At 43.1% G+C, this 71878-nt stretch overlaps 2 protein-coding genes, 1 long non-coding RNA gene and 1 pseudogene across 7 annotated transcripts; all 4 read right to left on the reverse strand.

The window, feature by feature from the left end:
- Positions 1–8811: 8811 nt before the first annotated feature.
- On the reverse strand, positions 8812–9691 carry LOC308626158 (ferritin heavy chain-like; annotated as a pseudogene). The gene has a single exon. The product of its transcript is annotated as a ferritin heavy chain-like (transcript).
- An 11970-nt stretch (positions 9692–21661) lies between these two features.
- On the reverse strand, positions 21662–35350 carry LOC308626229 (BCL-6 corepressor-like; the record flags this gene model as incomplete). Its single annotated transcript, XM_081251086.1, has 5 exons — positions 21662–21813; positions 28240–28375; positions 29698–29864; positions 34753–34983; positions 35342–35350. 5 exons carry the CDS (start codon positions 35348–35350, stop codon positions 21802–21804), a joined length of 555 nt encoding a protein of 184 aa, XP_081107212.1. The 3' UTR covers positions 21662–21801.
- Positions 35347–54240, reverse strand: LOC308626157 (BCL-6 corepressor-like). 3 transcript variants are annotated; one of them, XM_081250975.1, is made up of 11 exons: positions 53931–54240; positions 53336–53624; positions 52783–52822; positions 51844–52077; positions 46851–47013; positions 45653–45781; positions 43734–44291; positions 43022–43075; positions 42369–42555; positions 36764–36991; positions 35347–35518 (listed from the first exon to the last, which is right to left on the reverse strand). In XM_081250975.1, exons 7-11 carry the CDS (start codon positions 44205–44207, stop codon positions 35358–35360), a joined length of 1104 nt encoding a protein of 367 aa, XP_081107101.1. In that variant the 5' UTR covers positions 44208–44291; positions 45653–45781; positions 46851–47013; positions 51844–52077; positions 52783–52822; positions 53336–53624; positions 53931–54240; the 3' UTR covers positions 35347–35357. The 3 variants fall into 3 exon arrangements, with proteins under 3 accessions (XP_081107101.1, XP_081107103.1, XP_081107102.1); XM_081250977.1 differs by having other exon boundaries at positions 43734–44123; positions 52783–53624; XM_081250976.1 differs by lacking the exons at positions 46851–47013; positions 51844–52077; positions 52783–52822; positions 53336–53624; positions 53931–54240 and adding an exon at positions 46699–46806.
- Positions 54241–62686: 8446 nt separating this feature from the next.
- On the reverse strand, positions 62687–71121 carry LOC308626202. 2 transcript variants are annotated; one of them, XR_014017218.1, is made up of 4 exons: positions 70701–71121; positions 67256–67347; positions 63475–63613; positions 62687–63149 (listed from the first exon to the last, which is right to left on the reverse strand). It is a non-coding gene; the product is annotated as an uncharacterized lncRNA (long non-coding RNA). The 2 variants fall into 2 exon arrangements; XR_014017219.1 differs by having other exon boundaries at positions 62687–63613.
- Positions 71122–71878: the final 757 nt, after the last annotated feature.

The following is a 71878-nucleotide window of genomic DNA, read 5'->3' on the forward strand; positions in this document are numbered from 1 at the left end:
GAGTGAAAACATATCCTAGTAGGACCAGGGACAATTTAGGGAACAGAATAATTTAAGGAAAAACCTTAAGTAATATCCTGAGAGAGGTTTAAAAAGAGCTAGCCACTATAAAATAAGACTAGGGAGTTAATTAAAAAGAGAATGGTCAGAAAGCAAGAGAGATCTCCTGGACATGAAAATATGGTTGCTGAAATAAATTCAGTAGGAATTTAAAAAATTTCTCAGTATATAAAAAAGAAAGACACAATGGAAAATGTGATAGAAATATGTTAGAGAGGTTGCATCTGGGAGATCCCACATGTTACTATTAGAAACTCCAGACCCAGAAAAAAAATGGAGGGAAGCTGTCAAAGGGCAACAAAATTCCCCACAGCTGAAAGTAGACATCAGGCCTCAGATTGAAAATAGTTATGCAAGATGAGCAAGAATAGACTCATACCTAGGCACCCTTCATTGTGAATCTTTACTGAAAAAATAAATTAAAATAGAATAAAATACTGAGAGGATACATCCATTCCAGAGAGAAAAATACAGGTCACCTAAAAAAAAAGTTAAAATCTGACTTTATCATACTTGTCATGAGCACCATGGATCCTGGAAGGCATTAGAAAGATATCTCCAAAGTTTTTCAGGCACATAATTTTCACCCTAGGGGTTTGTATCCAGCCAAACTATGAGTCATAAGTGGAGGCTGAAGAAGATATTTTGTACACAAAGAAATTTGAAACATTGACCTCCTGTGCTACACCTTAAGCTATTTATAGAAATAATCCAGCAAAATGAGGCAATAAACCAAGAAGGAAGGTAATAGGGGATTCAGTGCAGATTGCAGCTAGTCTAGAGTGGAGAGGCTTCTATTGATTGTGTGATTGAGAGCTTAGAAACACCTTGAGGCATATTGTACTTACTAGGTATTAGGCACTGTTGGAAGGGAGGAGGGAGAGGAAGAGGAGAAGGAACTTGAACTCCAGAGGAGAAAGGGCTATACGGACATAAACCTGAAGCCAACTAAACTCTGGTTGATTTTTAACCTACTATTGGTGAGGAAGGGAAGAATCCACTTAAACTTGACACTATAGATGTGCCCCTTTTCAGTGACACACAGGGGTAATGACCACCTATCTAATTTGTTGTCCAAACCAGAACTTGTCCATACTCCTTACACTTCAATAGTGTAAGGAGGCGCTCTAATGCTATAACATCAGGACAACAGGTATAAACTGGAACAGCCCAAGGTGGTTTGGGGTATGTGGTCACCCTGCACAAGGGCAGTGACACTGGCACAGTACGGAACGAGGTGTAGTCTATACACAGAGACACAGTACATCTGCAGTGGGCAATATTAATTTCATTGTAATAATGGCAATGCTGTCTTGGTTTGCAGCTTTTATTGTCAACTTGCATGTAATCACAAATAACTAACATAAACTATACTTAGTATGTTTTAGTATTAACTTGGTATGTACTGAAATGTATTGTGTACTAGTATATACTTAATATATATTAGGCTCTCAGTGTTTTTGCATATATTAACTCATTTAATCCTCTGGTGCTAATATCATTCCCACTTTTGAGAACAGGAAGCTAAGACAGGGAAGGAAGCTTGCCCAGGCTGTACCTAATTTAAGGTTGGATCGAGGCTTTGAGTTTAGGCTCTCTGCCTGTTCTCTTAAACCTTACTCCATACTGACTCTCAAATAACAGAAGACTTAACTGCACATAGAACAGAATATAAATTTCAACTTTGACAACGTAAAAGCTAGGTTTGGAAGGTAGACAGGAAGTAGGAAAAAGAGAAGATGGTATGAATGTCCTCATTTTACAAAGCGTGACGTTGAGAGAGTTTCTAGTTGATCAACAATGTAGGTTTTTAGGTATATCACTACAAGTCAAAGAGATCATGAGCAGTGGAATAACTCATGATGGCATAACTTTACTGAGTAGTGTGGACATAGGAAAGAGTGTAAAGGAACTAAACCCTTACTTTTTAGTAAGTTAGAAAATGAACAGATAATGCCTCCAATTTAGTGACATAATAGTCATGTAAGAATATTACTTGGAAACGGAGAAGAATTCAAAATAACAACAGTTGGACCTCCCTGGTGGCACAGTGGTTAAGAAACTGCCTGCCGAGGCAGGGGACATGTGTTCGAGCCTTGGTCCGGAAAGATCCCACATGCTGCGGAGCAGCGAAGCCCATGCGCCAGAACTATGGAGCCCACGCTCTAGAGCCTGCGAACCACAACTACTGAGTCCATGTGCCACAACTACTGAAGCCCGCGCGCCTAGATCCTGTGCTCCGTAACGAGAAGCCACCGCAATGAAGAGTAGCACCCGCTCGCCGCAACTAGAGAAAGCCTGCACGCAACAGTGAAGACCCAACACAGCCAAAAATAAAAAAATAATTTAAAAATAATAAAAAATAACTATAGTTGATGTAAACCTCATAAAAAAGGAAATCCAAACAGCCAGTAAACACAGAAAAGCGTACGACTTCATTAAGTAATAAGAGACAAGTGAGTCAAAACCAAGGAAACTACATGCCAATGAGCTGGACAAATACACAAAGTCTGATAGTATCAGGTATTGTGGACCTGGAGTACTATGGGAATCTTCTACCCTGCTTACACTGGAGTACAAATCGACACAACTACTTTGGAAAGCATTTAGCCTCTCCATCAACTGAAGGTATATAAAGAGCCTGTGAGCCTGCAGCCCTCACCCCTGCCCTGTGTAAATGCACCAGAATAACCGGTACAGCAGGATTCCTGTCCATGATTTGCATTAGCACAAACTGAAAACAAACCAAATGTCCTTAAGAGTCAAAAATTAAAGGTGATACAAATAGATGGAGAGATATACCATTTTCTTGGATTGGAAGAATCAACACTGTGAAAATGACTCTACTACCCAAAGCAATCTACAGATTCAGTGCAATCCCTATCAAACTACCACTGGCATTTTTCACAGACCTAGAACAAAAAAATTCACAATTTGTATGGAAACACAAGAGACCCCAAATAGCCAAGTCAATCTTGAGAACGAAAAACAGAGCTGGAGGAATCAGGCTGCCTGACTTCAGACTATACTACAAAGCTACAGTAATCAAGACAGTATTGTACTGGCACAAGAACAGAAAGATAGATCAATGGTACAGGATAGAAAGCCCAGAGATAAACCCACACACATATGGTCACCTTATCTTTGATAAAGGAGGCAGGAATGTACAGTGGAGAAAGGACAGCCTCTTCAATAAGTGGTGCTGGGAAAACTGGACAGGGACATGCATGTGAAAGTATGAGATTAGATCACTCCCTAACACCATACACAAAAATAAGCTCAAAATGGATTAAAGACCTAAATGTAAGGCCAGACACTATCAAACTCTTAGAGGAAAACATAGGCAGAACACTCTGACACAAATCACAGCAAGATCCTTTTGGACCCACCTCCTAGAGAAATGGAAATCAAAACAAAGATAAACAAATGGGACCTAATGAAACTTCAAAGCTTTTGTACAGCAAAGGAAACCATAAATAAGACCAAAAGACAGCCCTCAGAATGGGAGAAAATATTTGCAAATGAAGCAACTGACAAAGGATTCATATCCAAAATTTACAAGCAGCTCATGCAGCTCAATAACAGAAAACAAACAACCCAATCAAAAAATGGGCAGAAGACCTAAATAGACATTTCTCCAAAGAAGATATACAGATGGTCAACAAACACATGAAAGAATGCTCAACCTCATTAATCATTAGAGAAATGCAAATCAAAGCTACAATGAGATATCATCTCACACTGGTCAGAATTGCCATCATCAAAAAATCTAGAAAGAATAAATGCTGGAGAGGGTGTGGAGAAAAGGGAACACTCTTGCACTGCTGGTGGGAATGTGAATTGGTACAGCCACTATGGAGAACAGTATGGAGGTTCCTTAAAAAACTACAAATAGAACTACCATATGACCCATCAATCCCACTACTGGGCATATACCATAAACCATAATTCAAAAAAACATAAGTTCAAAACGAGTCATGTACCAAAATGTTCATTGCAGCTGTATTTACAATAGCCAGCAGATGGAAACACCCTAAGTGTCCATCATCGGATGAATGGATAAAGAAGATGTGGCACGTATATACAATGGAATATTACTCAGCCATAAAAAGAAACGAAATTGAGTTATTTGTAGTGAGGTGGATGGACCTAGAGTGTGTCATACAGAGTGAAGTAAGTCAGAAAGAGAAAGACAAATACCATATGCTAACACATATATATGGAATCTAAGATAAAAAATGTCATGAAGAACCTAGGGGTAAGACAGGAATAAAGACACAGACCTACTAGAGAATGGACTTGAGGATATGGGGAGGGGGAAGGGTAAGCCATGACAAAGTGAGAGAGTGGCATGGACATATATACATTACCAAACGTAAAATAGATAGCTAGTGGGAAACAGCCTCATAGCACAGGGAGATCAGCTCAGTGCTTTGTGACCACCTAGAGGGGTGGGATAGGGAGGGTGGGAGGGAGGGAGACGCAAGAAGGAAGAGATATGAGAACATATGTATATGTATAACTGATTCACTTTGTTATAAAGCAGAAACTAACACCAAATTGTAAAGCAATTATATTCCAATAAAGATGTAAAAAAAAAGTGTAGGCTGTTTTTATTAGTGGATGCAAGCTAGTGATGCTGTAAAAGCTTTCAGCAAGTATGTATTTCTTTCTTATATAAAGAACTGCCATTAAGGCTGCCCTAATATTTTTTAGGTTACATTTACCTATAGATTACTTACAGGTTCCAATCTACAGTGGAAATAACTTTTTTTTTTTTTACTAGTTTTGGAAAGATGTTTTTATACCAGTTCCGTAGAAGACTGCTGTGTGACCCACACTAGTAAAATATACCTTCAGGTGCCTCCTCTGTCTCTAGGCAACAGCAGTGTAAAATATGTAAACAAGTGAGTGTCCTTGTTTGCTAAAATGTAATCTGTTGATCATGTTGTATTATTGCTCTTCCCCAAATTCTCTCTCCCCATCAGGTAACATTCCTTTTTATTAGGAAGAGGAAGTTCCTTAACATATTCTTTCGACAGCATAATTTACCCAGATGATGGTCATTATGATGATGCTTCATTTTTTTTGATTTATTGTATTTTTTTGATGATGCTTTAGATTCATTTAAAGTCCACCATTCAGAGAGGAAGAATGGCTGGCCTACATTAGTTCTCATACTTACTAAAAATTGCTGCATTCCCATTTGTGAGTTTGTTGAACGACTGGGTAGCATACCTCTTTATAAAGATAAAATGGAGAGTAATAAATGAAAACACTCCCTAGCTATACTATTGATTTAATTGTTTGTGAAAATAACCTCATATTGGACTTGTATTTTCCTCTTAGAAAATGGGCAAAGTGCTAATATATTTAGTTTAACTGGACCAAGTACATGTCTTATTTAACTTTGATTCCCCAGGACCAACTCATTTATTAAGAATAAATGCTTGGGACTTCCCTGGTGGTGCTGTGGTTAAGAATCCACCTGCCAACGCAGGGACACGGGTTTGAGCCCTGGTCTGGCAAGATCCCACATGCCGCGGAGCAGCTAAGCCTGGCCGCCACACTACTGAGCCTGCCCTCTAGAGCCCGTGAGTCACAATTACTGAAGCTCACACACCTTAGAGACCCTGCACCACAACTACTGAACCCACATGCCACAACTACTGAAACCCATGCTCTCTAGGGCCCACGTGCTGAAACTACTGAAGCCCACATGCATAGAGCCCCTGCTCTGCAACGAGAAGCCACCACAATGAGAAGCCTGCACACCGCAATGAAGAGTAGCCCCCACTAGCCACCACTAGAGAAAGCCCATGCGCAACAGTGAACACCCAACGCAGCCAATAAATAAATAAAATAAAATAAAATAAAATAAAATAAAATTAGAATAAACAGTCGAGAATATTGGACTTTATTTAAAACAAAAAAGAGTAAATGCTTGTTGAATCGAATTAATCAGCCAAACAGTAGACAAATTAAAGTTCTGGTTAATAAAATGGGCCAGACTGAAATACTATTCTTGTTGAGAAGCTTACTTTAATCACCTTCTTATTTCCCAGCCTTATATAATCAGGTATTGAAGTGATGGAATATTTCTCATATTGAGAAAATAATAGTTTTGTATTATGCTGAATCTGCCTGGGAATAAAATAGACAGCTTATCAAATTCAGTGGAGGTGTCATGAGAATTGATACCTAAGGGTTGTTGTGGGAACACATTTAAATTTTAAAAATATGCAAGATTTTTGATATTGTCTCATGTCCACTATTGTTTGGGAATAATGCAGTTTCAATTTATAGAATTGCATCATGTATTTTAGGGCTGGAGAGAAACTTGATAAGTCCTGCATTGAACCTAAAGAGGAATGCATTGCAATAAGGTGCTCATTCAAAAAATCAAATAATGATGTGAATAATGTTGATCATCTCTACTGGAGGAAAAACATGCTACACATTAAACACATTACTTATTATATATTTATTTAACAATCTTGGACTTTATTAATACAATGTTTTGTAGTATGTATGCCTTATTTTATTTCTTATAGTTAAATGTCTGAATTCTGAGAAATTTCAGCATGCTTTGGTGAGAGGAACAGTCATCTTACTTTCAAAAAGATGCAGGCACAGACTGTTTTTGACCAAAAGGTGTATTACTGACCAAAATTCAGCCATCTACTCTGGAAAATAAATGAAGAATTCTGCTGCTGGTGAGATGAATACATAGGTAGAGGGAGGTGAAGAATATAAACTACTTAGCAGCCTTAAACTTTCTCTTGACTTTGATACAAGTGCTGGAGAAACATCAGTGTTATCATTCCCAGAAGCCAGTCATTTAGAAATGGAAATTAGAATAGATGGAAAAATACAGTGTTGGGAGTTACCTATCAGGAAACCAAATGGATGTGTGTGGTATCTACCCACTGTCATGGTGAGGGCCCTGCATTACACTTACTGTCTAAAGCTTACTGTGCTGAAACCTTCACAGCAAAGGTTCCAGTTTCTCATAATGACCTCTAAGTGAAAGTGAATGAGGTTTAGCTACCAGGTATGTGCTTCTGGAACAACACACGAAGGGCCCCCTTTTTTTTTTTTTACTTTATTTTTATATTACTTTATTTTTTGGCTGCGTTGGGACTTTGTTGCCGCATGCGGGCTTTCTCTAGTTGCGGCAAGTGGGGGCTATTCTTCATTGTGGTGCATGGGCTTTTCATTTCGGTGGCTTCTCTTGTTGCGGAGCACGGGCTCTAGGTGCACAGGCTTCAGTAGTTGTGGCTTGCGGGCTCTAGAGCACAGGCTCAGTAGTGTGGCACATGGGCTTAGTTGCTCCGCGGCATGTGGGATCTTCCCAGACCAAGGTACAAACCCGTGTCCCCTGCATTGGCAGACGGATTTTTAACCGCTGCGCCACCAGAGGAGGCCACGGTGGGACCTTTTAACGTTGTTTCCAAAGCTATTTTCTTTGGAATACTGTTCTGTGAGATTTGGTAGAAAAAGAATCCCATGATCAGAATGTTTGGGAAACACTGAATATTTTATCCCCATGGTATACATTCAAAATGTATATTTTTTACATCAGACATAAAATTCCTAGAATAAAAACTGAAAAAACAAAACAAAAAATCCTGCTAATTCGATTAATACAAGTTTTCCACTGAACACTTGTGAATGTTTTTGAGGCACTGGCTGATACTGAACACAGTCTTGGGAAGGCTGATCTAAGGAATTAAAATTCTGTAAATTATGAGGAAAACACTTTTAGGTGAGAAGAGATGCATATGGTAGCAGGCTTCAGTATTCTGTATTTCCATTCGGGAAATTGTTCTTATTTGATCCCTTCCACCCTTGATCCTTTTTCCGTGCAGTGGACTCTGTAGTAGGGATAAAGGGGAAAATGTCATTTAGTACCCTAGAAGAGCTATTTACTCTACTGTAAATACAGTGGAGGCTGGTAAAAGTGTGTTTATAATAAGACATATTAGCTTAGGTTCTCTTGGTAGCAAATAACAAAAAGTAAATCAAAGTTGGATATATGAAACCCAAGGGCAGAAATAGAGCCAGGCTCAGGAAAGGTCTAGGAAGCAGCTATATCATTTCCAGTAATGTGATCGCTGAACTGCTTTTGAACAAAGGGCGTCTTCCTAATGAACTTCAAAATGAACTCTGCTGCTGGTTGGAATTAAAAATATATATATATATATGTATATACATATATATATACACACACACACAAGCATGCATATATACATAAGATACAAAGAAAGAAAACATATATAAGTGGATGTTTTGTTATTACAACATGCATTCCAGGCATTGGTGACCATGGGAAGTCACCCCCGTGTTTCTGAGCAAGACAGCCTAACACTCATTTTTCCATTATCAGTGTTGCCCAGAGTGAACTTGTCAAAGAGATACTCCACCATTCAGACTTCCAAACCCCTCCACCCCCCATCTTGCTACTCATACTTAACCATTAGTATTTGCATAATTAATGCACATAAACATTTCAGGTGAAACTGAAGACACCCTTTGTTTTAATCCCTGCCCAATCCCATTCCCTCCACTTGTTCCCCAGAGGCAACTGCAGTCATGATTTTCAGGCTATGGTTCTATACTTTCACTATGCACATGCACCCACATTCACCAGCGACCCCTACCTCACCCCACCCCACCCCAGTCTACCCCGCATATACCTACATTATTTATAAGGGGAAGACTGATTTTGTGTTTTCCAGGGCCCCATGGAACACCTTCTCCCTCCCACTGTGGAGATCCTGAGCTGCATATGGTTGGGGTATGGCGGTGTTCAGAAACTCCTGGATACCTGTTTTAAAACTTAAAAATGAGAGATTTGCCCACATGAATCAACCAGAGACCTTTATTTATTTATGAACCAATAACTTTATTGGAAGAAACGGAAAAACTGGAAGAACAAAACTTAAGTGATAAAGTCCAGGAAAAGAGTCCTGCACTTGTTGCAAAAAAAACAAAAAACCCAAAACTTAAGTGAACTTCTTCTGCAAGGGCACTATTGCCGTCTGCATGGCAGGCACGGTGACCAGGGCTCTGGTCTCCCCGTGGCTCTGGGGAGGTCCAGTCCAGGCTCAGTTCTTCTTGTCGCTGTCGCCCAGGGTGAGCTTGTCAAAGAGGTACCCTGCCAGGTCGACGTCCTGGGCCCCCATCGTGCTCAGGGTGGTGACATGACCCTCCAGCTCTCTGATGAACGCCACCTACTGGCTGAGGTAGTGAGTTGCCAGGAAGTGGCGCAGGTGGGGGTCGCACTTGTCGGTGGCCAGCTGGTGCAGTGGAGCAGGCTCCGGGTCACTTGCTTCTCCAGGAACAAGGCGCACTTCATGGCCCTGAGGCCGCTCTTGCACTCGTCACTGAGTGGCTTCCTGATGTCTTGGAAGTTGAGGCGGCCCCCGCGCTGGTTCTGCAGGTGCTTCAGGCCCTGGGCCCGCCGGCTGTGCTCGTGGGAGCGGCGCAGGAAGAACCGGCTGAAGTGCTTCAAGGCCACGTCGTCGCGGTCGAGGTAAAAGGCCGCAGCCAGGCCCACGAAAGAGGCGTGGAGCTCCAGGGTGAAATGGCTGTTGACGGCGGCCTCGCACCTGCAAGGGCGGCATGCTTAGCGTGGCGGGCGTGAAGGCCAAGGTGAAGGCGAAGCCGCGGGGCCTGTGGTGGCTGCCTCGGACGGAGCCCCTTTCAGGTTATTTACCAATTTCCTTCCTCTTGGGTAAGTGCAGACTTCTCTTTTCTTTGTCAGAAAACAAAAGGCTTAGATGCATTCTTAGAGCAAATAACTTAACTGTGGGGATGTATTTATCCCCTCCAACCTCATTTGTTCTTTCACTGCCACTCAGCAAGCATTTTTTTAACTCCTCAGTTATGTTGTATGGAATGAGCCACAGTGGTAGGAAATACCATTGATCTCAAATTATCATTCATTCATTCATTCAATAAATATTTATTGATTACTTAATATGGCCCAGGCACTGGTATGGGATTTGGGCATATATTAGTAACAAAGAGAGACAAAGTCTATTCCCATGAGGTTTGTATTCTAGTGGAGAAGCAGACCAAAACAGACCAAAACAGAAAACTACTGTTTTTCTCCCTTTATTGTCTCAAGTAAATACGTATAAGTTATTACACATGTATATGATATTAAAAAGTCAATATTTTCTTAGAAGTTAAGGATGTTATAGTGGAAGACATAAGACCAATCTAGGTATTTATAATTAATTAATTCAACATTAATTCAACAGCCATTTATATACAGTACTCCAAATATGTGTCACTGTTTGACTCTGGAGATACACAGAAGAATCAAACATGGTCTCTGTTCTCAAGGTACAAGAAAGAGTGATGGACTGTTTTAAGTGCTCTCAATGGTTTTAAAGCTTTTGGATAAAAGAGCTGTTTTCACTTAAAGTTTTATTACCATGGCTTTGACTAATGTACTTTTTTCTCTTTGAAAGCTCATGCTATGCTATAATCATTGTTTATGAAGGAAGCAAAGGATCAAATATCAACTGTCACATTGTAAACTTATCTAAGCAATTTTAGAGGCATTTAATTGTTGAGTCTGTAAAGAAATAGAATAATAAGAATGTCTATTTGATAAGTTGATTTTAATGATAGGATCATACATTAGAGATGGAAAAGAACTACATCATCAGTTTCTCAGTGAGATAAAATTGTATTCTATGTTTGCTTAACACCAGTGTTTAGTCTTAATATAATTGCAGTCTTTCAAAAATTTCCTTGGAAGAATCCATTGTAGACTTCACTGGAAGAATCTATTTAAATAGAAGAAATCTTGATTTTGTAGAACATTTTCTCATTATGTTCCAAGATTATTTAATAATTAATTTATCTGGACAACTTTACTCTTCAAATATTAAAATAATACTATTGAATGGTTATATGTGTACTAACGGGGTGATAATGGTGTTTCTCAGATGTTTTATCCCTCATCATTACTTCCTAGGTTAGAAGATAATGTTAAAATACATGTTATAACTAAGAGAAACCTAAGGTTTAAAATCTAACTTTTTTAAGGAAAATGAATAAACTAGCATGAACTGGAACCTCAAATTTCCATGAAGGAAATATACATATATATAAACAAAAACATTGCATCCAGTTTTTCTTTAATGAGGAATGTAAAGCTAAATACAAACACAGAATGAGAAAACTTCAGAGCAGATCATGTTTTTAGAAAAATTTTAAATTTTATTTTTTAAATTTATTTATTTTATTTTTAATTTTTGGCTGCATTGGGTCTTTGTTGGATGCGGGCTTTCTCTAGCTGCAGCAAGTGGGGGCTACTCTTTGTTGCAGTGCATGGGTGTCTCATTGCGGTGGCCTCTCTTGTTACGGAGCACGGGCTCTAGGTGCTCGGGCTTCAGTCGTTGTGGCATGCCGGCTCAGTAGTTGTGGCATGTGGGCTTAGTTGCTCTGTGGCATGTGGGATCTTCCAGAACCAGGGCTGGAACTCATGTTCCCTGCATTGGCAGGCGTTTTCTTAACCATTGTGCCACCAGGGAAGCCCCCAAATTTTAAAAATTTTGACAATCAAATTTTATAGTTTATAACTTGGTATGTGCTAAGATAATGTCTTTTAAAATATCAGTATAGGACTATAAGATGAAGGTTTCTTTGAAATATTTGTGGTCAGTGTTGGTATTATGTTAGGATTCTCCAGAAAAACAGAACCAATAGAAGATATATTTGTATATTATATAAAATAAGGAATTAGCTCACGTGATTATGGAGGCTGACAAGTCTCAAAATCTGCAGTTGCCATACTTGAGACCCAGGAGAGTCCATGGTGTAGGTCCAGTCCAAAGGCCAGGAGGCTCAAGACCCAGGAAATTCAAGTTGAAGGCCGGAAAAAACCATGTTCCTGCTCCAAGGCAGTCAGGCAAGAGGAGTTCCCGCTTACTCAGAGGAAGGTCAGCATTTTTATTTTATTCAGGCCTTCAAATGATTGGATGAGGCTCATCGACTTTAAGGAAAGCAATCTGCTTTACTTAGTCTAGTATTTCAAATGTTAATCTCATGGAAAAACACCCTTTCAGGCACAAACAATAATATTTGACTAAATATCTGGGTACCCACTGGCCCTTTGAAGTTGACATATAAAAATTAGCTATCACAGTATTATTCATGATAAATGCAGAGTCAACTAAGAAAAATTCTCATGCTATAATCTGCAAAAACTGTTTTGACTTTCAGTTCCCTTCATTAATTTAAAAATGTTACAGAACTAATAGTTACACAACTGATATTAGACAATAAGTTCTGACTCCATGTCAATGATTAGCTCTCATTCATTCATTCAGCATATTTCTATTGAACACCTATTATATGACAGGTATTTTATAGGTACTAACATAAAACTTGTTCTATAAGCTCTTCATATTTGTATTTCTTTTGTAGCTAAGTGCTAGTAAATGTTACATATAATTCCTTCTTTGAAAATTAATACATGAAGTAGGATCAATGGTATAATCTTAAGGAAGTAGACCATATGTAGCAGCAGTTGGTGGCTTATCTCACTCTCTGTGGTGTGTGTGTGTGTGTGTGTGTGTGTGTATACATATGTATAAATAAATCATTTAATGAGAAGTAGTGAAAAGTGATACATCAATATTATATATCTCTGGGCTGTTCAATCTGCATTACCTCATTATTACAGGTACTGGATTAAATTTGATTATTATTACCCATATTTTACAGATAAAGAAATTGTGAATTAAAGTATGTAACATGATCAAACACAGAGCTTGTAAATAGCAGAGAGTGACAGTCTGAATTGGATTCCTCTCTAGGTAGTTTGGGAAGTTTGGCTGGACCATGAGCTCCTTTAGAACAAAGACTGTTCAACTTGTGATGCTAAATTTCACATAGTAGGGGCTCAAAAATATAAATTAAAATATTGAGTGGCCTATTAAAAGTTTGTCTCATTATTTCTCCAAATTAAACAAATGAGTGGGAGTAGATGTTGAATATATATTTAAACTCTATTTCCTTTAGAAGGAAAAAAATCAAAGACACACAATGGTGATAAATTACTATTATAATTTTACTTTAATATGCATAAACATAAAACCAGGCATAGAAATTGGTATGCTTTTATAACTGTAAACCAAACAATTTGTAAATATATGCAAATACAACTATAAAACTATTAAAATCAAAATTAAGAAATTCCAATTATGCATCAGATTATGCTTTTTGTCTTAAACACAGTCCCTTCTCACTGAGAACATACTAGTTGACCAGATGCAAGTTTCCTTTTGAGTGTGCCATGCCTGTGCCCCGATATCCATGAAACATCTCAGTTCTCTACCACCCTTTTTTACTGAAGACATGACATACTTTAGCTCATAAGATGATTCATAATGTACTTTTGCTTTCAGGTAGTGAAGGCATCATTCAAATATTGTCTGTCCATGTTCTTTTTTATTAGTTTGTGAAAAGTAATTCTGATGCAGTTTGTTGATTTCATGAAATACCACTAAAAGTCTCAGTAACGTCAATAACTGAAGAGGCTGTTCAAACTGGGAATTGAGGGGGAAGAGAACTACTGACAGAATTTTATGGGATGATACTCTTGCCTTTGAGTTTCATTCTATTAAACTATTTTTCACCTCCCAGTCATCACTTTAAAAGGAAATTTTAGTGTTTGCAGCTGGTAAAATGTGATTATAAGGGTGGACATGCGACAGTTGTCCTTTTTACACTAGAACATGCCAGCCTAGCAGCAGTCACACTCAGTGTGATTCAAAACACACACGCAGGCATGGACAGTGAGTTTATGCTGCTGCATTGAGCTATAGACAGATCACGATAATTCTGAAAATGCTTCCAGGAATTTTTCATTTGGATGTAAACACAAGAACAGATCCATGGAATTCACAAACACAGGTAGAGAACACTGAGTTAGAATGACATGGACACACCATATATCTAGTCAATAACTATTTAGGACCTAATATATTCCAGCTTTGTGTTAAATGCTGAATGATTGCAACAGGCGTTGACTTTAATCTCATGGGCCCTAGAGTCGGTTTCAGTTCACTATGTTCACTGACAGAATGTATATGTGATGAATGTAGAATTAGGTGCTAATGAGTTGATAATAGAATATGTACATATATTGAAATATTCATATATATTCAAGAATATTTTGTTTGAAATCTTTACTACTATTGTCACAGATACAGAAATTGCTACAGACGTTCTCATACCTTTTCCTACATAGCAGTTAGGTTTAGGGAAAATAATTTTGGTGGAATGGTGTTAGTCAACCTACAAATCCAAAATGTCTTGGTTGAAGGTGTAGATACTTTGTTTCACTAAAATCAAGTGTAAGTTTTTCCAAACAAGTTAGGAAAAAAATGCAAAATCCTTATAAAATGTTCCTTATGATTCCATACCTTACTATACTATTAACCCAATGTGTTAATAAGCTTATATTTAATGTAATCATTATTCTTCATAATTTGACATGAGTAATGTGCTCTCACATTTAAATTTTCTAAACTTTTTTTTTTTGTTTTTGCGGTACGCAGGCCTCTCACTGTTGTGGCCTCTCCCGCTGCAGAGCAGAGGCTCCGGACGCGCAGGCTCAGCAGCCATGGCTCAGGGCCCAGCCGCTCCGTGGCATGCGGGTTCCTCCCGGACTGGGGCACGAACCCGTGTCCCCCGCAACGGCAGGCGGACTCTCAACCACTGCCCCACCAGGGAAGCCCTAATTTTCTAAACTTTTATACCATATTCTCAATGACTTATTTGCTGAATTCCTTTTTTATAAAAATATGATACCTCAACCAACCACTGTTAAACTCAGCAAAAAGCACGGTTTCCAAAGTAAATGTTTTGTAAAGTGTTTCCTGTGTATTATTCACATTTATTACTTTTCCTCTGAGCTTTTTATATTTCAGTTCATACATGAAAAATAAACAATGTCCTTTTGACTTATTTTCTTGAAGTCTTTTGCCATTTTCCAAATATATCTGAATAGTTAAGGTCAGTTAAACCTATTTAAAGTTTCAAATTTCTAGGAAATATCTGATATTTAGTAACTTTCTGCCCAAATGATTTTAAATCTCATTTATTATAAAGTGAATTAAAAGATTGGCATATATTCTTTAAGTAGAAAGATTATCAACCTGCTTTTGCTAATGTAGATGGTGCTCTTAAATTCCGATTTCATACACGACAAACAACCCAGGATTAAAGGCTCGTTAATAATCTGCCAAATACCGTCAGCTGTATGACTCAATGCTCCATTAGTAATGTAATCCCTTGATTTTCTTCTGCCAGAAAAGTGATTCTTTGAAACCATTGGCAGTAATATGAATTTATACCTTGTGTGTGTGTGTGTGTGTGTGTGTATCTCTTGGAAGAGAGACTGAACACCAAGACAAAACCTTGCATTCCTTTACAGGACGTGCAATGCAGATCTATTGTGGAGTAACTGCTGGATCTGGGAAGGAAGGTGAGGCTAAAGGCAGCCCATTAGAAAGGGAAGTGGCTGTTGGAACTGGGAGTTGAGGGGAAGAGAACTACTGACAATTTTAAGGGATAACACTCTTGCCTTTGAGTGTCTGTCCGTGGCCTGGAGTGGAAGGGGGAAGCTGTATTAGAGCAGCTTCCGGTGGCGGGAATATTATTTTCTTATACATGCAGCTCTTGAAACATTGCTTAACATTCCTCAGATCTTAAGTGTCAAGGACAAAAAACAGTAATGATAACTGGAAATGTCAGTTCCACATCCACAATAATCTATTTACAATTGCTTCCCTCTTTCACGAGTTCTCTATCAATTATCCACGCTTTTATCCCCCCCCCAAATCATCACTTTTTCCTTAATCACATGTATTCCTCAGTTATGCTGTAGAGAACTGCAATTTTCCCTACGTGGCCCTTCCCCCTTAATCCTTTTTTTTATTTTCCATATTAACAATCCCTAATTTTTAGAAAAAAGACAATAGCATATAAATGAATCAAGGTGCAGAATTCCTCAAATTATAAAAATCAATTCCTGGAGCGTTATTGATTGGTAACTATATTGATCACATCAATGTAAGTATTTTAATCAGTCTGTCAACAGAGATTGCAGCTACAAGATAAAAAAAAGCATAATCAGTTTATTCAGTTGTTACAAATGTAGGAGGGGGAAATGGAAATAGGATTAACAAGATTTTATGCAGAACCAAGAGTCCACTTCCTTTTCTTTCCAGAGACACTATTCTATAAACCATGGTATTGCTTCTCCTAGCCAGACTATTAAGCATGTTTAGTTAGATTACATTTTGAATTATACCAGTTCATTGGAGTAAATGTCTCTATGGGACATTTGGGTTTATAAAACTCTGTTTCATAGCTGGATGATGTAGAGCATCCCTCAGACTGTCTTCTTGCAAAAGAATGCTGTTGCGTCAAATGAACAAGCGAAAACAGGTAATAATATGATATTAGAACCCTCTACAAAATAACACCTCAATTCACATTTTGTGATACGTTCAGTGACACCTTAGAAAACCATGTTGTGTGTATGTATGTATGGAGTGCACACATTTGTACGTAATACTGGGCTTTGATCACTAATGTTAATGTTCGCTAAAATTTGTACCTTAATGTGGATTGTAGTATGAATCTATATGTAGTAAATTATTATAAAGATAAATGATTATTAATATGGAATAGTATTCTGTATTTTATAATTAGGGTTAGAATGGTATAATTTAAAAATATTAATAATATTGAATATTTTTGCCTACCCTTCCAATATTGGACGTTAGTTAGGTAAAGCAGACACTATTGGAAACATGCATCTTAGCTGATTGTGTATGTATATACTCTGTCAATTTTTAATTTTTTAAAAAACACAAATATTGTATTAGAAGCCATGGAGTGTTAGAAGTCAGCGGTAGTGGAAAACTGAGGTTATTCATTATTTTGTGTTTTCATATCCACAATATGAAGTGATTTTGGAAGTTTTTTGCTAGCTACTAGAAAATAAGCTAAGATTTATGTTAGCTCTTTGAATGCATCTACCAAAGTTCCATCACTAGGAAAGTGAGGTCACCCTTCTTTGATTAAATCATCAAACATAACATAGTACCATTTACATGTCCTCAAAGTTTTATTACAACACAATAGCCAAGATTTTAGCTATTTACGAGGTCTTCTAACTATATACCAGGCAGTTTCATGTGTACATGGCATGAACTACCTTATAAAATAGAGCTGCCTCTTTTTATTTCCTAAATATTATAATCTATCTATATTAGTGAACTGGAGCTGTGGATCAGATGATACGATATGCATAACTGTGTGCACTGAGTGATTGGAATGCCACTTGTTATCTTTTTTCTGGAAATGTCTATATAAGAAAATAAAAGGTACTTTATAGAAATATGAAAAACATGGCACCCTGATATTGTTCATTCTTACCCTTTTTGGGAATTTGAATAAGTAATTTATTCTCCCTTAACCTCAAGTTCTCTATTTTAAAAAGTGACCTTGGACTAGATGCTGTTGCGGATACTGTGGTCAAATGATTTTATGCCCAGGGATTTCAGCCGTTGGCTGTGAATCAAAATCAGTTGAGGAAATTCTGATTCAGCAAGTTCGGGGTTGAACTCTGGCATATGTACAGTTGACCCTTGAACAACTTTGGGGTTAAGGGTGTGGACCCTCACACAGTCGAAAATACAGGAATTACTTTACAATCGGCCTTCCGTATCTATGGTTGAACATCTTCATATTCAGTCAACCCCAGACTGAGTAGTACTGTAGATTAAGTGAACCCACCCAGTTCAAGTCCGTGTGGTTCAAGGATCAACTGTACTTTTAAGAAGTGCCACAAGTGATTCTGATACTCAGCCCGGATATGGAATATTGATTCTATGCTATTTGGTGCAAAGAACAAAATGGGACTCTCTCAGTCTATATATTGATTATAACTTATCTAAATATCATACCTTACTAAGAAAAAATATCATTGGGTGTAGCAATGGTAAAATAGCTGCAGTGTATTTCATTATAAGAGAAGATGGTTACAGTGTTACTGGTAGAAAAATGATCAGAATAGTGTATTAGTTAGGGTTCTCCAGAGAAACAGACCTAATAGGATATTTATATTATATTGTAATGCATTGGATATATAATAGGTTATTGTATTTTATATAATAGGGTAAAATATCCTATTGTGGTTGAACCTTGGACAATATGGGTTTGAACTGTGTGGGTCCACTTATACACGGATTTTTTCAGTAAATACTGCAGTGCTACATGATTCATGGTTGGTTGAATCTGCGGACGCAGAACTGGATTATGCAGTTTTTAACTGTACCCTAACCCCCATGTTGTCCAAGGATCAAATGTATATATGTGGGGAGGGGTGATTTCTTTTAAGGAATTGGCTATTGGCTTTGGTTTATGTGATTGTGGGGCTTGGCAAGTCAGAAATCTGCAGGGTAGGTCAGCAGGTTGGAAATTAAGGTAAACGTTCATGTTGCAGTCTTGAGTCCAAAAGCTAGAAACTCAGACAGAATTTCTCTATTGCAGTCTGGAGGCATAGTTCTTTATTCGTGGGAGGACTTCAGTCTTCATTCTTAAGGCCTTCAACTGATTGGATGATGTCCAGCACACTATGGAGGGATCATCTGCTTTTCTCAAAGCCTACTGATTTACAAGTTAATCACATCTAAAATATACCTTCACAGCAGCTTCTAGACCAAAGAACCAGACATCATAGCCTAAGTTTACATGTAAAATTAACCATCATAAATGGTAAATATGAGTGAGGGCTGGCTGATGCAGGCAGAAGAATGCCGAAGTGGGTTCATTCAGAGGGAATGTGATTGGGTATCAGAGGAGGGCTGGCATATGCTGTGTGGGTGGAGGAGGCAGCAAGGTTGTGGACTACTTGAATCTGTTGGGGCTCAAAAATGGTGCCCTGAGCCACCATGAAGTCTACCACAGTAAACGTGGTAGGCAACTGAGGGTAGGCAGAGGTACATAGGATGTCATACTCAAGACCAATTAGGCTTCATTTAACCAGTGAGTTTCATCACGTTGATTTTCATAGTTTATTCTCATTCCCTTGTTCATCTGTTCATTCTATGATACTCCAGTCAGAGCCTTTCAACTTGCTTGAGCATTTGTGTATTAGCTTGGTGGTGTTGGTTTTGGTTGTCAGTACTGCATTATTCATTTTTGAAGTAATATCACTTCATACTAAGGCAGTTGTTGCCTGTTGATTGAACAGGCCCGTTGTAATTTCTCTGCACTCCATAGCAATATCACTTTTCTTCAACCCAGGAAGGGTTGATTGAATAAGCAAGTTGCTTCCACTTTTAGTCTTTCAGCTGCCACTTGGATACTTACCATACTTTGAATCCACTTGCCAAACTATCATGACCCTGTTATCCTGTGTGCCCACCAGTTATATACATATTATCTTTCCTTACCTATCTTGCATATGCTGAATTTTGACTTTCTTCAAATTTGGTTACCTTGGATAATACCATTACTACTTTGGTTTTTAAAGCCTTTAAAAGTCTTTTGGGACTATAAAAGGTGCGGGGCTCTAGAAATGGATCCTCAGATTTTGGTGTGCATAAGATTCACCTATAGCTATAGATTCTTGGCTCCATTTCTAGAAAATTCTGATACAATTTATATGGAGAGAGGGGGGTCTGCAAATCTGCATTTTACAGGAGCTACACTTTCTACTATGCTTAATATCTATTCTGTGTTGATTCATCATAATGCAATGCAACTACGCACTTAAAAAAAGCTAAACCTTTTTTTGAGAATATTAGATTTATCAAACAGTTGCAGAAATAGTACAGAGAGTTCTCATGTACTCTTCACCCATCTTACTCTAATGTTACTATTTTACATAGTACATATGCTAAAACTAAAAAGACAGCGGTGCATTACTTTTAGCTAAACTCCAGACTTTATTCAGGTTTATCGATCTTTTTTTTTTTTACAATTATGTCTTTTTGCTGCTCTAGGATCTAATCAAGTATATCACATTGAATTTAGTTATAATCTCTCTTCTATGGTCTCTGACAGGTTCCCAGCCTTTCCTTGTTTCCCGTGACCTTTATAGTTTTCAGAAGTACTGGCCAGGCTTTTGTAGAATGGCCCTGAATTTGGGTTTGTTTGGTGTTTTTCTCATGATTAGACAGACCAGGGTTTTTTGGGTTTTGGGGAAGATTACCATAAAGGTGAAATGTCTTTCTCATCACCTTGTGTCAGTAATGACTTATTACTGGTGATGTTAACCTTGATCACTTGGTTAAGGTGAGGTCTGCCAGATTTCTTCACTGTGAAGTTACTATTGTTCCCTTTCCATAATCTATCTTTTGGAATCCAGCCAGTTCTCCTAAGAGGGAGTTTAAGCCCCATCTCCTGGAGGGAAGAGTATTTACATATGTTATTTGAAATTCTTTGTAAGAAAGATTTGTACCTTCTTCCCCGTTTATCTATGTATTCAGTTATTTATGTCAGTATGGACTCATGAATATTTATTTCATATTTCTCTATAACTTTAAAGTTTAATTAATTTTATGACTCAAATTGTTCCAGCTTAGGCCATCAGGTGCTCCTTCAGTTGGGTTCTTGTGTCCCTTTGATCTGCCTCTATCCTTTTGATTTTTGAGTGCCGCCTTATATCCTGGCACTACATAATGCTCCAGGCTCATCTTGTGTTTTCATTGCCCCAGGCCTAGAATTAGTCATTTCTCCAGGGATGTCTGTTTTTTGTTATTTTGGAGAACCATGTTTAGAAACTAAGGCCTGGATGCTAGATGTGTTTGTTGCTACTTGGTGTCATTGTTTCTAGTCTCTCCGCAGAGTTATGAAATATATGCATGTATATTAACCAATATATACACACATATCTATAATCATTTCTATAGGTGTCTATCTCTATACCTATTAAAGGTGAGTTCATACTAATGTCTAAGACTCTAATCCAGTATCACATGGTTCATTCTAGCTTTTGCCCCTTGCTTATTTGTAACATCTTTTACTGACAGTGAGAAACCTAACTCAAATTATTTCCCATTTATTTACTTATTTGTTCTACACTTGTGTAAATGTGTTTTCAGATTTCTTAACTGTATTCCTGTGAGAAACAAACTTACCAACTAAAATTGTTTTTATGTACAGTTATTTTTGCACCTAGTCTTATATTTACCAATCAAAACATCATTTTCCAAAGTCACTTATGTCAGTTCCTTTTTCTCCACCCCCTTCAGTGCCATTTCATCATATATTGGGAATACAGTTAAATTTATTTGTCACAGTATGCATTACATCCAGGATACTCTGATTAAAAATTGCATACATTAAAGTTCACCCTGTGATGTACTATTCTATGTGTTTTGACAGATGCGTAGTCATGTATCTTATGCCTACTACCGTACAGTACAGTTTCATCAACCTAAAATATTCTCTGTGAGTGGCCTTTGTAGTCATTCACTCCCAACCTCTGACAAATGCTGATTTGTCTTCCATCCCTATAATTTGTCTTTTCCAGAATGTTGAATAAACGGCTTCATACAATATGTAGACTTTTGAATTTGGCATCTTTGACTTAGCAACATGCATTTAGGATTCATTCATGTTGTTGTCTGAATCTATAGTTTCTTCCCTTTTGTCACCTGAAGTATCCATCATCTCGAATACCAAGTTTGTTTATCCATTCACCTGCTGAAGGATAATATGATATGATTATTTCCAGTTTGGGACAATTATAAAAAAAAGCTGCTATAACCATTTGGGTATAGGCCTTTGTGTGAACATAGGTTTTCAATTAGCTGGGGAGTATGATTGCTGGATCCTATTGTAAAACTATGCTTAGCTCTGTAGGAAACTGTCAAACTGTCTTCCCAAATAACTATCATTTTATATTCTCACTAGCAATGAATGTATGTTCCTGTTGCACTTCGTCAGCATTTGGTATCGTCAGTTATCGGATTTTAGCTATTCTAATAGGTGTGGTGATATCTCATTGTGGTTTTGTTTGTATCTCCCTAATGACATACGATGTTGAGCATCCTTTCATATGCTTATTTGCCATCTGTATATCTTCTTTGGTAAAAATATGTATATATGTATTTTTCTTTCTTTTGTTCTTATAGATTGTGTGTGTGTGTGTTTGTATACACACATATATAAAGTTAGGTTGCTTGCTTTCTCATTGTTGAGTTTTAAGAGTTCTTTATGTATCCTAGATATGAGTCCTTTATACAATATATTGTTTTGGAAAGTAAAAAAACTGAAATGGATGCAAGGTACAAATAAAAGTTTTAATCAACAGTCATATGAAAAATTTTGAAGCTGCCCAGTTGAACTTTAGGATATTTTAGATAAGTAAATACTCATTAGCTTGCTAGTTACAGTATTATTAAAGGGAATGGTTGAAACATTGGCTCTTATACAAGTTCCTCAGAATTTTTCTAGGTAAGGAAGCTAAAATTATACCCTTATGAAAATTCTCTTACTATATAAATAAACACCATGAAATCTGAATATCTTGAGCCTTTAAAGCATATTCCTATAAATAAATGAAAATATTTGTGAGATATAAGAAGATCTCTATGACTTTTGCTTCCCCTTTATGCATTGAATATAGTTTACTTTTATTTTCTGATTATAATTATACTGTATGAAATAGCAATATTATACTGGATGCTTATTCTGAGATAACATGCAAACCCGTGTTACATAAATTATACTGATTTACAAATAACCCATTTGATTTCATACGAAATTTAGAAAGAATTATTTAGAAAGAATATTTAGAAATTTAGAAAGAATTTAGAAAGAATTTATATTCTTTATTTCGAAATTTAGAAAGAATTTATATTTAGAAATTTAGAAAGAATATTTACTGTGTCCAGTTTACAGAGGAAGAGCCAGAGGCAAAGGAGGCCTTTATCATTCCACATTCAAACATCGTTCAGCTACATCTAACAAAGGAAATGATAAATATTCCCTTGACAAGTTAATAAACATGTTTAGAACAATTAATTCTGTCATGAAAAATACTGTGATAAAAGAAAAATCCAAGATGAATTTGCCTATTTCAAATCTTTAGAAAACAGCTTGTTCACGGGCATTGTTGTAAGCACCATAAAAGAGACAAAAATCTAACTGTTTTAAACAGTGGTGATACCATATGATCTGTAAGAAGAAAATAAATCTCCAAAGAAATAAAAATAAATACATTATTGCTGCAACTGGAGAAAACCCGCGTGCAGCAACAAAGACCCGACGTAGCCAAAAATAAATTAATAAATAAATTTTTAAAAATAAAAAAATTTAATAAATAAATAAATATATACATTAGACTTTGAAAACTGAGACATTTACCTCTTAAGCACTAGGTCATTAACATCACAAATTTACATTTGTTACTCTATAGATCCAATTGCAATCCTTGATTTTTCCATGAATAATAACAGTTAGATTTTTATATCTTTTATGGTGCTTACAACAATGCCTGTGAAACAGCTGTTTTCTAAAGATTTGAAATACAGACAAATTCATCTTGGATTTTTCTTTTATCACAGTATTTTTCATGACAGAATTAATTTTCTCTTATTAATGAAGTCGTACGCTTTTCTGTGTTTACTGGCTATTTGGATTTCCTTTTTTATGAGGTTTACATCAACTACTGTTATTTTTTAAATTATTTTTTTATTTTTGGCTGTGTTGGGTCTTCACTGTTGCGTGCAGGCTTTCTCTAGTTGGGGCGAGCGGGGGCTACTGTTCATTGCGGTGGCTTCTCTTGTTATGGAGCACAGGATCTAGGCGTGCAGCCTTCAGTAGTTGTGGCACGTGGACTCAGTAGTTGTGGTTCACAGGCTCTAGAGCACAGGCTCCGTAGTTGTGGCGCACGGGCTTCGCTGCTCCGTGGCATGTGGGATCTTTCCAGACCAGGGCTCGAACCCGTGTCCCCTGCCTTGGCAGGCAGTTTCTTAACCACTGCGCCACCAGGGAGGTCCAACTGTTGTTATTTTGAATTCTTCTCCATTTCCAAGTAATACTCTTACATGACTATTATCTCACTAAATTGGAGGCATTATCTGTTCACTTTGTAACTTAGTAAAAAGTAAGGGTTTAGTTCCTTTACACTCTTTCCTATGTCCACACTGCTCAGTAAAGTTATGCCATCATGAGTTATTCCACTGCTCATGATCTCTGACTTGTAGTGATATACTTAAAAACCTACATTGTTGATCAACTAGAAACTCTCTCAACGTCACACTTTGTAAAATGAGAACATTCATACCATCTTCCCTTTTTCCTACTTCCTGTCTACCTTCCAAACCTAGCTTTTACGTTGTCAATGTTGAAATTTATATTCTGTTCTATGTGCAGTTAAGTCTTCTGTTATTTGAGAGTCAGTATGGAGTAAGGTTTAAGGGAACAGGCAGACAGCCTAAACTCAAAGCTTCGATCCAACATTAAATTAGGTACAGCCTGGGCAAGCTTCCTTCCCTGTCTTAGCTTCCTGTTCTCAAAAGTGGGAATGATATTAGCACCAACCTCATAAGGCTATTCAGAGGATTAAATGAGTTAATATATGCAAAAACACTGAGAGCCTAATATATATTAAGTACATACTAGTACACAATACATTTCAGTACATACCAAGTTAATACTAATACATACTAAGTATAGTTTATGTTAGTTATTTGTGATTACATGCAAGTTGACAATAAAAGCTGCAAACCAAGACAGCATTGCCATTATTACAATGAAATTAATATTGCGCCCTGCAGATGTACTGTGTCTCTGTGTATAGACTACACCTCGTTCCGTACTGTGCCAGTGTCACTGCCCTTGTGCAGGGTGACCACATACCCCAAACCACCTTGGGCTGTTCCAGTTTATACCTGTTGTCCTGATGTTATAGCATTAGAGCGCCTCCTTACACTATTGAAGTGTAAGGAGTTTGGACAAGTTCTGCTTTGGAAAACAAACTAGATAGGTGGTCATTACCCCTGTGTGTCACTGAAAAGGGGCACATCTATAGTGTCAAGTTTAAGTGGATTCTTCCCTTCCTCACCAATAGTAGGTTAAAAATCAACCAGAGTTTAGTTGGCTTCAGGTTTATGTCCGTATAGCCCTTTCTCCTCTGGAGTTCAAGTTCCTTCTCCTCTTTGTCTCCCTCCTCCCTTCCAACAGTGCCTAATACCTAGTAAGTACAATATGCCTCAAGGTGTTTCTAAGCTCTCAATCACACAATCAATAGAAGCTTCTCCACTCTAGACTAGCTGCAATCTGCACTGAATCCCCTATTACCTTCCTTCTTGGTTTATTGCCTCATTTTGCTGGATTATTTCTATAAATAGCTTACGATGTAGCATAGGAGGTCAATTTTTCAAATTACTTTGTGTACAAAATATCTTCTTCAGCCTCCACTTATGACTCAGAGTTTGGCGGGATACAAACCCCTAGGGTGACAATTATGTGCCTGAAAAACTTTGGAGGTATCTTTCTAATGCCTTCCAGGATCCATGGTGCTGATGACAAGTATGATAAAGTCAGATTTAAAAATTTTTTTTTAGGTGACCAGTAGTTTTCTCTCTGGAATGGTTGTGTCCTCTCAGTATTTTATTCTATTTTAATTTATTTTTTCAGTATTTTAAAGTTTCACAATGAAGGGTGCCTAGGTATGAGTCTATTCTTGTTCGTCTTGCATAACTATTTTCAATCTGAGGCCTGATGTCTACTTTCAGCTGTGGAGAATTTTGTTGCCCTTTGACAGCTTCCCTCCATTTTTTTTCTGGGTCTGGAGTTGCTAATAGTAACATGTGGGATCTCCCAGATGCACCCTCTAACATATGTCTATCACATTTTCCATTGTGTCTTTTTTATATACTGAGAAATTTTTTAAATTCCTACTGAATTTGTTTCAGCAACCATATTTTCATTTCCAGGAGACCTCTCTTGCTTTCTGACCATTCTCTTTTTAATTAACACCCTAGTCTTATTTTATAGTTGCTAGCCCTTTTTAAACCTCTCTCAGGATATTAATTAAGGTTTTTCCTTAAATTATTTTGTTCTCTAAATTGTCCCTGGTCCTACTAGGATATGTTTTCACTCTTTTCCCCCCTCTCTCATGTTGTAAGCTTTACTCAACTATCAGGCAAATGACAGTTATTTTCTATTTAAGAATGAGTGCAGAAAGCTCCCTGAAGTCAACGACTGATTGGCGTCTTATGCAGGAAGAAGCGGGCAGTAACTGTAACAGGATCTCCCCCAAACACAATTTTCTAGGGTGTAAAAACTCACACTAGCTGCCCTAGCTCTCGCAAGTTTCACTGTTTTCAAAATGAAATCATCTCATTTCAGGAGCATGAGGGTGGGGCTGGCAGTCCCCTCCTCCAAACACAGCCCTTCAATGAGCTCCCCTATTTCAGTCACACTTTTAACTAACTCCACCCTCTCTCCTACATGCGCATCAAAGCACGGAGCTACTTCTGCAGGTGGGGTCAGAATCCTCCTCACTTGCAGGTGGTCCCTGTGCATATTCTAGGTGATGCTTTTCCTCTGTTCTACTGCTTCGGTTTCACACTCTTCCACCTGTCATCCGTCTTTCCATACTATGTTGAAATCTCTTGATTGTTGTGGGCTTATATACTGAAACACTTTGATACCATCATTGTAGTGTCTTGTCAAAATGGAGAAGGGCTAAAAGGGATCTCATGCATTCTGAATCTGCTATTCTGTGGTCCCAGTGTTTAAACTTCTTGGTCTTCCCCAGTGTCTATCATTGCTTTTAGAAATACAATCTCCTGGTCTACTCGTGAAGGAAATGAATACACCACATCTAAAATGACAAGGAATGCGGGTTAGATGCTCTAGGGTCTTGTTGTACTCTGCCATTTACTAATACACCACTTATGTGCTACAAATTGTAGGTGCTCATTTATAAAACGAAAGGGGGTAACTTTACATGAACTAAAGATTTCTCCTGCTCTAACTCATAATTTTCTAAGTTCTTTTCTTAAAATTTCTCTATATTATCATTAATTTTCATTAAAAATAAAAATTGGGCTTCCCTGGTGGCACAGTGGTTGAGAGTCCGCCTGCTGATGCAGGGGACATGGGTTCGGGCCCCGGTTTGGGTGGATCCCACATGCGGTGGAGCGGCTGGGCCCGTGAGCCATGACTGCTGAGCCTGCGCGTCCGGATCCTGTGCTCCGCAACAGGAGAGGCCACAACAATGAGAGGCCTGCGTACCACAAAAAAATAAAATAAAATAAAATAATAAAAAATAAAAATCTAACTTTCTCTTTTGAAAATCAAAGAGTAATTCCCATAGTCCTACAATAATGGGATAATTAACTCTGAAACCTGTCAAGTTTTGGGTTTCATATGAAAAGAAAATCACATTAACTAATTTTTAAATTTAAATAATTAAGTTTAAATAATTATTAAAAATTAAATATGGACTTTGTAGCACAAAGACAAGGTCCCCACAAATGGTGTTCCTTTATTTACTAGAAGTGTTCAGCTCTGCATTGAAGTTGAAATAAAATAAATATATTATTTTTGAGGTGCAAAAATTTCTTATAAAAATCAAATTTTCTTTTCTGTCCATACAAACAAAAGTATGGAATGACATTAGAGGTCAGTTTTATTTGGTAATAGAATGTAGCTTCTTGATATTTTTGATTTTAGGAATGGAGAATATCAACATCAAAACTTTTTTCAACTTTACTTTTATTAAAAATGAGGCCATATTTTCCTCTTATAAAAAGAGAGTTCAACTAGAACTGTCAATTTTCTCATCTTTAAACAACATCACTGAATCAGCTGACTGTATTCATTCAGAACTCAATTTCCTTATCTTATGATCACTAAGGTTCTCCCTACATCTAATATACTAAGGTTCTAAGGAAAGGAAAATATATTACTAACGACATGTTTTGGTTTTTATTTCTTAGAGTTCAAATGTCCACCATTCACCTTGGTCTAAGCTTAAGGAACCATTCAAGGGGATACAATGCAGATGGGAGGAGAAAACAGAACCCTCACACAAGCTGTGCCGTGTTGCAATCAGGCTTCCATTTGAAAAATAATCTTCTCTATAGCTTTAAAGTGATAGCTTTGTACCTGCACTGCTTCTTGTTTCAAACGGATTTTCTCTGGCTCTTCCTGAACACGTTCTGAGGAATCATCAGCCTCTTCCACTTCTGAGGAAGGACTCTCTACAGTCACAGTCATAGGAAATTCTGATGGACCTGAGTGTCTGAGGCAGAAGATAAGAAATCACAGAGTTGTTACACTAAAGTGCAAAGAAAGAAGACAAGATTGTATAAAAGACAACACAAGCCAGATACCAAGTATCCAAATATTAGAGGACATTTAACAAAAGTGAACTGAGGTATCATTCTTTATAAATGTCTCTCACTGCTCCTTAGTCTAAAACAGGCAATGACTGAGTAAAATTACAGGAACTTATTTTTGCTATGTTACTGTACAGACCTCTGTTGTACGTGCTTAGGATTAATAATGGGAACTGCCCATATTATTTTTTTAAGTTTCTTTCACAGAAGCCAAGTGAAGATCCAAGGTAAACATTTTTTCTCAGATCAACTTTATACTGCAAATGAAAAATTTATTCTTCACCATCAGACAAAAACAGTCTGGAAGAAAATGTAGTTTTTCAGAGGAAAATACATCAGCAAAGGGACTGATGAATAATCAGAAAGCCAACATATCTAAGCTGTGAATAATAGACATTAGAATTTTAAAAAATAAATCACATATACATACACAACTAAAACTGACCCATCAAAAATTTCATCTTCTCACCACCCTTAAGCCAAAACTAGGGCAACAGTAATACAATTCTCCCATCAAGCTTCATTGCCACTGCAATGTTCCTGAATAGGACATTTCCAAACATTTAAAAACTGACCTGGGCTTCCCAGGTGGCGCAGTGGTTGAGAGTCTGCCTGCCGATGCAGGGGACACGGGTTTGTGCCCCGGTCTGGGAAGATCCCACATGCCGCGCAGCGGCTGGGCCCGTGAGCCATGGCTGCTAAGCCTGCGTGTTCGGAGCCTGTGTTCCGCAGCGGGAGAGACCAAAACTGTGAGAGGCCCGCGTACAGCAAAAAAAAAAAAAAAGACCTGGCCACAGCCCCATAAAAGTCTACAGATCATAAAGAAGTGTGCTGGGATTATATAACCATGCAGAAAACAATTCACTAGGACATCATTTTGACAACAAGTAGCAAACCCTGCAGCATAGGAAAACCCTAACAGGAGAACGAGGTGCACACCCCTCTCTCTGGGAATGCAAGGCCAGGACTGACACCCAAGGACTGACACACCATTCATGCAGGCTCAACGTTTTCAGGGACTTCTGTCCATAAGAGCGTCACAGAGTTTTAAAGTTCTATGTAAATTTGCCAGAAAGATCTGTCCGATTCCATTCTAGAGGACTCCGCCATCAGTGTGCTTACATGGCACTCACTCTCCATCTTTCCTTCTGGGGTTCCCCGCACACCCTGAGAACCACTGCCTATGCCCCAGCAGGGCCAGGCCAAGAGCAAGACCGCCACTGACCCGGTTCCATCCTGGGCACTGCAGTTGACATCGGCGCCATATTCAAGGAGGTGTCGTACGATGATGAGCCAACCTCTTGCACAAGCCTCGTGCAGGGCACAGTAACCCGTGTTGTCGCGGTGGTTCACATCACAAATCTTGTTCTCCAGGCAGTACAAGACCACTTCCTACAGAGAGAGGAGAGGAGAGGAGAGGAAATACCATCAGACCACTATACAGTGAGCCTTGTAAGGGTGACCTCCCCATAGCTTGGCGGTGCCCACTTTCAAAGGCATACATCCTTGGGACCAAAAGCCCACCATGGCGCGGGCAGGCGGCAGGCATCCTGGTGGGGGGCGAGAGTGCGTGTGAAGGGCTTGGAGATGCAGACAGTGTTCTCTAAGGCTCTGCTGCACCAGTGGCCTGGCCATGGGCAAGTTACCCTTGAACTTCTCCAAGCTTCCACAGGGCTGCTGAGAGGACGCATTCGGATAGCGATGAAAGCCCTCAGCCCAGGGGCCGACGTGACCAGTACAGAGGTGTCACGGCTGCTAACATCTTAGATGACACATTGCCAAGCACAGACCATTCTCACTTGATGGGTCTGTTCAGTCGGTGGCAGTGGACGATAACACAAGTTTAGATAAAAGTATGGATGACCAACACTTAAAGAGAGCTTAAATCAGCCGGAGAACATTCCCCAGCTTAGAGAAGCAGGGACACCCAGGTCAGCTACATCCTCTCGCCCCCTGTTAAGACCCCAAATCAGAACCTGGGCCTCAGATGCTCTTGTCTGTATGTTAAGTAGAGTTAAAGAGAAGCACTCTCCCTCCATCCTCGAGGAATGACACAAAATGCCTCCAATAACCCCACCCTCTATTTTGCCTCACTCCACCCTCTCGGGGCAGAATCAGTCTAATATTTTCATATTTACTCAAGTTAATGACAGGAACCTGATACACCACAGGCTGCAACCTCCACATTTCAAGAATCAAATAAAACGTTCACCGCCCCCCACCCGCCCGGAGATGTTCTGTGTCAACACTGTGCATTAGAATCACTGTTATTAACCTTATTTCTTTGGCTTGTTAAAATATTAATATGAACCACTCCCAGTAAGCAGAGCAGGAATTTATTCCATGTTTTATTACCTTAAGAAAGTTTTCAGACACATCAAAAGCATTTGCCACCAGAAAACACGTTATACTGTTTATACTGGGTAAGTCGTGCCCAGCAGAGAGCTGTCAGGTTCTGAGAGCTGGGAGTAGGCAGAACGTGCATGTGGCCCAGCACATGGTCTGCTGGGTAAGGGGGGATGGGATGGGGTCAGAACAGGCCTCCTTGTGACATCTCTCAGGTAACTCATCTGTTAAACCTAAAACGGGGGTCATTCTAGCCGCCCATAAGTGCGAGATGGGTTCTGTAAAACCTTTTATGCCCTTTGGAGGACACGCCAATCAAAGGTGACCGCTCACTTGGGAGCGAACTAGAATGTTCCATTTGCTTACCACGTGAACCTAATGGGGCATGCTGGTAAACCTGGCCATCGGTGCCCCGTTACTTCAGGTCACTGCAGCAGCTCCCTTCCAAAACAAGAGGAGGAAGAGAAAAGGCACGCCCACGAATGCGTTTCTCCGTTTACATCCCAACCTGCCAGAAAGCCCACAATCCTCTGGGCTCCCAGGCCACCTGCCCCGAGCCCTGGTATCCAGGATACCGCATGAAGCTGCTGCTCTTTTAGCAGGCCCTCACTAGCCAGACTTGAGTGGACGGCTGCAAGCTAATGAGTTGTGTGCCCCAGCCAGGGAGAGGCCCTGTCACGTGGCTCTGGGATCAGTTCTGAACGCCACCAACTGCTGTGCACAGATCAATTTACTCAACCCAGGGTTTATTTGCTGTGACAATCATGGCCTTCACCTGGAAACCTTCATCACTACTAGGGCAGATTCAAGGGTACCTAGAAATGAAAGGCCGTCCGAGCTGATGGGTAAGTCAACTCTCTTCTCCTGGAAGATGGTAGCAAAGGCAGCAGTAGCCCCACGGCCAGGTCAGACTTTTTGCCACGGGCTGTCCTAACTCAACCACGTTGATCCCACTATTTACACAGTGCATCTCATTTCCCCAGATGAGGACGTCTTCTGTCACCCACAGGAACCCAGGAGATAGCAGGAAAGGAAGGTAGTACTATCCTCATTCAACACTTGGAAACTGAGGCCCAGAGATATTAAACCCCAAGTTCAATTAACATGAAGTACTAGACCTATAACTCAGGTCTTTGGTACCTGGTCAGCTGGGAAGATTCAAAAGGCCCAAGAGGGCCCCAGTTAGAGGGATGCAATGCAGCTGTGACGAGCATCCCACAGGCCTTCTCTGTTGGGGGTCAAGTGGGCTAACTACACTCTCCTAGCTAGGAGGGTGATGGCCTCTAAATGGATGGCAACCGTCGCCACCAACACTTTCTCTAACTGAAAGGTGAAGAGGCGGGGCGAGTCTGTCGACGCAACACATTCCTTGGTTTATTTTCTCCGCTAGAAATAAACGGGAGTGTCTGAAGGGCAGCCCAGCCATTCCCAAGCAAAGTCAAACTGCTTTTGTCGGACAGCTCTCTGTTCAGCGGCTATAAGCCGAATGCCATTACCCGCAAAATGTAACCATAAAGGTCATAAGCCCGACGTTGTTAATTAATTAAATGCCTCATTAACTTTTTAAAAAACATGACTTATTCAATTCATAGAAAATTTAACCATCACCGCTAAAGGCACAAGCATGTGGTTGCACACTGGCGTTTTAGCCTAAGAAATAGAAGCCTTTTTCCCAGGAGGGAAAGGTTTGAGGTCTTTGGCCACGCAAGTGATCTGTTTAACGCGGATCTGAAGCCAGAGTGTGTTGTTTCTAAACTTCCAGAACCAGATTATCACGACATAAAGCTCAGACAGCCTTTATACTGCACATGGTGTCTTTGGCTAAGCAGAAGAAAATAACCAAGAATGCTGAAGACAAAACTTCAGGAAAACCCTCCCAAACCGCACCCTTCTCTGGTTAAGCAAACTCTCCTTCCATTTGAAAAGGTTGAAGCTGACACATCTCCCAACTGGGCCATCATCCCAACATTTAAAATTCTGCCCAGAGAAATCCCAGAAAGTTGGATTCAAAGTTGAAAGCGTTCATCTACTTGTCACAATGTTCAGCATCAACACTGGTGATCTGTGTAATCTACATATTGAAATTTACATTTGAAGAAAAAAACAAATCCCACCGTAAACATTCCCAAGGCTTCCTGTGCAATCAAAGGCCAGGTAGCCTAAAACAGTATGGATCAAGTGCCCCTTGGTCCAGGCCTCAGAGCCACCAAACCAAAATGGAAACTGTCTTAGAGGACCAACGAGGGTCTTTTGACGTCTCTGGTCCCAAAGGGAGGCTGCTGGAAATGATGCCGAGTTCACAGGTGGGGCTCGGAGACCCGCCCTCCAGGGCGGGTGCAGCAGCACCCCGCCCCCCCATCTCCAGCACTTGCTGGAAGCGGGAGTCTACTTTCTCAACCCTAACCCAAAAGTTGGGGTGAGGGGTCTCCCCCCCACTTCCAGCGTTTGCTGGAAGCAAGGAGACGATCTTCTCAACCACGGGGGGTCTAGCTCAGCACTTTGTGCAACATCTGCTCTGTCCTCCTAGGCGCCCGCTCTCAGCTCCTGGGAAACCAACTGGGTGCTCCTTGGACTTCACCTGCAAGCAACTGTGCCAACTACCAGAAAGTGCTCTCTAGCTAATGGAGAGGTCTCCAAGAGACGCGGAGATATAAACAACAGCACATTCAACCCACAACAACAACAAAAAACACCCCCAAACTAAGCAGAGCCCTAGTGCTTCCAACTTCCCACCCCCAGTCATGCCTTAGGGCCAAGGCAGGCACACTTCGAAGGGCTCACGGCGCTATGGACCGGGGTGGGGGGACACGACGGGAGACGGGGGATGGGGGCACAGAGCTGGCTGAGGGTGTGGGCGCCAGGGCTCCGGGCCAGCCTGGGTCCTGCCACCCCAGTGCTCAGCCACACCTCCACGCTCAGCCTGCTGAACCGCCTTTTACTGTCACCATTCAACTCCCAGAGGGCTGATGCCAGCACAGAAAAATGCCTTTGCCCTGTGGGCTATTACATCCCGATTGCTCCTGACAAGTATGGTGGGGGAACTGCACCGGGCAGAGACAGTCATGTGTCTCACAGAGGTTTTGAACTGTAAAAAGGGCAATTCCAATGTGAGCCCGTCTTGCTGAGGAGCGTGGTGGGCTGTGGAGCACTGCTGGATTGCTACCTGTACAGGTATCAGCCAACCCCTCTGAGGCTCCGTTTCCTCATCCGAGAGTGGGCTAGTACTCGTTACTCCCAAGTGAAGATGTTAAAAGGGTGAAAGGAGTTACTACAGATCACACGGGCTTAGGCAGACATCAGCTATCTTTCTATGTTGCTCTAGCAATAGAGGCTATCACTGTCATCAGCCGTGCTGGGTTGGGATACAGCAGTGTGGACAGGGAGTTTTGTGCAAGGCTCAACCCCTGCTCCCCGCCCATCAGCCCTCGGCTCCCGTGCCCTCTCAGAAAGAGATGGCTCAGGTCTGCCCCACTCCCACCCCTACTCTGCACAGACACTTCCCACCCGCTACCCCACAGGGGCATCACTCTGCCCCAGACAGCACAAGTTATTAGAGCTAATAACTACTCTCCTTCTTGCTATTCAAAATCCAAAAGGGCTCATTAAAATTCCCCTGGTCGCCAAGCCCTGGGTTAGGTCAGATTTTATATCAGAGATAAGTGAGCCGGACTGGCCGAAGCAGCCTACCTACCTGAACGGGAACGGAACATCAGAGAGGCCTGCCTTTCTTTTCACACCACGACTGAACAAGCCACCAAAGAGCCCGCAGTGTGAGCGGGGCCAACACAAACACCCTGCTGGAACACCCAGCCCAGCCCGCCACGTGGAGGGGCCTGGGCTCTGAGACCCGCCCCCCATCCCCAGCCAGTGTGTCCCCCACCCAAGGAGCAGCAGCCGGCGGATCCTGATCCGGGGCACCCACAAGGATGCTCACCTCGTAGCCAAGCCGGGAGGCCTGCTGTAGGAGGGTTTCGCCCACGTTCTTATTGACAATAAGTCTCCGCGCTTCCGGGGGCATCGGGCGGGACTGGGTGGTCTCTGGAGGGGAGCTTGAGCACGTCAGCTGCGAGGCCTGGGAAGCTGGTAACAATTGCTGCAAACGGTCCAAGGGCTTCTGGTCCTGCTTGGCCGGTGAAAGATCATAGTCGGAACTGGGCTCAGGCCGCTTTCAAAATCTCCGGACAGTCACCTATCACGAAACCAGGCAGCGCACACATTTCAGGCTGTCCTTCCACCGCCCGCCTGGTTCGCCTCCTCCCTGAGGTACAAACCTGAGTGGAGGAAAGCACTTTTCCTCCTCTCTGTCTGGGGGAGGCGGGGCGGGGGGCAGGGGGTGCATTTTTACTGGCTGGAAACCTCACCACCACCCAGGAGACAGGTCCCCTAGGAAGGGGCAGTGACGTTCTGGGGGGAGGGGTTCAGGGAAAGGAAAGCTTTATCCCCAGAAGCAGAGAAGTAGGCAGGCGGGACGTGCCTGCGCAGTCCCGGGGGCAGGGGAGAGCCAGGGGCAAGAGGTACCTTGCCGTCCGCATTGTCCACCTAGGAGTCCCCTGGCAGCGGCAAGCCCCGCCTGGGCTCCTGAGGGATCAAATGCTTGGTTTTGCACGGTCGCTTCCCGGATGGTTTCTCGCTGTTGTCGGTGTATTTCTGCGGCGGGGGCGAAGGCTGCCAATCCATTTCTTCGTCCACGCACAGCACATCTGTCAGGGGGAGAAGAAGCGGGCGTCACACAGTTGTAGCCGGTGAGGAAACAAAAGCCCACTGTTAGCACGGATCATTGGAGCAGCTTCAGTTTTTAAAGATATACCGATTATGTTTTCAAAGCACTAATATTTTAATTATCCCACATTCAACCGGCAATTAGGCTAAGCCACGACACACCAAATGGCAAGTCGCTTCAAAGGGCCGCAAGAGAGGGCAGAAGCCAGCCCTTCGTGCGCTCCCGTCCCCACCCGTGGGGGGCCTGGGGGCTCGGGACAGGGCGACTGGGGACAGCCTGAGGCTGGAATGAGGGCACTGACAAGCGCCCGGGCTCACCCAAGACTTCCCTTCCTGCCCAGCCGCGGGCTGGGTGATGAGGAGCAGCCCAGGAAGTCGCGCTCCCGCCTCACTGTCCATTCCATAAGGAAGTGTGCAGGCTGAAAGGACCTCATGAAGAAAACTCCCCGCTCGCCACACGCTACTCTTGTCAACTTGGATGGCGCTCAGGTCCCCTCCAGGGCCGTTTCCCACAGAGGGCGGGTGATCCACCCTCCAGGAGCGCCCCCCGCCCCGTGCGTACCCTGTTCATTGTCACTGCATTTAAGGGACTCCTCCAACCAGCTTCTGTTGCTTTTGGCCTCTGCCCTTTTCCTGCCAGGTTTCTCTTCGGAGATGCTATTGCCCTGGGGGGTGACCGCAGGCTGAACCGCCTGGGTCACTTCCTTCCTGCCCTGCCGGCCAGGTTTGCTCTCTGCTCCCGCCGTTCTCTAAGGTGCAGCAAGCGGCGCTGCTTTCTGGGATGGAGCCCTGTTAATTCAATGCACACCTCAGGTTGCTCAGCTCACTATAATGTGGCTCTTCTAAGTGGTTAGAGGAACTGTTTGTCATTTCTCTCTCAGACCAGTCAGCTAATGGAGAAACAACTACAAATTAATGAAGAAGCCCCCCGGGGCGGGCCGGGGGGGAAACAAACTGTCTTACACATCACTAACGGGTGGGGGAGGGGAGGGGTGTGGTCACTGTGTTGGCTGGAACTTGTCACCAAGTCTCGGGAGGGGGCCTATTTGCCTTTGGCCACCTTTGGGCTCCAGCCCCGGCACCTGGCTTTGGGGGGGTGGGGGGTGGGGGGTGGGGAGGTGTGAGTGGCTCCCCCCAGGGCTCCAGGGTGGGACTGGAACTTTCCACTGCTCCGCCCCAGGACTTCCGTAGGGTGCCCTGCGGGCCCGAAGCGAAACCGAGCTCACCTTTGGAGACCCGTCTCCGCTTGGCTTTCAGCAGAGAGTCCTCCGGGAGCACAGTGGTCTCAGTGTGGTTCCTATCACCAGAAACCTTGCGCTTTCTGTTCAGCCGGAGGGTGGGGCTGCGTGACGCGTCCGGGGACTCTCTGGGGGGCTCCGTGTCCATGTCCTCAGGAAGATCACTGTCTTCTGGGGCTTTGAAGGGGTCAGGTTTGCTTCCATCATAACACTCCCCTAGGGGAGGGGAGACAACCCGGAAAGGAGGGAACAAAGGTCACCAGGAGCAGGCAGGACCCCCATGCCCAAGGCAATCTGCTACCAACAGACCACCCCCCCCCCCTTTGGAGACCAGGGGCCTCACACGCTGGAAGCACAAAACCCTCAGAAAGACGTCCCAAAGGAAGGACAGCTGAACACAACCAGCAAAGAAAGCAGAAAATGAGGCGCGTAGCCCACTCACAATCCATCCTTCAAGGGTCAAGGTGAGGCATCTACACCAGCCCTCTGTAGGCATGTGAGATAACTCCCTGACTGCTTAACTCTCCAAGGTGGCTTACTCTTAAAGGGGGGTGAGTGACCTCACAGTAAGATCCAACCCATCAGGGCGGAGCTACAAATTACTATGGAAACAGCTGCTAGTAAACAAAAAAGGCTGATGTCATCAAGAGACCAAATAGCCCCCAACTGCCATCTACACAGACATAGCACCAATGTTCACTTGGGTCAGCAGGGGCGAGGGGGAAGAAAAAGGATAGGGAAAGAATGGTGGGAGGCTGGGCAGCTGGGGAGACCAAGGGAAGAGGAGCCTGGCCAAGGGAAAGGAAAGGCTTCCCGGTGGTGCACACACAAGGGTCAAGGGCAATCTCAAAGAACTCAACCAGATTGCTACAAGTCCGTCTGTCCTCTTTCCACACCCGTGGGGGGAAAAGCATTTCACTGCCATCGAGGGGCTGCTCCTATTTCCTGTCTAGGAAGAAGGCCCTCAGTGACACCAGTCACCCACCTGGCAGGTCTCCAGGCCTTCCTTCCCAGGCAACAAGCATCTAAGGACATTTCAAAGACAAGACTCCAACCCCCTTCATGGGGGGTGGGGGGCGGCGGGCAGGGCTGAACGGCTCACACCCCAGCTCCGCCTGTGCTGCTCCTGCCCCCTCTGCTCAATCTAGCATCCACTTGGGGCTTTTCCTCCAATCACTCCAGCCTAACATCACTCCTCACTTTTGCTCTAGCCAAAGAAACAGTTCAACTGCTTTGCCAGTCACATTGTTTCTAACACACAAATAATTCCATAACGATCACTGTGCTGTTAAAGAGTTCCCCGAAGATGACCCTGTGTCCATCACCGGCCGGGGGTGGGGGTGGGTGTATGAGTTTGGTATTTCGTTAACACCTGAGCTAAGCTCCCACAGCCCGTTTTTCTAGATGAAATCATGGACACACCCCTCACATGCTGCTTGCATTCCTCCTCCTCTCCCTAGACCACTTCAAGTATCACCCCCACTTCTGCCCAGCCGGCTGGTCCCCTGATCAGCCTCTCTTGGGGGGCATTCCCAGCATTTAATGGCAGTCAGTTGTGGGGATGAACCTCACCCTGGCCTGGGCTAGCCTGACCTGTGTTCTCAATGGTGGAACACACTTAGCTTTTCTCCGAGGGTATCCCAAGGTGGGACAGGTCCCCATCTACTCTTGCCGGAATGGTGGAATCACCCCAAACGCGAGGGTCTCCTGTCATGGCAGCAGGAGAAACCCCAAACTCCTGGCCTGTGCTTACGGGTGATGCAGCCCAGGCTGCCGCAGGCCTGGTGAAGAGGGCGTGCTGCAACTCTCACTCCGGCTGCTCTGTGACCCTCTTAAACACTCGGGCAGGAATGGCGCCGCTTTACAACTCGGCCCCCTTCACTTGTAAAGTGGAAATGTTACTGCTAGCCTCCCTCCAGGGTGGGCTTCATCATCACGGGCCGGGCTCAGCACAGAGAAAGGCTGGAAAATCCCTTTAACCAAAAGATGCCAAGACTTTCAGACCAGCCTGAACCTCAGGCCTGAAATGTAGGAAATTTTAAGAGGTGAGCCCTACTGGTCACACCACCGGACTTCTCTGGTCCAATCAGCCTTCCCTAAAAGCTCCGTGGGAGGGGATCCACGGAGGAATGGAAGGGCTACCTGAAGAACCCCCATGTCCAATTTGAAAGTTTCTTCTTCCAAACTAGGTCCATCCACCCTTCCCCCAACCCCGGAGCCTTTTAGGGCAAAGATCTCAATTCCCCTCAGATAAGGCCCCCCAAGACCTTACGCTCGTGTGACCTTACCCAGACCAGTAATAACCCTGAAGGACACCCACCCCGACTGCCCAAGAGACCCATGGCCACCAGCTATAGGATAGAGGCTCCGTGTCACTTGGAGCTTCTCAAAGACTGTTCTAACCACGACCCACAGGAGGACTACCCTCGAGGGCAAAGGAGACGGGGAGATAAATAGACACACGGGGATCCTAACCATCAGGCTTTGCCATCATTGCTACTTTTGGCCCTTCTAAAAGTGGGAAGCCATGTGCCCTTGGTCACCCAGTCTAAGCAAGATGTGAACGTGGTCCCTGCTGCATGGTCCTATGACTCACAGCACATACATCCCAAATTCATTATGGTTGTACCATAGCATCACCTCACAGAAGCATCACCACAGCAACATTTACAAGTCACTGTGGCAGCAAAGCACCCTCACCACGGTTGAGCCATGCCCAGTGAGGCCTAAACAAGGTGAGAGGGTTCTGAGTTGCTGGAAGGCTCCCCAGGATTAAAATCCCCTTCTCTGTAGCTTAACTATAATAGCACCTCCAGTCAGGGCTAACCTTGTTAAAAGTTACACCCGCTACAGAAGGAGTGCAGGGGATCTCTGTTCCAAAGTAGTTGACAAACGTGCAGGTGCTCAGCTGGAAGAGAAGTTCCCTGAACAAAGAAGTTTCATGAAGCCCCTTGACTGAGGCTTCCTCCAGCTCCTGGCCAGGCACTGCCACTGAGCAGGTCCTAGGCCTGTCCCAGCCAAGTGGTTGGCAAGGGAGATGGTTACTCCAAGTTTGAGAAGGAAGGGACCAATGCCTCCTGGCCCCGCCCCATCTTCAAATGCCACTGAGGGTTCCTAGTGATGAACTTCCAAGTCTGAGGAACCTCCAAACTCATTTGGTGAACTTCCAAAATAAAAATGTCACTCAGCCACCCATGTGATCATAAAGAATAAATGAGTATCTCGGCCACTGTGTTTTCAAGTTAATTCCTTTTTTAAACAAGCCCCTAGCAACAAGATGCACCCACACCAGGACAACCAGGTCCACGCAAACAACACCCACCACCTTGGAAGCTCCTGGTCCCTCCATGGGTAGGGGCTGCCTCAGAAGGGGGAAGGCATCTTGAAGGCGTCCTGGACCCTCTTTGTGACCCCTGCCCACCCCAAATCCCCGCCCCAGCTCCCATGTGCTCACAGCTCGGCTCTCGGCCACACCGACATCCATGAGCAGGACCTGAGCCCATATCAGCTCAAGACATGATGGCCCAAGAACAAGAAGGCCCATTCATTTCCAGCTGAATGGAATGAACACCTGCTGGGCCTTGGACATGGAGGCCACAGTAAGAACAGTGGCCCCTTCAGGTGACCTTTCCTGACCAGCTATTTACAAACCCCACGTCTCTACAAGACAGAGGGTGGGTGGGGAACCCACCTCCGTTGCCCCAACCTTTCAAACGGAGCCCCTCACCTTCCCCAACCCTTCTTCTGCCCTCCCATGGTGGCGATTCATGGCTCACTGGGCCATGTCCCGGGTGCTCCAGGAAGAGACCCATCGGTCAGTCTGGGATTGGAGGCAGGCGGTGGGGGGAGGGGGCTTTCGGAATCGTCTGGGGCTCAGGCCCTGCTCCCCATCAGCCACACCGAGTTCTCATCTCCACGCTCAGCAGGAAAGACTGGGAAGGACGCACACAAACGTCTCTGGGAAGAAGGGCGGGTGAGGCCACTGAGACGTGAAGGACAGCGGCCACCCTGGGTTTGGCCACGTTGCTGGGGAAAAGGGCGAGAAGACGCGAGGCCGGTTAACTGCCCGCTCCCTTCCTCCAGCCTCCCTCACCGTCCACCCAGAACAGGCAGATACCCTCCTCAGAAAAGCGCATCCCCGTGAACTTGGCCTTGCCCACTTTTATCACCTCTCTCTGAGAAACTTCCCCAGGGGCTGAGTCATGAGGCCACTCAGGAGGGTAAGGGCTGCGTGTCAGCTGTGAGCACAGGCAAGGAGGGAGGCCTTCTTGCTGCTTTACTCCGGGGTGGCCTGGACCCTCCGTGTTTCATTCCAGTCCCGAGGGGGAGGAGCTCGGAACCGTCTACTCCAGGCACATCAAGAGCCCCATCCCTCGGGTAAGGCCGCCACTGACTAGCCACAGAAATCCCCGTCTACGGGAGCCACGTAGGACAAACCGGTCCCGGTGTGGCTTACCCAGACCCCTGGCCACAGGCCTTTGTCTGACCCCAAAGAGGAGCTGGGGGAGGGCAGTGCTCCAAGCAGCAGAGAGAAGCACACGCTGTTGCTGACCACAATTTTCCCGAACTGCATCAGGCACCCACGACCTAAGCGTGCAGGTGAAAGCCGACCCTACGACTGGGTCCAAGGGCCTGGACCTCCCAAACGTGCCCACCACCCCCGACTGTCCCGTCTCAGGAGGATGTCACGCCCACCCTGTCCTCGACGTTCACCTAGGTGCCCTCACTCACCATCACCGGTGAGGTTTCCGGGGTCCGGAGCAGGCTGCAGGCCACAAGCACGCACACTGAAGAAAGCGGGAGAAAGACCTCCACTGGCTGCCAACACATCTCATTAGCCCAGGGAGTCTCGAGGGCAAAGCCCGAAGTCAACCCCAGTGGGGGAGCAGCTGATGGGACCGCAGAGTGTGACTCGAGGCAAACACTAGCTTTCTCTCCATTTTGCCTCCAAAACAGAATACACCCCGTCGGGTAGGAAGAACGCCCTCGTCTACCCCATGCCCTTGGAGCGCGCTGTCAACGCCTAATGACTGCAGAGCCTGCCACAGAAAATAATTATGCTCATCCTTCTGGTGCCTTCGTCAGCCCTCATCGCATTTTAAGGAAACCTCTGCCTTTGGAGGGAGAATCCGAGTAGTCTCCACTCCCTCCCACAGGAGACTGTCACCCTGGAGGGTCTGGCTCTGGCTGCAAGTGTCATTCCACTGCTACCCAAAACCCGGATCCGTACCTGCTACAAAACAGAACACGTACCTGCGACGCTGGAGGTCTTGCACTGCCATTCCTCTGCTCTGCTCTATCAGACTATTACTAACTACAGGACGAGCATTTCTCCGGACAAAGGAGATGCGTGCCAGGAAACAACATTTCATAGGTGCTTCACTCCTGGATGCCGCAACGCTCAGAAGGACACCCAGCCTTGCAATCCACAGCTGGGAAGGGTGGCCAGAGCAGCCCGTTCTCGAACAGCCAGCACCCCGACGCTGGGCCGTCGGAAGCGTATTGTTTCCTCTCACCTCCCTCGGCACTGGGAGCGGAACCGCCCCGTTCCCACCGACGTGGTACCACACGCGAGCCGCCTGGGTTCACTTACATCTCTCACTGTCGTTCTGGTCGGCAATGGCCTCCTCCAGGGCGACCGACTTTGGCTTTTTGTCCTGACTTCCTTTCAGCCTTTCCCAGTCAGCGGGGCTGAATTTGCGCACCTCGGAGTCTTTGGTCGTGGGGTGGCCACCTTCTCGCTCTTTCATCTCCAACTCTGAGAAGCGCATCACTGCACGCTAGAAAGAGAACGGAGATGGAAAAAAGACACACCTTACCACCAAAGCTATTTCACTGCCCTTACCTTAAAGGAAAGTATCTTCAAAGAAAAGTTTGCCCAAAACCAACCACAATTTATGATACAACTGAGATATTTTAAAATTGAACGATAAAAATGTAAGAGTGTCTATGTGTAACTAGTCACACACTCTTTATTCGTAAAGCCATATGTATGTAGAGGTATATGTGGTGTGTATGTATAACCATACATACACTGTGGCATAGAGACAGACATTCTCTTTCGAAGGTAAATAAAACAAAACAAAAACACAACGCAAAGAAAGCAAAACAAAAGCACAAAAGAAAACAAATGCACAATGAATAAAGACGACCATGGCCCACAAACTTCCCTTTGTATATTTGGAAATGAAATTTAACTCAAAAGGTTTATGTAAGATTCTAGTAATAAAAATTTGAAGAACTGACCTCACAGTAAGCAGCAGGTAGACATAAAATACTGTCCTCTTGTAATCCTTCCATCTATGTAGTTAAAATGGGCACTCAATGGATCATTTAGATAACTTCATCCATTTTTATAAGCATAAACCAATTTTTTTCTTAACATTGCAAAACAATTTGGCTTTATTTGTCTTTTAATTAAAAGTAAAACATCTTAAGGAAATTCCTATACAACATCTATCATTCACTAGCAAGTTAAATACATACTCTATCCCTTTAAGCAAGGCTTTTTTTTTGGTTTTTTTTGTTTGTTTTTTTGGTGGAAAAAAAAAATTGCACGAATCTCAGAGACATGCGGCCGCTACACACCTCCACCAAGTATCACGTAAGGCATTCTAAGCAGCGCTTTTAGGTATATTTGTTAATGTACAGTAACGGCAGAGAAATCAAAGTGATTGATAGGTCAATGTCATGCAGTCTTTTAGACATCCTTCGCAATAATTAAAACTTCCGTTATCGGCATTCGAGTGGAGTTCGCTTAAAATCTACAAAATAACTTAAAGTATCCACTTACGTCCCCTTACTGGACACATTTCAAACATTTAAATTATCCTAAGCTTCATTAACCAAATCAGCCCAGTGTCCTGCCCTATCATACCCCCGGCCCCCTCCTCTTCACACATTAAAAAAACCTGACAACTGGTCAGGCTCCTGAAATTCGGGTGGCGGGGGGGCTCACCTGCAATGCCCGCTGCTCCTGGCTGAGCTGACTGGAGTCTGCGTACAGTCCGGTAGCGACACACTTGAACTGGTCGCCCACGTAACCAGCGGAGTTTGCGATTCTCTTTGCCAGCTTAGATGGCTTCGGTTTCAGAACTTTGCCATCGGTTGATCCTGCCTCGTCAGCTCCGTCTTTGGTGTAGGTGGGGGTGACGTCCACACTCGGTGGGGCACTGCCCAGGCAAAATGATTGGGGATCCTCTTGGGTTTTCCCGAAAGTGACCGCAGAGCCATCGCTCCCCAGGGTTGGCTCCAGGAATGGAGTCGAGACCGGCGTCGCCAGGTTCTCCTTGTTGGTTACCACTGGAACATTCTCCTTGCTTAAGCCGGAAACTGGCTGGCCCGGAGCCTGTTTGAAAGTATAGGCTTTGTGGAAGTCACTGATGCGCCCCAACTCCTCTCTCAGGGCAATGAAATCCCGGTGTGGCCACATTTTACTTTTTTATTTTTAATATATGTTCACATGTTTCCATAAAGGATCCAAGGTGGCCCATAATGTAAGGACACACAATATTAGCTTTAAAAAAACATGAAAAAAAAAAAAAAGGGAAATCATGATCCTGGAAATGGGTTGCATCCTTTTAAGGGGTGAGAATAACAGAATGAGTGAGCCAAAGATTTGGGAAAGGATCTCACATTTCCAAATGTCCAAATCTTAACATTGCACCAAGTGGGAATGTAGCCGTGGCAATATTAACCTGAGAGAGCTCTATGATCGTTGTCTTTACTCATCACTTGGTTGCAAGGTTATACATGACAGGGTAAGTGAAGGAGGGCAAGTAGACAGGTAAGAGTCACGTCCTGATTCTCAACAGAAGGGGCATCACCTCGGGAAGGGACTCCAGAATCCTACAGGAATCCTCTTGATACACTAAATCTTCTAGGTGGCCAAAGGATCTCATGGGACCCTAGCAGCCAGATGGAACTTAGAGAAGTAGCGAAAAGCTACTCAACTGAATGCAAGATATAAGACTAGGAGCAGGTCAGTGACAAGTTCAAGTGCAGATGCTGTGGAGGAGCAGTTCCCCTTGTGCTCGAGCCTCCTCAGAATGTGCAGTGGGAGGTGCAGTACCTGCTGTGTCTCACAGTGACCCTCCAGCCTCTAAACTCATCTCTCCTGGGAAGCTGAATTCAAAAAGTCAATTTAAAAAAAAGATAGGGCTTCCCTGGTGGCGCAGAGGTGGAGAGTCCGCCTGCCGATGCAGGGGACACGGGTGCGTGCCCCGGTCCGGGAAGATCCCACATGCCGCGGAGCGGCTGGGCCCGTGAGCCACGGCCGCCGAGCCTGCGCGTCCAGAGCCTGTGCTCCGCAATGGGAGAGGCCACAACAGTGAGAGGCCCGTGTACCACAAAAAATAAATAAATAAATAAATAAATTTTTAAAAAGATAAAAGTCTCTAGTAGAGAAATTTTATCAGAGCCTAGTATTAAGAGCTGTAGAGCCACAAATTTCCCATGATACAGCCTTAGCAGAGGCTGTTAAGGCAGTGACAGAAAATTTGTACCGAGGGAAATAGCACAAGAGTTTGCCTACAATTCACGAAAATGATCCCTGCACTTGGCCTGAAGGAAATCAGCAAACTTTATAACAGCTTGTGTATTTGTATGCGGGATTGAGAATGAATTTAATTTTTTAATTTCTCTGAATTATCACATAAGATTCAGAAGATGCTCTCTCTGCCTAGAAGCCACCCCACTGGGATAACTATGCCTACGGAGTTCCTTTGCCTAGGACTCCTACTTGCTAACAGACTGGCAGCCTGGCCCCAGGGCCTGGTTGCTGCTCCCAGTGCAATGGTGGATATGGTGTCAACGGTTGCAAAATCAAAGCCCCTTACATCCTCTCCATGCCTCTGTCCCGCCCCCCACCCCACTCACCATGGATGTTCAGGAAGCGGAAGGTGTCCTGGATGGGAACGTGGTGCTGGGACTGGTCCAGCTCATCTTCCTCATCTTCTTCATCCACATCATTATCTTTCTCATCCCAAGGAGCAGATCCAGTGGATCCTACCCGAGAAACACACACACACACACAAAGGTCAAAAGTGAGGCGCTCATGTTGCACTGTCATCCCTGCAGCTGACCCACTGTTCAAGCTAGGCACTGCCAGCACAGAGGTTCCTCGGGTTCAGTGTGCACCCTCAATGCCAAAGAGTGGGAACCAAGGGTGTTCACCCCACTCCCAGCTCCTCCTACGGAGCCTCAGTGCAAGCTCTCATACCCTCCCCTATCCAGGAGCTGCAGACCTTACTCCCTTCTCCTAGAAATCTTTTAATTCCTACTGTAAACCCCTTTCTACACATTAGCATCCCTTCTAAGGACCCAAGGAGCACAGCTTCTCTCCTTTATAAGCTTACTGGGAAGACAGACCCTTCCCTCATGGCAGAGCCTCACTAGATTCACTGGAGGTCAAGTCTAAATTATCTGGCTCTTAGTCCAAACTTGCTAAACATTGAGTAAATATAGGGATCAGGTGGTATTCTCCTAGGAAAAATACCATACAAATTAAATGATCACTTACCCATCATTTATAAAGAGAACTTAATAGCCTTCATAATGTCATGTCAATTGATTCTTAGAACAGCCTTTGAAATACGCAGGAAAGATGAGAACCCAGATTTTATAGTGGAAGAAGCTGAGGCTCAAAAGGTTGAATGACTTGATTCAATGTCCCACAAGTAGTGAAATGGAAAGACCGAGGTTTACAACTCAGACCTTCTAAGTTTTAATCCCTCCTTCTTCTAAACTACCTGGCCTCTCTTCTCAGCGTTGAGTCCCAAGAGAAGTTATTTTTTATAGAACTCAATACCCCCTCTTCTTTCTAATGCTTTACTGTTCCACTGGGTGGGCAGGAAGACTGTGCTGAGTTTATATCTTTTGTTCTCTGGGTTCTTTCTAGGGACAGCATTTCTTGCTTTATTTACCAGTCTTCAACTTTGTAAGCGAGGCGACTTTCAAGTCGACTATCGCTTTCAGGGTCCAGCCCGGAACCTGGCACACTGTCCACCTTCTCCCCAGCAGCTGGGGCCTCACCTGGGTTAATGACAGAGCCCTGGGGCTGGGGGATGTCACTCACTTGATATATCTTCACTGGGTTCATGGGCATCTCCCTGGTGCCGTCGTACATCAGGTTGAATTCCCTGCTGTTGTTGAGTGCACAGCGGAGCTGGGCCTTCCATTTAGCTGGGTCGGGGTCGTCCACCCCTTCCTGGTACTTCCCCTGTCTCCACAGCCCAGGCCTGAGGGACAGGAAACTGCAGTGAGTGCCTGCTTGTTGCCCAGAAACACTGGAAAGTGTGCCCGCCCTCCCTCATACAGACACAGATACACACAGCCCTGCCTGACCGCCCCATCACCCCAACTCCAATTGACAGAGACTGCAGCAGAAAACACCACGCTGGGGACCAGGCAAGGCAGGGCCTGGGAGAAATTAAGCCAAATGCAAATACAGTCTTTTAAAAAGAGGAGCCTCATCTCAAGTGCTTGTGCCAGCATCATCTGTCAAGACTACAATGGCCTTAATGAAGGGTTGAAAATAAAGAAAAATCTGGAACACGTATACACCAAAATACTCATGGTAACTTCTGGATAGCAAGATTTCAGGTTATTTTGTTTTGTTTTGTTGGCCTTGTTTTTCACATGAATTGCTTATATAATAAGAAGAGAAAGGGAGGTGGCGTATGATATGAAGAATTCAGGCTTGCTGTTCCCTCTCCCTTCTGTCTTTAATCTGATGCACAAATAACTGTTGAAACCAAGTACCCTTAGGAGGAGCAGCCCATAGGAGGGCAGGAAGCACGCTCTGGGGGTTCAGCTGGCCTCGGTGCGAGGCTGAGGGCCTCAAGTCCTAATAAACTCACACCACCTGCCTTTTCCTGCTTCCTCAAACTCCCACACTGGGAACATTTTGCTGGGAACACCAGTGGCTGGTGGCCTGGGCCAAAACCAGTGTGGCCCCGCCTCTCTGGTTTTCAATTTCCAGGTCTAACAGGCATTTATGTGTCTGTTCATGGGATATCAGCCCTCCCGCACTGTTAATGTATCTCAGATGTCTACACGTTCTTCAGGGCTGTGACGTATGTGCTGGTGCAGAAAAGGGGGATGTCTTTTGCAGGGGACTCAAGATCAAGAAAACGAGATGGACCGGCCAGACTGCTCCCACTTGATGTTAGGAAGATAAGGTGGCCACGTAGTTAGAATTCTGCAGGGGAACAGTCTATATATTCTATGGGTTTGCGGATCCACAACTTTTATTTTTTCAGTAATGCCAACCAAGCTCATAAGAGACTGACATATCATCCAGAATGCCAGTCTACTCGTTTTCAATGGGGGATAAAGCTGGTCAGTGACCAGCATGGTTAAGTCCAATAACCTGGACATAACCATGTATGATCTCAACCAGTAACTCCTGCATCTGGTTTCTAATGACAATTCCAAGAACATAAGACCCACTCAACATTTAAATCCAAATTTTCAGATGACTCCAAAGCTAAATGGAAATGATTTGATATTGAACTCTAAATTTGCATTATCTAGACTATCTCTTACCCAGGTGGGTAACCCAGAATCGACACTAAAAGGCTCCTGCTTTCCCAAAAATCACAGGGCATAAAAATGAAAAGCACTGGAAAGGCAAGACCCCCAGTGAATTTGCAAAGCTGCTCTTGTGTCCTTTTCTTTTTGACCTTGAAGCCAGGAGAAATTCTAAAAATACAAATGTATTCATTTTTAAAACTTGACTTTACTGAATATTGTTCAGATCCTCAAGCCTACAAAAATAATTTTATTTTTTTTAAAATGCTCCCTGCCTCAAAGGAGTTTACAATCCCTTAAAGGAGACAGATGAGTCAATAGATTAGCAATATAGATACTATGTGAACACCAGTAAAACTGCCTAATCCATAAAGAGTCGGGGGAGAGGTAGGGTTGGCCAAGTTGATCAGAATTTATGATTCTAGGGCTGAATCTTGAACATGGGTAGAAGTTAACCAGGTGAGAAGCGTGGGTCACGATACTCTAAGCAGAAGAAGCTTTATGGGCAAAGGCAGAGGCTGAAAAGCACAGTGCTTAGGGGACCTACAAGCAGTTCAGCTTGCGTGGAGGCAGCATGAGATGAAAGTCTGGGCTTGTAAGCAGGAACCATGCCAAGGAGTTTGGACCTGATTCTTAGAACTCTGAGAACCACTGAGAGATTTAAGCAGGTTGTGATGGGATCAGATTTAAGTTTTAGAAAGAACCCTCTAGCTGCAGGACTGAAGAGGGTTTGAAGGGAGGCAAGGCACGAAGATACTACATAGTCTCTACATAACCCCTAGAATAGTGTCACTAGGGTCTGGACTAAGGGGGTGGCAGTGGGGATAGAGGACACAGGTGATGAGCCGTTAGAGACGCTGACTTGACAGAGCTTGAGGATGAACTGAGTCCTTGAAGAAGGTGAGAGAGAAATCAAGGAGGATTCCCGGTTTAGGGTTTGGGAGACTGGGTGGGTGGTGATGCTGGCCACTGAGATAGGAGCAGCTTTGGAAAGATGATTTCCCTTTGGAAATGTCGGATTTCAAGTGCCTGTGGAAGGCCTAGGGGAGAATGCCCAGCATGCCCAGGGCAGTTGTTTATCCCCACTCACCTCTCACATCACCTGAGGGGCTCTCCCTGCCTGCCTCCAGCCTGGAAGAAGGTCCACCAGATTACTGACATCTCTGCCCTGTGGGCAAGGACCAATTTCTTTTCATTTCTGTATCCCTGCTCAGGCTTTAGCACACAGTAGGTCAATGTGTATTTGTTGAATTGCCACAAATTTACAGAAATACACTTCTTGGGGAATGAATAAGTTGCTATTACAGATGGAAGACCAGAAAAACAGCTATGAGCAGAAGGCCAAGGAGACACTGCAGAAAGTGCTGGAGGAGAAAATGCGTGCAGAACAGCAACTGCAGAGCAAACAGGTGTGGGGATGCTCCATAATCCTTGGGGCTGGGACCCCTGGGGCAGTCTGGGTGGCAAGGGAGCCAGCTGCACAACCCCCTGGAACCCCCAAGGCACCACCCCCTCCTCTGATCTCCCTCAGCGGTCCCTGGCTCTGGCCGAGAACAAGTGTGAAGAGTGGAAGAGCCAGTACGAGAGCCACCCCCAGCAGGCAACTGTCCCCTACCCTGCCAGCCCAGTAATCATGAATGCCGTCTTCCTTCTCTTTTTCACGATGTGCTACATATGGATTTTTTTAAATGAGATTTAACCAGCTTTTAAACCTTTCTTCTTTCTAACAATATTAGTACTCTCTGACTCTCCAAATGCGCCTTTTAAAGTTGATTTAATTTATGGAAAAATCACCCTTCATACTTTCCCTTTCTTTTTTAAACCTCCCCATGGTAGTGTAATGTAGTAGAAGGAGATTTGGCCTGGGAGTTTGGACACCAGGGTTCTAGCTGCAGTAACCCACAGTTACACACGTTAGATTATTAAAGAAAAAAGTAACTTACAGAAATGTATGAGGCCATTATGCACATACACACAAATATATATTCACTCATACATCCATAAAAAAGTAGTCTGCAAGGTTCTATAAAATGTTAAAGGTGTTCATCCCAGGGTGGAGGAGATATACGTTAACTATATTACCCTCTTAAATTTTTACAGTAAATATATATTACTTTTATAATTTAAAAAACCAAACTTTTCATTTTTAAAAACCTAAAACATGAAAGAAAACTGGAAAACCAACAAAATTAAAAAAATCCCTAAGTCTGAGGCAACGATTTTTTTATCCGAGTACAAGTGATGAATGAAAACACTAAGAATGGTGTGTGACACCTTAAAGTATAGAAAAAAATACAGTAAGGCAAATAGGCATTAAGATAATAGAATATAAAAAGTTACCCAGATATATTCAGACAATGGACTACTATTCCAGTAATAAAAAGAAATGAATGACTAATATGAACTACACGGATGAGTCACAACAACATGAGGAGCCAAAGAAGCCACGTGCAAAAGGGTACTTATTGTATGCTTCCATTCATATGAATTTCTAGAATAGGAAACACTAATACATAGTGAAAGCAAGCATGTCAGTGGTTGCCTGATGCCAGGCCTGGGAAACGGACTGTAAAAGGACAAGAAGGAACTTTTTGCAGGTATTGGAAGTGTTCTGTATCTTGACTTTGGCGATGACAATATAGATATACACATTTGTCAAAACTTATCAGATTACATGCTTAAAATGGGTACACCTTGTTGAATGTAATTCATACTTCAATAAAGTTGATTTTAAAGTTAAATTAAAAAGTCACCTATGGGGACTTCCCTGGTGGCACAGTGGTTAAGAATTCGCCTGCGAATGCAGGGGACGTGGCTTCAAGCCCTAGTCTGGGAAGATCCCACATGCCGCCGAGCAACTAAGCCCGTGCGCCACAACTACTGAAGCCCACGTGCCTACAGCCCATGCCCCACAACAAGAGAAGCCACCACAGTGAGAAGCCGGCGCACTGCAACAAAGACACAATGCAGCCAAAAATAAATAAATTAATAATAATTTTAAAAACAACAGTCCCCTAGATGTCTGAGTGAGACGGAGTTCCTTTAAGCTTTCAGTCCCAGCTCTTCTCTGAAGCCTCCCCTCATGCACCCTGGCAGCATGGGACCACACTGCATCTCTTTAACACCTTGTATTTATCGGTTCCATTCAGATTTGATGCTTGAAAAGTTTTGTATATTTTATGTCTATCTTCCATTAAACTTGGTTCCTCTAAGGCAGGAACAATCATCTCTTTCATAAATTGAGACCATTACAAAAACAGAATTATGTTCCCTTTCCTCTCAATCAGGGGAATTTGAAGTAGGATTGATGAAATCCTGGACATCATAAGCAAAAATGTCATTTCTGCATTTTTATGGCCAGAGGGTCCTGTGTTTTCATCAGATTCTTGAAGATATCACAGAGCCCAACAATGTTAAGGCTCTCTGCTTTGAATCCATGTGCTTTCACCCAGCTCTATGGTACAAGGCACCCTGCCCCTGGGGCAATCTGTCTGTGGTCCCTGCAAAGATGATAAACCCACATCAAAGACACTTACTCTTCTGCATGTCAGTAGACTCTACCGCCATCTCTTCCTCCACAACGATGTCACTATCGCCATCTTCAAGATTCATTTCTGTCTCATCTAGAACACTGTCTTCTTCCTCTTCCTCCTCCTCATCTTCCTTGGAAACATCCTTTAATGTGGCAAGTAGTCTGTTGTAACCAGAAACTTGTTCTGGTTCACTCTATGCTTCACTTTCAGAACTTGAAGTATCTATAAACTCTCTGACTAAAAGGAAAATGGGGATTTTGAAAACAAAAATTATATTGTTCTTGTTGCTACCCCACGACTATCATCAGGCCCACAGTGGAACCAAGTTCAGACTTTTCTAAATAAAAACTAGCTTTTCTGCAAATATGCAATCCTATCTATTCAACCAAAACCTAGCACCAAATTTGTTTAAAACAGCGAATCTAGCTATGATTCTAGAAGCGCTTCCTCTTCTTTGAACTGCTAATGTTCCACATGGGAAGACAGCAAACTAAACACATGGAGCTTTAGGTTATAAGGCGATCTAACCTATGTGTCAGACATTTGGCACCTTTAAAGGAGCAACAGGAAAACTTACAACAAAAAAGTGTACTTTATTTCTGAGTCTGTGGTAATGAAATAAGACCTTTGATGATTTTGCACTCTATTTTATGTTAAGCAAACATGACATTCCCTCTTAGGATTCACCAAGAGCCCTCTGGTAAGCCTCCTTACCAGGTTCTAACAGGCTAATCTCTCAGGACAGTTTCACACTCTATACTATATTAGTTATCACCATGGCATTTTAACAGACATCTGCACTTAAAACTAAGCAATATTACTAAAATATAGCTTACATCTAAAATCAAAAAGAGTGGAAATGTAGCCAAACTTTATTACCATATATAATCTTAAAAGTAACAGTCCAGAATCTACTATCATAAAGAAGGTATAAAGCATTACCAGTTGACAAGTCTGTGCTTTTGCTTCCTTTCTGGAAACCCTGAGAAGAAACAGGCAATGTTAAACTTTAACTACTAGTATGTAGCAATTAGGAAAAGTCTAATGATACAACTTTAAATGAACATGGCAGACTATACCGTTATAAATACATTACATCTATTGTCAAGTAAAAACTCCATATGCATTTGGACAGGTTTTGGAAGGATATGCCAAATAGATAATAAGAGACGAATGAAAAAGTCTAACAAGACCACATGACAAATACTACAGTCACACAGTAACAGGCTCGCATCCAAAAGATGGGAAATTTGGGCAAATAAAAGCCCTCGGGGTTCACCTTTTCTAGCAAATTTCTTAAGTAGACTATCCCTCTAACTGTTGAGAAAGCAGCCCAAAGGGGTGGGATGAGCACTAAGATCATAACTGAGAGTCTGGACACTTCTAGAGGAACCCACAACTACCCAAACATTACTTTCCTCATGGTCATTGAATAGATAGGTGATGTCGAGGGTCCAAAGCAATTCTTTTTTTATTTTTTTTAACTTATTTTTGCCTGCTATGGGTCTTCGTTGCTGCGCCCGAGCTTTCTCTAGTTGCGGCGAGAGGTGGCTTCTCTTGTTGCGGAGCAGGGGCTCTAGGCTCGCGGGCATCAGTAGTTGCACCACCCTGGCTCAGTAGTTGTGGCTCGCGGGCTCTAGAGTGCAGGCTCAATAGTTGTGGCGCACGGGCTTACTTGCACCGCGGCGTGTGGGATCTTCCCGGACCAGGGCTCGAACCCCTGTCCCCTCCGTTGGCAGGCGGATTCTTAACCACTGCGCCACCAAGGAAGCACCCAAGCAATTCTTTAAAAACATAGAAAACGAAAACAACCTTATAAAATCTCTGCCCAGTCGCCACACAGGAGGCGTGCCGTCTAGCATAAAACCACAGGCTCAACAAAGGGTAGGAAGACTGGTGAAGAACCCCATCTCAGGCGGGAAGCCGCCAGGATCCCCGGGCGAGCTAGGCCGGCGCCGGGGCAGCATGGGACGCGGCGGGAGCTGCCCTGTCACTACCCCCGGGGCACCGGCGGACCAAACGCGGGGACACGCGGGCTCCCACCGGGAAAGGACGCCGGCAGCGCCGGTCCCAGCCTTGCCTCTCCATACCTGTCATAGAAGGGATGCTCCTCGCCGAAATCCCTTAGATGCTTCTTCTGCTTTTTAGTTAGGGAGTTGAGCAGCTGGCTCTGGCGCCGGCTCCGGCTCCCGCGTTTGCCCGTGGGGAAGACGTCAAGTCAGCCAACCTCCAAGAATCGCGTTTTTCACCTGGAAGTAGTCTCGTCAACCCACTCACGCGGGATTGCCAACGGCGCTTTACGGCGGAAGCAGGGTGCCATAAAGCAGACACGCTTTACGTCGCGCTTGTACGACAGGCGTTAGAACTTCCTGTTTCCCATTCCGCCCCCTAGCGAGGCTCTTTGGAAGCACGTGCACGCATGCGCAGCTTTTCTCTGAGCCCCGTAAGGCAGGCAGGCAGGGAGGCTTCGGGCTTCCCCAGGTGGGCAAATGGGTGGGTGTACTTCGTGCGTCTGTTTTGGCTGTGAGAATCAGCCTGCATAAACGTGTAGTAACTGAGATGGTTGAATGCAGTGCCTTTATATTATGCCATAATACAAATACCAACTAACATTTAAGGCTGCCGGTGCATCTCCATTCATCCTCACAACAGTAAACAAATAGGCCTTGTTAATAAGCCTGATATTGGAGATGAGAAAGCTGATGCTTACAAAAGGTTACATACACACTAGCAAGAGAGGAGATGGAAACCTAATTCTCTCTGATGCGACCACAGGCTCTTCCCAGTAGGATCTGCCACATGCGTGTGCTACGTGAAGAATGAGGACGCAACGCTGAGATTCCCGCCCTTACCCTAACCCCCTCATTGCCTGAAAGTATCGCAAGGGCCCTTGGTAACACATCTGTCCTGGCATTTTTCATGTTATAAAAGCAAAAACACACCCAGAGAGGTAAAGTGACTTTCCTAAATCACCCGGAGAGTCGATGTTAGAGAAAGCAGTAAAACTCAATAAAGTGTCTCAAAACTGAATTGGGGCAAATTGGGATGGAAAACTTTTAAAGGGTAAGTAACTTTTCTATATCTGGATCGTGGTGGTGGTTACACCTGGTATACAATTACCAAAATTAATCAAACTGTACCTTTGAAATTGGTAGATTTTAATGCAAGTAAATAATAATCTCAATAAACAAAGAGGTAAAAACAGTGCAACTGGACTTAATACTCTAGAGACAGGCAGAGTGTGCAGGGATACTTAAAAACCACAGGATAGGGCTTCCCTGGTGGCGCAGTGGTTGAGAGTCCGCCTGCCGATGCAGGGGACACGGGTTCGTGCCCCAGGGATGGGAAGATCCCACATGCCATGGAGTGGCTAAGCCCGTGAGCCACGGCCGCTGAGCCTGCACGTCCGGAGCCTGGGCTCCGCAACGGGAGAGGCCACAACAGTGAGAGGCCCGCGTACCGCAAAAAAAAAAAAAAAAGAAGAAGAAGAAAAAAAGGAGAGCTTAGAAACTTTCCTTCAAATGGGCCCCTGCTATGATACCCTGAGCCATTTGATACAAAACCTCAAGGTACACAGAAGACTTTGGGGGCCAGTCTGATTCTTCCTTCTCCTATTACAGAGAAAGAGGAAAACATCCTTTTCTGTCCAAACATACATCATCTCTCCCCCTCTCTACCTCCTGAAAGAGCTCAATTCCACATACACTGTTTATTCTAGGCAGTAGGCTGGGAATACGGAACAAAACTCTTGGCATGCTATATTCTATGTCCTGTCTCCTAGAAAGTTGTAGTTTCTGTTATCTTATTAACCACAACTTTCATTTGTCTACTGTTTGGCTGATTAATTCGATTCAACAGGCATTTACTCTTTTTTTAAAAATAAAGTCCAATATTCTCGACTGTTTATTCTATTTTATTTTATGTATTTATTGGCTGCGTTGGGTCTTCATTGTTGCGCATGGGCTTTCTCTAGTGGTGGCGAGCGGGGGCTACCCTTCATTGCGGTGTGCAGGCTTCTCATTGCAGTGGCTTCTCGTTGCAGAGCAGGGGCTCTATGCATGTGGGCTTCAGTAGTTTCAGCACGTGGGCCCTAGAGAGCATGGGCTTCAGTAGTTGCGGCATGTGGGTTCAGCAGTTGCGGTGCACGGGCTCTAAGGTGTGTGAGCTTCAGTAATTGTGACTCACGGGCTCTAGAGCGCAGGCTCAGTAGTGTGGCGCCCAGGCTTAGCTGCTTCGCGGCATGTGGGATCTTCCCAGACCAGGGCTCGAACCCATGTCCCTGCATTGGCAGGTGGATTCTTAACCACAGCACCACCAGGGAAGTCCCAAGCATTTATTCTTAATAAATGAGTCTGTGCTGGGGAATCAAAGTTAAATAAGGCATGTACTTGGTCCAGTTAAACTAAATATATTAGCACTTTGCCCATTTTCTAAGAGGAAAATACAAGTCCAATATGAGGTTATTTTAACAAACAATTAAATCAATAGTATAGCTAGGGAGTGTTTTCATTTATTACTCTCCATTTTATCTTTATAAAGAGGTATGCTACCCTGTCGTTCAACAAACTCACAAATGGGAATGCAGCAATTTTTAATAAGTATGAGAAATAATGTAGGCCAGCTATTCTTCCTCTCTGAATGGTGGACTCTAAATGAATCTAAAGCATCATCAAAAAAATACAATAAATCAAAAAAAATGAAGCATCATCATAATGACCATCATCTGGGTAAATTATGCTGTCGAAATAATATGTTAAGGAATTTCCTCTTCCTAATAATAAGGAATGTTACCTGATGGGGAGAGAGAATTTGGGGAAGAGCAATAATACAACATGATCAACAGATTACATTTTAGCAAACAAGGACACTCATTTGTTTACATATTTTACACTGCTGTTGCCTAGACAGAGGAGGCACCTGAAGGTATATTTTACTAGCGTGGGTCACATAGGAGTCTTCTAAGGAACTGGTTTAAAAACATCGTTCCAAAACTAGTAAAAAAATAAAAAGTTATTTCCACTGTAGATTTGAACCTGTAAGTAATCTATAGGTAAATGTAATCTAAAAAAAATTAAGGCAGCCTTAATGGCAGTTCTTTATATAAGAAAGAAATACATACTTGCTGAAAGCTTTTACAGCATCACTAGCTTGCATCCACTAATAAAAACAGCCTACACTTTTTTTTTACATCTTTATTGGAATATAATTGCTTTACAATTTGGTGTTAGTTTCTGCTTTATAACAAAGTGAATCAGTTATACATATACATATGTTCCCATATCTCTTCCCTCTTGTGTCTCCCTCCCTCCCACCCTCCCTATCCCAACCCTCTAGGTGGTCACAAAGCACCGAGCTGACCTCCCTGTGCTATGCGGCTGCTTCCCACTATCTATCTATTTTACGTTTGGTAATGTATATATGTCCATGCCACTCTCTCACCTTGTCACAGCTTACCCTTCCCCCTCCCCATATCCTCAAGTCCATTCTCTAGTAGGTCTGTGTCTTTATTCCTGTCTTACCCCTAGGTTCTTCATGACATTTTTTTTCCTTAGATTCCATATATATGTGTTAGCATACGGTATTTGTCTTTCTCTTTCTTACTTCACTCTGCATAACAGACTCTAGGTCCATCCACCTCACTACAAATAATTCAATTTCGTTTCTTTTTATGGCTGAGTAATATTCCATTGTATATGTGTGTCACATCTTCTTTATCCATTCATCCGATGATGGACACTTAGGTTGTTTCCATCTCCTGGCTATTGTAAATAGAGCTGCAATGAACATTTAGGTACATGACTCTTTTTGAATTTATGGTTTTTGAATTATGGTTTATGGTATATGCTCAGTAGTGGGATTGCTGGGTCATATGGCCGTTCTATTTGTAGTTTTTTAAGAAACCTCCATACTGTTCTCCATAGTGGCTGTACCAATTCACATTCCCACCAGCAGTGCAAGAGTGTTCCCTTTTCTCCACACCCTCTCCAGCATTTATTGTTTCTAGATTTTTTGATGATGGCCATTCTGACTGGTGTGAGATGATATCTCATTGTAGTTTTGATTTGCATTTCTCTAATGATTAATGATGTTGAGCATTCTTTCATGTGTTTGTTGGCAGTCTGTATATCTTCTGTGGAGAAATGTCTATTTAGGTCTTCTGCCCATTTTTGGATTGGGTTGTTTGTTTCTTTGATATTGAGCTGCATGAGCTGCTTCTAAATTTGGGAGATGAATCCTTTGTCAGTTGCTTCATTTGCAAAGATTTTCTCCCATTCTGAGGGCTGTCTTTTGGTCTTATTTATGGTTTCCTTTGCTGTACAAAAGCTTTGAAGTTTCATTAGGTCCCATTTGTTTATTTTTGTTTTTATTTCCATTTCTCTAGGAGGTGTGTCCAAAAGGATTTTGCTGTGATTTATGTCATAGAGTGTTCTGCCTATGTTTTACTCTAAGAGTTTGATAGTTTCTGGCCTTACATTTAGGTCTTTAATCCATTTTGAGCTTATTTTTGTGTATGGTGTTAGGAAGTGATCTAATCTCATACCTTTACATGCATGTCCCTGTCCAGTTTTCCCAGCACCACTTATTGAAGAGACTGTCCTTTCTCCACTGTACATTCCTGCCCCCTTTATCAAAGATAAGGTGACCATATGTGTGTTGGTTTATCTCTGGGCTTTCTATTCTGTTCCATTGATCTATGTTTCTGTTTTTGTACCAGTACAATACTGTCTTGATAACTGTTGCTTTGTAGTATAGTCTGAAGTCAGGGAGCCTGATTCCTCCAGCTCCGTTTTTCGTCCTCAAGATTGATTTGGCTATTAGGGGTCTTTTGAGTTTCCATACAAATTGTGAAATTTTTTGTTCTAGTTCTGTGAAAAATGCCAGTGGTAGTTTGATAGGGATTGCATTGCATCTGTAGATTGCTTTGGGTAGTACAGACATTTTCACAATGTTGATTCTTCCAATCCAAGAAAATGGTATATCTCTCCATCTATTTGTATCATCTTTAATTTTTGACTCTTAAGGACATTTGGTTTGTTTTCAGTTTGTGCTAATGCAAATCATGGACAGGAATCCTGCTGTACCGGTTATTCTGGTGCATTTACACAGGGCAGGGGTAAGGGCTGCTGGCTCACAGGCTATATATATACCTTCAGTCGATGGAGAGGCTAAATGCTTTCCAAAGTAGTTGTGTCGATTTGCACTACAGTGTAAGCAGGGTAGAAGATTCCCATAGTACTCCAGGTCTACAATACCTGATACTACCAGATTTTGTGTATTTGTCCAGCTCATCGGCATGTAGTTTCCTTGGTTTTGACTCACTTGTCTCTTATTACTTAATGAAGTTGTATGCTTTTCTGTGTTTACTGGCTGTTTGGATTTCCTTTTTTATGAGATTTACGTCAACTATTGTTATTTATTATTATTTATTTATTTATTTGTGGCTGTGTTGAGTCTTCGTTGTTGTGTGCAGGCTTTCTCTAGTTGCGGCGAGCAGGGGCTACTCTTCATTGAGGTTGCTTCTCTTGTTATGGAGCAGAGGATCTAGGCGTACGGGCTTCAGTAGTTGTGGCACGTGCGCTCAGTAGTTGTGGTTCGCAGGCTCTAGAGCGCAGGCTCCTTAGTTGTGGCACACGGGCTTCGCTGCTCCGCGGCATGTGGGATCTTTCCGGACCAGGCTCGAACCCATGTCCCCTGCCTTGGCAGGCAGTTACTTAACCACTGCGCCACCAGGGAAGTCCAACTATTGTTATTTTGAATTCTTCTCCATTTCCAAGTAATACTCTTACATGACTATTTTCTCACTAAATTGGAGGCATTATCTGTTCATTTTCTAACTTACTAGTAAGTAAGGGTTTAGTTCCTTTACACTCTTTCCTATGTCCACACTGCTCAGTAAAGTTATGTCATCATGAGTTATTCCACTGCTCATGATCTCTTTGACTTGTAGTCATATATTTAAAAACCTACATTGTTGATCAACTAGAAACTCTCTCAACGTCACGCTTTGTAAAATGAGGACATTCATACCATCTTTCCTTTTTTCTACCTCCTGTCTACCTTCCAAACCTAGCTTTTACGTTGTCAAAGTTGAAATTTATATTCTGTTCTATGTGCAGTTAAGTCTTCTGTTATTTGAGAGTCAGTACAGAGTAAGGTTTAAGAGAACAGGCAGAGAGCCTAAACTCAAAGGCTCGATCCAACCTTAAATTACGTACAGCCTGGGTAAGTTCCTTCTCTGACTTAGCTTCTTGTTCTCAAAAGTGGGAATGATATTAGCACCAACCTTATAAGGCTATTCAGAGGATTAAATGAGTTAATATATGCAAAAACACTGAGAGCCTAATATATACTAAGTACATACTAGTATCCAATACATTTCAGTACATACCAAGTTAATACTAATACATACTAAGTATAGTTTACTTTAGTTATATGTGATTACATGCAAGTTGACAATAAAAGCTGCAAACCAAGACAGCATTGCCATTATTACAATGAAATTAATATTGCCCACCCCAGATGTACTGTCTCTGTGTATAGACTACACCTCGTTCCATACTGTGCCAGTGTCACTGCCCTTGTGCAGGGTGACCACATACCCCAAGCTGCCTTGGGCTGTTCCAGTTTATACCTGTTGTCCTGATGTTACAGCATGAGAGCGCCTCCTTACACTATTGAAGTGTAAGGAGTTTGGACAATTTCTCGTTTGGACAACAAACTAGATAGGTGGTCATTACCCCTGTGTGTCACTGAAAAGGGGCACATCTATAGTGTCAAGTTTAAGTGGATTCTTCCCTTCCTCACCAATAGTAGGTTAAAAATCAACCAGAGTTTAGTTGGCTTCAGGTTTATGTCCGTATAGCCCTTTCTCCTCTGGAGTTCAAGTTCCTTCTCCTCTTCCTCTCCCTCCTCCCTTCCAACAGTGCCTAATACCTAGTAAGTACAATATGCCTCAAGGTGTTTCTAAGCTCTCAATCACACAATCAGTAGAAGTCTCTCCACTCTAGACTAGCTGCAATCTGCACTGAATCCCCTATTACCTTCCTTCTTGGTTTATTGCCTCATTTTGCTGGATTATTTCTATAAATAGCTTAAGGTGTAGCACAGGAGGTCAATTTTTCAAATTTCTTTGTGTACAGAATATCTTCTTCAGCCTCCACTTATGACTCATAGTTTGGCTGGATACAAACCCCTAGGGTGAAAATTATGTGCCTGAAAAACTTTGGAGGTATCTTTCTAATGCCTTCCAGGATCCATGGTGCTGATGACAAGTATGATAAAGTCAGATTTAAATTTTTTTTTTTAGGTGACAAGTATTTTTCTCTCTGCTATGGATGTATCCTCACAGTATTTTATTCTATTTTAATTTATTTTTTCAGTATTTTAAAGTTTCACAATGAAGGTTGCCTAGGTATGAGGCTATTCTTGCTCGTCTTGCATAACTATTTTCAATCTGAGGCCTGATGTCTACTTTCAGCTGTGGGGAATTTTGTTGCCCTTTGACAGCTTCCCTCCATTTTTTTTCTGGGTCTGGAGTTTCTAATAGTAACATGTGGGATCTCCCAGATGCAACCTCTCTAACATATTTCTATCACATTTTCCATTGTGTCTTTCTTTTTTATATACTGAGAAATTTTTTAAATTCCTACTGAATTTATTTCAGCAACCATATTTTCATTTCCAGGAGACCTCTCTTGCTTTCTGACCATTCTCTTTTTAATTAACTCACTAGTCTTATTTTATAGTGGCTAGCTCTTTTTAAACCTCTCTCAGGATATTACTTAAGGTTTTTCCTTAAATTATTCTGTTCCCTAAATTGTCCCTGGTCCTACTAGGATATGTTTTCACTCTTTCCCCCTCTCTCACGTTGTAAGCTTTACTCAACTATCAGGCAAATGACAGTTATTTTCTATTTAAGAATGAGTGCAGAAAGCTCCCTGAAGTCAACGACTGATTGGCTTCTTATGCAGGAAGAAGCAGGCAGTAACTGTAACAGGATCTCCCCCAAACACAATTTTCTAGGGTGTAAAAACTCACACTAGCTGCCCTAGTTCTCGCCAGTTTCACTGTTTTCAAAATGAAATCATATCATTTCAGAAGCATGAGGGTGGGGCTGGGAGTCCACTCCTCCAAACACAACCCTTCAATGAGCTCCCCTATTTCAGTCACACTTTTAACTAACTCCACCCTCTCTCCTACATGCGCATCAAAGCACAGAGCTACTTCTGCGGGTGGGGTCAGAATCCTCCTCAGTTGCAGGTGGTCCCTGTGCATATTCTAGGTGATGCCTTTCCTCTGTTCTACTGCTTCGGTTTCACACTCTTCCACGTGTCTTCCGTCTTTCAAAACTATGTTGAAATCTCTTGATTGTTGTGGGCTTATATACTTAAACACTTTGATACCATCATTGTAGTGTCTTGTCAAAATGGAGAAGAGATAAAAGGGTTCTCATGCATTCTGAATCTGCTACTCTGTGGTCCCAGTGTTTAAACTTCTTGGTCTTCCCCAGTGTCTATCATTGCTTTTAGAAATACAATCTCCTGGTCTACTCGTGAAGGAAATGAATACACCACATCTAAAATGACAAGGAATGCGGGTTAGATGCACTAGGGTCTTGTCGTACTCTGCCATTTACTAATAAACCACTTACGTGCTACAAATTGTAGGTGCTCATTTATAAAATGAAAGGGGTAACTCTACATGAACTATAGATTTCTCCTACTCTAACTCATAATTTCTAAGGTCTTTTCTTAAAATTTCTCTATATTATCATTAATTTTCATTAAAAAAATAAAAATCTAACTTTCTCTTTTGAAAATCAAACAGTAATTCCCATAGTCCTACAATAATGGGATAATTAGTTCTGAAACCTGTCAAGCTTCATGTTTCATATGAAAAGAAAATCACATTATATAATTTTTAAATTTAAGTAATTAAATTTAAATAATTTTTAAAAATTAAACATGGACTTCATAGCACAAAGACAAGGTCCCCCCAAATGGTGTTCCTTTATTTACTAGAAGTGTTCAGCTCTGCATTGAAGTTGAAATAAAATAAATATATTATTTTTGAGGTGCAAAAATTTCTTATGAAAATCAATTTTTCTTTTCTGTCCATACAAACAAAAGTATGCAATGACATTAGAGGTCAGGTTTATTTGGTAATAGAATGTAGCTTCTTGATATTTTTGATTTTAGGAAAGGAGAATATCAACACTGAAACGTTTTTGAACTTTACTTTTATTTAAAATGAGGCCATATTTTCCTCTTATAAAAAGAGAGTTCAACTAGAACTGTCAATTTTCTCATCTGTAAAACAACATCACTGAATCAGCTGACTGTATTCATTCAGAACTCAATTTCCTTATCTTATGATCACTAAGGTTCTCCCTACATCTAATATACTAAGGTTCTAAGGAAAGGAAAATATATTACTAACGACATGTTTTGATTTTTATTTCTTAGAGTTCAAATGTCCACCATTCACCTTGGTCTAAGCTTAAGGAACCATTCAAGGGGATACAATGCAGATGGGAGGAGAAAACAGAACCCTCACACAAGCTGTGCCGTGTTGCAATCAGGCTTCCATTTGAAAAATAATCTTCTCTATAGCTTTAAAGTGATAACTTTGTACCTGCAATGCTTCTTGTTTCAAACGGATTTTCTCTGGCTCTTCCTAAACACGTTCTGAGGAATCATCAGCCTCTTCCACTTCTGAGGAGGAAGGACTCTCTACAGTCACAGTCATAGGAAATTCTGATGGACCTGAGTGTCTGAGGCAGAAGATAAGAAATCACAGAGTTGTTACACTAAAGTGCAAAGAAAGAAGACAAGATTGTATAAAAGACAACACAAGCCAGATACCAAGTATCCAAATATTAGAGGACATTTAACAAAAGTGAACTGAGGTATCATTCTTTATAAATGTCTCTCACTGCTCCTTAGTCTAAAACAGGCAATGACTGAGTAAAATTACAGGAACTTATTTTTGCTATGTTACTGTACAGACCTCTGTTGTACGTGCTTAGGATTAATAATGGGAACTGCCCATATTATTTTTTTAAGTTTCTTTCACAGAAGCCAAGTGAAGATCCAAGGTAAACATTTTTTCTCAGATCAACTTTATTCTGCAAATGAAAAATTGATTCTTCACCATCAGACAAAAACAGTCTGGAAGAAACTGTAGTTTTTCAGAGGAAAATACATCAGCAAAGGGACTGATGAATAATCAGAAAGTCAACATATCTAAGCTGTGAATAATAGACATTAGAATTTTAAAAAATAAATCACATACACATACACAACTAAAACTGACCCATCAAAAATTTCATCTTCTCACCACCCTCAAGCCAAAACTAGGGCAACAGTAATACAATTCTCCTATCAAGCTTCACTGCCACTGCAATGTTGTTCAATAGGACATTTCCAAACATTTAAAACCTGACCTGGCCAAAACCCCATAAAAGTCTACAGATCATAAAGAAGTGTGCAGGGGGCTTCCCTGGTGGCGCAGTGGTTGAGAGTCCACCTTCCGATGCAGGGAAACGGGTTCGTGCCCTGGTCCAGGTAGATCCCACATGCTGAGGAGCGGCAAGGCCGTGAGCCATGGCCACTGAACCTGCGTGTCCAGAGCCTGTGCACCGCAATGGGAGAGGCCACAACAATGAGAGGCCCATGTACTACAAAAAAAAAAAAAGCGTGCTGGGATTATATAACCACGCAGAAAACAGTTCACTAGGACATCATTTTGACAAGCAGCAAACCCTGCAGCATAGGAAAACCCTAATAGGAGAACGAGGTGCACACCCCTCTCTCTGGGAATGCAAGGCCAGGACTGACACCCAAGATGCTCTTCTCTCAACCTCAGCAGTGGTGCCATTCACAGAGCAACTATGCAGTCTCCCAAGACCACTGGGAAGGAGAATCTGATACTGACAGTATTAGCTTGCCACTAGGCCATAAGCGAGGGAATGTGTGTGGCCTTGGTGAGAGAGCAGAGGTTTGGGAGATGTTGCTTTATATTGGCTTTCAGATCAGGACTTTGTACATATAGCCCGCAAACAACATTTCTTGAAAACATGTGAACATTCTTGAGTATGACAGCTCCAAGTGAGGGATCAGAAATGGCAGTCAAGTTCGCTTCACTGGGTAACAGCTGATTTGCGGACTGGAAAACAGGCTTCCTTGTTTACAGACATAACCACAAGGCTGCCTGCTGTGTGCCAAATCCACACAACTACACAGTTGCATTGGGAGAGCGACCAAACATGTTTTACATGGATTTATTTCAGAGAGGGAAATGCTTCTTGTAAGGCTCTGTCAGTTTAAAAAGCAAGAAGAATGACCATACACCTTTCCCAATTCAAGCCCTATATATCATAAATATGATAGCTACACACCAGCAACTGATTACCTACATCACGAGCTTTGATGAATGGAAAGCCCCTAAAAAGATATCAACAAAACGAAGTTAGATCTTCATGTAAATACATCACCAGTTAAACCCACTTAATACAACTATTTAGTATTATGTACAGTATCCATACAGAATTGTGTATAAAAATAAATAAGCTCAAAAGAAGGACCTGGAAGGCTCTTCTATGGAGAAAACTCAACAGCATTCAGCCGACTGGCTTGGTAATAACTCTCTGAACTGCTGAGAGGCCCCTTCAGTTCCTATGTTCAGGATGGTTGAGATTTCAGTCTCACTTCTTTAAATGGTGATATTAATCGTTCTCTAATTTACAACTTTGTGTAACGAGGATGGACCTGAGATTAAGTGTCTCAGGAAGAAGATAGGAAACCACAGAGGTGTTAAACTCAAGTGCAAACACTGGGGATTCAACACTATAGTTTATGCAACAGCAATTCACATCACCATTTGGTCATATTCTTTCTACAAAACAAAAGCTGCACTCACATGTAGGAAAAGACAAAAATTAACTGCCATCTGTATCAATATGTTAGTGTGCTTCAATCACATATGTTTTCATGAAAGTTTAAACATCAAATTCCCTTTAAGATCTTGACCATGTGATCTGTTCCCTGCCATGTCAGATTATACCCCGTGAAGTTTACTGTCTTAACAGTGATAGAGTTCTTTATACCTTGACAAGTAACTAAAAGGAAAAAAAAAACCACACACACACAATAAGATGAAGAGCCTATACATTTGTCAATCTTGACTTATTTGCTTTTCTTGAGTCAATTGGAGGTTTATAGCCACATTCTTAAAATCATTAACTACAATCTTCCCAAACAGGTAATTGATGAACTGATGCATCCTAAAACTCGTCAGTAACAAAGTGTTATTCCAGTTTACAGCAACAGTTTAATTCTATTTAGGTACTAAAACTGAATACACTGAATACTGCAAACTTTATTCCCAACCACTCAGTAAAGTACTACGTACTTTTGAGACAAAGGAAAAAAAAGAAAAACCTAAAAAGCATAAGACTCCTCCGATTTTCATTTCCAATGATACATGCCAATCTTGATCATCAATCAGCGATTTAAATGTCAACTGTAAACCCAGTATTTTATTAGCTGCTCTGCAGTGTACTAGAGCAATAGAAGAGAGAGGACCTCAAACCCTCTGTTCCCTCAAATTGAAAGGCAGGCGTCCTGACCCCTCCAGACCACTACTGAACACAGGGAGGGCACACTAATCCTTCAGGACCCTAATCAAGAGTCACCTGCTTTGTGATTACTTCCATGACACACCCTCACCAACACCACTGAATTTGCTGCTCCTACGGGACGTTACATATATTTTCTATTTTAACACAGTGCATCATAATTATGATTGCAGATAGATGTTCTAACAATTGAAAGAGAATGATGACATTTTTGCTCTTCATCTTGCTATTTCCCTTCCTATTTCTTGAAGAGAAACCATAAAAATATAAACAAACAGAGAAAACAGAAAATATACAAAACATGTGGTTTGTGGCTTAACACAAACTTAAGTAAGATTAATTCTGACAGTATCCAGCATGACAAACTTCCATGGTACAAATGAGAATGGACCAAGGTTTGAGCAGGTACAGGACACAATCCAGGCCTGAAAAACACCAAGAAAAGGTAGACAGGAAAATGCAGACAGACGTGGTGTGTAGGAAATCACGAGACCAGTCTGATGGGAAGAGACTTAAACAAGACTGAAACTCACTTTCTAAACCTCCATCCCCAACTGGACAATTCACAAGACACAGGTGCACCAAAGAAGCCAATTATTCAATCCCTTTAATGGGGAGGAACAGTTGAAACTTTTATTGGTTTAGTTCGCCCCAAAAGCAACTATCAAATGTTGGCAGCACACAATGAAGGCTTACCTTTGTTAACATACTTAAGTCTCTCTCTCTCACAACTAGCCCACTTAGCTCCGCATTCCTTAGCGCACCCGACGCACTTACACAGCATTTATGAGCTGTACACAACTGGAAGGTCACATCTTTATTTCTTATTGCAGGAACACGACTTCTGTAAACTCTTTTTCTGTCACAACCTAAAGCAAAATTATTGTAAAATGAGTGATTTAAACCATACATTATATCATCATTAAAAAGTGTCTAAATAAAAACAAAAGCATCTGCTCTGTGCTAAGGATTAGAAACAACCCCTGCCCTTAAAGCCTTCATTAAGGAGGAAGATGTATAAACTCAAAATTTCAATCACATGAGATAAATAAACGTAACCTTTATGCACAGAGGTTTCTATGGAGGCAAAAAGTTGTATCTACGTGACAGCTTCATGATAACCCTGAAGTACAGTCTAGAAAGATGAGGCTATGCAGAGTTGGAGTAGGAGGTGCATTAACTGCAGAGGGAACATCTGTGAAAAGACACTCAAGCCTGACTCCTGCTGGGCACTGTAAATACTGCAGGTGGGGATGACAAAAGGCCAGGGGTCCAAGTGTGAGAAGAGACAGAAATGAAAATAGAGATGTTGGCCCAAGCAAGCCTGGGAGAGGGCATGGCTTGTATCCCACAGGTGGTGAGACCTGGGGCTACCACTGGCTGAGTAAGGGTGCCTCCGCTGATTAGAAAAAGGCTCCCCGCTGCTGAAGGGCCGACTAGATAAAGGGAGTGATCACAAAAAGCTCCCCTTCCTCAGGGCAAAGAGCCCCAGGAGGCTTAGCCGAACACAGTTCAGACTACTCGCCTCCGTGCAGAGCACACGCTGGGCAGCTAGTGTGCACTAACTCTGTGTGGGCAAGCCATCAGCAGCATTATTTTAAGCACATCTTTTTCTGTTAGAAGATCACTTAACCCGAGTAGGCACATGAACTTAGAGGAACTGAACCCAGGGGCCGGGAAACCACCCAGGAGTTTCTGCCATAGTCTGGGCAAAATGCAATATGGATGAAGAAGCAAATTTAGGGCTTCCCTGGTGGCGCAGTGGTTGAGGGTCGCCTGCCAATGCGCGGGGCGCGGGTTCGTGCCTCTGTCCAGGAGGATCCCAAGTGCCGCGGAGCGGCTGGGCCCGTGAGCCGTGGCCGCTGAGCCTGCGCGTCCGGAGCCTGTGCTCCGCAACTGGAGAGGCCGCAGCAGTGAGAGGCCCTCGTACCACAAAATAAATAAATAAATAAATAAATAAAAAGAAGCAAATTTAGGAGGAGGCCAGAATATACAAGATAGACCCACTGGATGCAAGACATAAAGGAAGTTCAGTGAAGGAACTCTGAAGAGAATGGGCTCTGCAATAAACTTTTCTTACATTCAGTGTAAAATATTAGGCAAAATTAAGTACAGTGGCCTTTAAGGTCCCTTCCAGCTCTAATTTCTTTTGGTTTCTAACTTATTAATCTGGTTAAGTAAAGTCCCTTCAGAGGTACAGAACAGTTCTTATACCTGAATGGGGTGCAAAGAATAATCTGACTTCTCTTCACCAGGGGATGAGTTGAACTGTCCTTGCAGAAGAGGTAACAGATGGTGTGAACCCTAGATCCTAGAAAAGGGCCAGGCACACGATGAGTATTCAGCTTTTCAAAATCAAATGAACAATCATTTCCTGTCCTAGATCCTTACACCCTTCCTCTGCTGGCTACTTTCTCACAGCTTATAAACATCCTCAAATATACCCACTTAAAAATCTCTCAGACCTAGGATTCTTTGGATCTTCTTGTGGATAACCTAAGTCCCTCCCATGCCTCCAAACACCTGTCCTCCCCAAAAGCCCAGATCTGTACCTTGGGTCCAGACCCGTCTACCAGGCCCCTCTAAAGCACTGAAGATGAAGTAAGATCCTCTCGCCACCCCCAATCCCTTCCTACTGTGCTCTGTAACTCTCAAAAAGATGCAGCTGTAAAGTGTCACCCACGCTTGCTTCCCTCCCTTTTCTAACTGGTCACCAGGCCCTACCCATTCTCTCTCAGATCTGCAAAACCCAGTCCCACCTTTTATAACTTAAGTGGGACCCTCAGATTACAATTCACCCTGCACCAAATCAACTGCCTTCCACATGGAGGTCCGAGTGAGCCTCTAAACCGCGAGTCCATCTCACCGTTCTTTGGTGTTTCCCACAGCTTTCAGGATAAACATCCAAACTTCTGACAGGACAAACAAGGCCCCCTTCTCTTGGGCCTCACTAAGTTTCCAGTATCCACTCTCATTTCTTTCCCAAACCCTGAGTTCCACTCCTGTACATTAGTTTTGCCATATTTTCTTATATTTCTCAAACTTCAACACACACTGCTCTCTCCTGCCACCCCAGGAGCTTCCACATATCCTTAGAAAGGATGGCACCTCCTCCAAGAATCCTACCCTGAACTTTCCCTTCCAAGGTTCTGTGCTCTGCAAAGGGGAAAGATCGGGGGGAGGGATAAATTAGGAGTTTGGCATTAACACATACACACGACTGTATATAAACTAGATAATCAACAAGGACCTACTGCATAGCACAGGGAACTCTACTGCATATCCTGTAACAAACTAGATGGGAAAAGACTCTGAAAAGGAATGGATATCTGTATAACGGAATCACTTTACTGTACACCTGAAACTAACACAATATTGTAAATCAACTATCCTCCAATATAAAATAAAAATTAAATTAAAGAAAAAAGAGATTCTGGGCTCTGTAGCACCAGAACTCACTACTTCCAGAGCACTGGCTACTGTGCTTGTGTTTACTTGCTGCCCAGTAGAAGGGAAGATTACATACGGCAGAAGCATCCTCCCCAGCAGCCCTTGGTTCTGGCAACTCATTCAAGTGCCAGGCTACTTCACACACCTAACCTGCTTAATTAATTCTAAGAACCCACAGAAAGAGTGGTTATTAACGTCATTTTACAAGTGTGGGGATTGTAGTGCAAAAGAAACCTGCCCAGGCCACAGAGAGCATAAGCCCTGGAATTCACACCCTAAGCTGCCTTCACACCGGTGCTCTTTGCACTATATGATACGACTATTGAAAAAAAATTTTATTTTCTTGAGCCCTGTTTTAATGGAAAGGAAATGAAGCCGGGATATATCCATTTCCTAATCGCTTTGGTGTGTACCAGGCAAAGTCATTCAACAGACCAGGTAACATTTGTGCAACAATTAACGATGCTCCAAACTGTGCTAAGTGTTCTACTTTGTAGAGTCTAGAAGCATTAACACAGTGCATCCTTCTATCCGCCACAGAGACTGGGTCCTGTTCAGCCCACGCTACAGATGGGAACACTGAGACCTTGAAGCTTTAAGGCACCCGGCCGGGGTCACCGAGCTGGCAGGAGTCCTAGGCCGCACGCCCCGTCTAGTGCACGCACACCCGGGCATTGGGCACTGGTTCTAGTGCCCACCCTCCACCTTGCACCATTTAAAACCCCGCTTCTCAGCGCCCACACGAGGGGCCCTGGAAGCGGGAAGTACAAACCTGTCTCGACAAGCCGTGGCTGGAAGAAGCTCTGGATACAGATAAGGGGCAGCGGGCACTGAGGAGCGCCGCCCAGTGCACCCCGTGGAGGCGGTCGGTCTTAAGTCCAGCAGGCCCTCCTGTAGGGAAGCGCGCACGGAGGGCAGAGGCACCGAGTCCTGCAGCGCGCACAGGTCCTCAGAGCGCGGAAAGATGTTGGCCGCGCTGTCCCGGCGCAGCTTCACCAAGTGATCATGGCCCGAGCGCGGCCTCGGGGACGCTGGCTGCGGACACGATGCCCACACCCGCCTGGGGGCCCCGGCTCGCCTCCCGGCCCCTCGGGCGCCCACCGCCCGGCGGCTGCGGCCCCGCAGCGTGCGCAGGACCGGCGTCGCAGCCAGAAGACATAGGGCCACGGGCCCCAGGTAGGCCAACCCCCACATGCCGCACTCCGGAGACCCCGCGTGGCCTGGTGTTGGGGCAGCCATCGACGCCCTCCACGCCGCGGGGCTGCGGTTTACGTCGGCGGGCGGTGCCGTGGGGGCGGGGCTCGAGGACGTCATCACGCTCGCCGTGCGTCGCGTCCCCCCGCAGCCCTGTCTCCCATGGTGACGCGGCCTGAAGAGAAGGGGCTTGAGCTCTGAGACTAAGGCAGCGCGAAACGTGCGAGGTGTGGAGACTTCGGGGTTTCCAAACAGCGTTTGCTGACTCATCCTAACAAACGTGAGACCTGGTTGTATCAACGGATTTTAAAAGAAAACTCCCGTAAGTGTCTGGGCTCCCCCCGCCCAGGAGAGAGCGTGTATTCCGTGAGGGACACACGAAAGGCGGAGTGAACGTCTGCCTGTGGTCCCTTACCTGGTGCACGGGTGTGTGAATTTATGCGGAGAGCTCTTAATTTCTGGAGTTTCTGCTAACTTGACACGGTAGTTGGCAAATGGTGACGTGTTCCATGCATTCAGGACATGATCGTGGTTACTAATAATCACTTTGTTTTGTACTGACAACTGCACAGAGAATTTACTACTGAATATCCACTTTACAGAAGGGAAACTGAGGCATAGGAAGTGAAGTGACCGAGTAAGAGGTAGGACTCAGACAATTGGTGTTAGTAAATGAACCCTGCAGGGGGCCGTTAGCCTGCGGTGGCTCTAGCGATGCGGCCGCCTACGTAAACCAACCAAAATCTAAGCCTGTCA

This window comes from Mesoplodon bidens (genome assembly GCF_964165515.1).
Source record: "Mesoplodon bidens genome assembly, chromosome: 12".
Taxonomy (NCBI): Eukaryota; Metazoa; Chordata; class Mammalia; order Artiodactyla; family Ziphiidae; genus Mesoplodon; species Mesoplodon bidens.

What these genes read in the sequence shown, in the direction of transcription:
- LOC308626157 (XM_081250975.1), bottom strand. Translation starts at nt 44,207, where the DNA reads ATGTGGCCACACCGGGATTTCATTGCCCTGAGAGAGGAGTTGGGGCGC. An exon ending in AGGAGCAGCGGGCATTGCAG is followed by an intron (nt 43,076 to 43,733) that starts GTGAGCCCCCCC and finishes TTAACTACATAG; the next exon opens with ATGGAAGGATTACAAGAGGA. An exon ending in GCGGAGACGGGTCTCCAAAG is followed by an intron (nt 35,519 to 36,763) that starts GTGAGCTCGGTT and finishes TCCCCCTGACAG; the next exon opens with ATGTGCTGTGCGTGGACGAA.